At 44.4% G+C, this 60,948-nt stretch overlaps 1 protein-coding gene and 1 long non-coding RNA gene across 2 annotated transcripts; one reads left to right on the top strand and one right to left on the bottom strand.

Annotated features, from left to right (window-relative positions):
* Positions 1–12,635: 12,635 nt before the first annotated feature.
* On the bottom strand, positions 12,636–15,279 carry LOC112059032 (uncharacterized). The gene is made up of 3 exons (XR_002888242.3): positions 15,140–15,279; positions 14,485–14,637; positions 12,636–13,795 (listed from the first exon to the last, which is right to left on the bottom strand). It is a non-coding gene; the product is annotated as an uncharacterized LOC112059032 (long non-coding RNA).
* Positions 15,280–15,298: 19 nt separating this feature from the next.
* On the top strand, positions 15,299–52,385 carry IGF2 (insulin like growth factor 2). The gene is made up of 5 exons (XM_005312382.5): positions 15,299–15,770; positions 31,663–31,825; positions 45,364–45,530; positions 46,160–51,132; positions 51,433–52,385. The coding sequence occupies exons 1-4, from the start codon at positions 15,672–15,674 to the stop codon at positions 46,397–46,399; spliced, it is 669 nt and encodes a 222-aa protein (XP_005312439.2). The 5' UTR covers positions 15,299–15,671; the 3' UTR covers positions 46,400–51,132; positions 51,433–52,385.
* Positions 52,386–60,948: the final 8,563 nt, after the last annotated feature.

Raw genomic sequence — 60,948 nt, 5'->3', positions numbered from 1 at the left:
TCTGCCTGTCCCTCAGTTTCCCCATCTGTAAAATGGGAGTAATAAGACTGATCTCCTTTGAGTTCCACAGAGGGAAAGCCTTTGAAAATCCCACCCTTTATGGCTAGAGTTAGTCAAAGTATGGGGGAAGTTGTGAACATTTTCACAAAAACTCTGGCCCTGCCTTTTGCTGAGAAATGTCAGACTTTAACATTTTTCAACTCACTTTAATGATGTTCTTGGAGAAGTGGCCACTGAGGATGCCTACCAGGTGATTTTTAAAAGTCTAGTCTCTCTGCCCATGTTTTACTATCTTTTTATCTCTACATATAAACTAATCTAAGTCAGTATAATTTCCCTGGTCACTTTTAAGGTTTAATTTCTTAGAAATCATACCCCTCCTTTGAGTTAGACTTGTGGGGAAAAAATCTGAAGTGGTTTGTTTTCAGTTTATTGTTTCGAAAGGGTCAAACCAGTAGGAATAGATTTTATTTTATTTTAATTTAATTTTTGAAATCAAATCAAAACCAACCCAAATGATTTACTCTCAGGCTGAGATCTTGTGAACCAAAGTTTCACCTGGTGGATTTTTATGGCTGAGTAATAAACCAATTGGGGGGAGGGAAGGGGGGGCAGATTTGACAGACTGATACAATTTCCATTGCTATAATTACATGCCTGTTAATCATTAATCACATTCATGTATTTGCATAGCTACAGAGGCTCCGTGTGTTAACCTGTCATAGCTGGAACTGTTCTACCCTGAAGACTTCACATCACTTAGGGCCTCATTCGGAGTCTACAGAAGTCAATAGGATTCTTGACGTTGACTTCAATGGGCCTTGGATCAGGCCCTTAAAGGGGAGGAAAACGGGGCAATTGACATCATCGTAGATCCATGCAGCTTTGCAAAGCTTACAGGAGAATTTACCAGTCTAAGCACAAAAAATTTGCCCTCCCTGTGATGATTGATGAATAAATAATGATGTTTTATACTCCAAAAAGAAAAGAAAAAAATTCCCATCCAAGAGGGCAAGCAGACATTTGCAAGGTGGGTTAATTTTTCAGCTGAGCGAATAATTTGCAGTGAATACTTTACCAGGTGAACTTAGCTTCTGTTTGAGGAACGTCTGTGAGCCAATTTCAGATTCCCTCTCTCAATCACAGGTGTAGGTGGTTGTGGTTTTAGAGCGATGTAGGGTTTATGTAGGCTGGGCTTCTGTGCTGCCCCTCCTGGACAGTCTAAGGCTGGGAGAAGGGTAGCGCAAAGACCTCAGTAAACCACTGTTGCATGCTCAAGATTCTGGGCTACTCTGGAGGTCTGCCTATGGGCTGCTTTACAATTGGAAACAGCTCAGGATCCCTTCAGTATTTTGCATTATGGCCCTGCACACTCCTGCCACTGGCTCCACCCCAGCACTGCAAAATACGTAGGCGTGACTATGACAGCCCAGGTCCTGCCTGCAGGCTGTTTACAACCCCTACATACCAAAGTGGGGAGCACAATCCCTCCCCTTGAGTGTTTGATATTCAAATTTCAATCAGCATTGGTTAGTGTGATTGGTCACTTAAGCCACAAGGTATTGTTTCTTTTCCCTGATTGGATGAGTGTAGCTCTTGTAACAGGAGCAGGGCATGGCAAAGACAGGGGCTTTGATTCTGTAAGGGAGTGAGCACTGATAAGGGTATGTCTACATTGCAATTAGATACCGGGGCCGGTCTGTGCCAGCTGACTTGGTCAGGCCGTTGAGCTGTTTAATTGCAGTTGGGCTGAAGCCTGAGTTCTGGGACCCTCCCACCTCACAGAGTCCTAGATTCTGGGCTCCATCCTGAGCCCATCTGTCTACACTGCAACTAAACAGCTGCTTAGCTCACGACCGAGACAGCTGGCATGGGCCAGCTGCGGGATTTAATTGCAGTGTAGACATACCCTGGGGTTAGGGAATTAAAATCAATCAATCAATCAAATCTTTTCCTATGTGGGCCACACAGGCCTCACCTAAGGCAGCATTCCTAGGGGAAAAAAATAGGCTATTGTCAGATTTATGGTTTCAGAGCACAGTACAAGTTATGAATGGTGTATTCAGAGCCTTGCCTGGCTCATGAAATTGCCTTTACACTGGGATTCTGGCAAACCTTGTCCCCTTGTTGTGTCTTGCAGCATCTCATCCCTGACCTGCAGTACGCCAGTTTGGTTCACCGGCTCTTCATTTCCAGCACATACCCTCTGACCACGTCTTGGCCTTGCACTAAGATTTTGCTTCTGCATAAATTACATTTTAGAAGTAAATCAGTTCTTCTGATGGGATTGTATTAATTTACATGGGTAAACTAACAAATTTACTACTACTACTAAATATATTGTTACATCAAGTTCATAGGACAACTCAGATCATATTCTTGTGATAGGAAGAATGGTCCAATGGTTAGCGTGCATAGCACTTGAGAGACCCCAGTTCAAATCACTGTTCTGGCACAGGGTTCCTATGCGAACCTGGGCAAGCCAGTTAGTTTCCTTGTCTCAGATCCCCATCTGTAAAATGGGGATAGCACTTCCTTACATCACTGGGGTAAAGAGTGTGAGGCGCTCACATACTAGGTCAGTGGTTCTCAAACTTTTGTACTGGTGACCCCTTTCACATAGGAAGCCTCTGAGTGCGACCCCCCGCCCCATATAAATTAAAAACACTTTTATATATTTAACACCATTATAAATGTGGGAGGAAAAGTGGGGTTTGGGGTGGAGGCTGACAGCTTGTGACCCCCCATGTAATAACCTAGTGACCCCCTGAGGGGTCCCACCCCCCAGTTTGAGAACCCCTGTACTAGGTCAATGGGTACCCCAGATAGATTCCAAATCTAGAGGAAACTCACTTTCTGATGATATGTGGCATGACCTTCAACTCTTAATTGTCTACGTTGGAGGTGTTAGACTGTGCATTTCTTTAAATTGCCTGAATTATAATACTCCATCCATGACTAGCAATGGCCCAACTCACTCAACCAAGGATGATTACTTCGGTTATTATTTTCCTGCATAGAGCACAACAATGCTGTCCAAATTGTTCCCCAAACTAACACCCTCTTGCAATACACCATATCTCCACCAGAGGTGGCATGTTAAAAAAAGGATATAGTATCTTGGGAAATGTTGATTAAATGACAGTGTGAGGTCAGCTTCAGAGCAATGTCTGAGAAGTACATTACGGTTATGCAGAGGGGATGGCTTAATTACCTAAGCCTAAGGTATGAAATACTCAGACACTCTGGAGCCAGTTCCAGAGTCAACTCATTTCTTCATCCTTCTCAGTTAGATAAATTGAGTTCCTTGCACTTTACTGTGTGTATTTTTCTGATGAGACAATAAAACCTAGGTCCTGGCTTCTCTACATGGACAGCTAAGATTCCATGGAACATTTTGTTAAAAAAAAAAAAAAAAAAAAAAATAAGAGTAGGGCAAGGGGCACTGGACCAATTTCCTTGGCCAAACTTTCCCTTCATTCACATGTGTGCTTGGGGGTTGCTGCTCTCCACTTCAGAGGTGACTGCATTTCAATGATGTACATGATCCATTCAGTTCTTTGGGATCCTTCTGGATGGAAGGTACTGTCATCATTACGGCAAATGAAATGATATTTTGAGGATGCCTGGTAGCACCCACCTTAATATCCAAAGCATCCTCATCTTGCGTGTTGGATATCTGAATTGCACTTTGGATGCATTTGTTTCTTTTAAAACAGTGGTTTTCAACCTCTGGTCCATGGCCCCTGAGGGTCCACAGACTATGTCTAAGGGGTCCATGAAAGGTGGTCATTACCACAGAACAGTGGTTTTCAACCTATGGCTCGCGGATCCCTGGGAGTCCGCAGATGATGTCTAAGATTTCCAAAGAAGTTGGCACCTCCATTTGAAATTTTATTAGGGGTCCGCAAATGAAAAAAGGTTGAAAACCACTGGTTTAAAAAGCCCTCTTTCATAACACCAGCCACCCAGTGCAGTGGCTGCCTGTTTTCTTCCATTGTTGTTCTTATAGAGCTCTCAAACACTGAGCCACCTTCTCTGTTGAGAGGCTACACACTTGAATGGCTGGCTCTAGTAATTGCAACACCTTGCACACCTTTTCCATGAACTCCTCAAACCATCTGGAAATCTTTCATAGTGTGTGCGTGGGGGGGGGGGTGTGATTCTTCTGTTAACTGGATTAATGCCCCTGCCCCAAGAAGATTACAATAAGTTGTTTTTTTTAGCTCTTCTCCATTGTTCCTTCTTTTGTTTTGATTTAACATTGTGGCTAAACCTCAGTCTTGAGATCCTTGCAATTTGTTTTTCTGGAACCCCCATTTCCCCTTCCATGATGCATTGATGCTGTGTCAAATGGAACTCCCCATTCTCTCATGCCTCTTAGGATTCTCCAGTATCACAACAACGCAATTTTTGTTTGCTTGTACCACGTTGTTACTACTGGGAGTATAGTGGATCGCTTCCTAGGACCTGGTCTAAAGTCCATTGGAGTCCACAGGCTTTGGATCACAACCCCAGTGATCGATTGTTCACATCAACAACCACCACTTCCCCTCTGCATGAAACACTACACTGGGCATGTTTGCAGCCTCACTGTAGGAACTAAGGACTGAGTGGCCAACCCAGACCCACAGAGGCAGCTGGTCCATATCAGGGTTGAGGCATAGGGATGGGTAGAGCTGATCAAGGAAAGTAACGAGATGTTGTAAAACATTTCCTCCCACTGAAGTGGTTTCCATTTCATGGGTTTCTAAACACTTTCCAGGGTTCTTTTTAAAAATAATTTCCCCCACAAAATGTTTTTATCAAAAACATTATCGAAATCTTTTGTTTGCTAAAACCTAGGTTTGTTCTAAACACAACTTTTTGATCTCTACTGTGACATCGATAGAAAATGTGGAAAATCAAACATTTCTTTAAGAGTTGACAGCTGTTACCAATATATATATATATTTTTTTTTTTAAAGGCAATTTTTCAACCCAAAAAAACTTTTCATGAAAAAAAAAAAATAGTGACTGGCTCTTTGACGGTGCAACGTGGAAAGGTGAAGCAGCTGCTACCTGTGCTGTACCTGTCCCGTGGCTAGTGAGGACTCCCAATTCCTCACAGATGTTGATGCAGCTAATTTTACCAACAGAAAATACACTAAAAATTAGAAAATGAGCATTATGGGAGGTAGATCATAGTGCATGCAGGTTATATAGGGAGAGGTTTGTGTGGTTTTTTAATTGTCTTCTTTGTACTTTGATTTAGTGGTATCTTTTATATTACATTTCACTTTTATTTAAACTGTTGGGATATTGCATTAGGTGAGGAATTCCACAGTTCTTAGCTTTTCAAATAATTACCTCATCAGACCCACCACTGCCCCACCTACCTTGGGAATCCATTTAACCCTTTTACTATCAATGCAACCAATCACAGAGCTTGGAGAGAATTTTATAAAAGCACACGCGAGCATCGCCTGGAATGTTTTAGCCACATATGTGCTTTGTTTGCCATGGCACTTAAAAATGTCTCACCAGTGGCATGTGGGATGGAAGCAACACTTTAAATCCAGGCACAGAAATCTCCCTGTCACTAACATTTAGAGTCGGTGCCTATAAATCAAGGGGCAGGAACTGGGTCTGTGGAAACGGGCCATCTGTTTGTAATCCTGGGTCAATGCAGTTATGTTATACAGGATAAAAACATATAAGGGATAGAAATTCTCAGGCTCTGGGGCATAAGCTTTTCACTAACTGTTGATTTAGGAAGGAATTTCTATGGACAGATTATTCCATAACAAAATTTTGCTGATGATGTAGGAGCATGTGATGGGCATTTGGCCAGACCTCTATGTTGCTTGGAAATAGTGCCTTCTCCAGGAGCTTTATGGGATACATTGCCAGGGAATCAGGAGATTTCCCCAAGGAGTTATGGGTGCTTGATCCCGCCTCTCAAAATTCCTCTGGGAACACACAAAATATTCCTCAAAGCCTTGCAGTATCTCCCAGAATACATAGCTGCTTGAAGCTGATGGGAACTCTGGGATATTTGCCCAGAAGGCACTGCAGCTGAACTGAGTGGAGCCCTAGTGTGGATGGTGGGCAGAACTTCAAGTGGATTAAGCACCATTAGTCACGTCTGGAATGTTCACACAGGGCAAAAGGATGTATAGAATTACAAAGAAGGTGGCACTCTAGACTAGGCCAGACCTTTAGGGTCAGCTGGTCTGACACAGCATGGCAATTCCTAAATGCAAAGGGTCATGTCTTCACTTGATGTATAACACTAGGTTGCCTCCCTCATCAAGGAAAGTGTGGGCCCCTTACTGAATGAGGGAGGCAACCTAGTGACCGAGGATGTGGAAAAAGCTAATGTACTCAATGATTTTTTTGCCTCTGTCTTCACGCACAAGGTCAGCTCCCAGATTGCTGCACTGGGCAGTACAGCATGGGGAGAAGGTGACCAGCCCTCTGTGGAGAAAGAAGTGGTTCGGGACTATTTAGAAAAACTGGACGTGCACAAGTCCATGGGGCCGGATGCGCTGCATCCGAGGGTGCTAAAGGAGTTGGCGGGTGAGATTGCAGAGCCATTAGCCATTATTTTTGAAAACTCATGGCGATCGGGGGAGGTCCCAGATGACTGGAGAAAGGCTAATGTAGTGCCCATCTTTAAAAAAGGGAGGAAGGAGGATCCGGGGAACTACAGGCCAGTCAGCCTCACCTCAGTCCCTGGAAAAATTATGGAGCAGGTCCTCAAGGAATCAATTATGAAACATTTAGAGGAAAGGAAAGTGATCAGGAACAGTCAGCATGGATTCACGAAGGGGAAGTCGTGCCTGACTAACCTAATTGCCTTCTATGATGAGATAACTGGCTCTGTGGATGAGGGGAAAGCAGTGGATGTGTTATTTCTTGACTTTAGCAAAGCTTTTGATACTGTCTCCCACAGTATTCTTGCCACCAAGTTAAAGAAGTATGGGCTGGATGAATGGACTGTAAGGTGGATAGAAAGCTGGCTAGATCGTCGGGCTCAGCGGGTAGTGATCAATGGCTCCATGTCTAGTTGGCAGCCGGTTTCAAGTGGAGTGCCCCAAGGGTCGGTCCTGGGGCCGGTTTTGTTTAATATCTTTATTAATGATCTGGAGGATGGTGTGGACTGCACTCTCAGCAAGTTTGCAGATGACACTAAACTAGGAGGCGTGGTAGATACACTAGAGGGTAGGGATCGGATACAGAGGGACCTAGACAAATTAGAGGATTGGGCAGAAAAAAACCTGATGAGGTTCAACAAGGACAAGTGCAGAGTCCTGCACTTAGGACGGAAGAATCCCATGCACTGCTACAGACTAGGGACCGAATGGCTAGGTAGCAGTTCTGCTGAAAAGGACCTAGGGGTCACAGTGGACGAGAAGCTGGATATGAGTCAACAGTGTGCTCTTGTCGCCAAGAAGGCTAACGGCATTTTGGGCTGTATAAGTAGGGGCATTGCCAGCAGATCGAGGAACGTGATCGTTCCCCTTTATTCGACATTGGTGAGGCCTCATCTGGAATACTGTGTCCAGTTTTGGGCCCCACACTACAAGAAGGATGTGGAAAAATTGGAAAGAGTCCAGCGGAGGGCAACAAAAATGATTAGGGGTCTGGAGTATATGACTTATGAGGAGAGGCTGAGAGAACTGGGATTGTTTAGTCTCCAGAAGAGAAGAATGAGGGGGGATTTGATAGCAGCCTTCAACTACCTGAAGGGGGGTTCCAAAGAGGATGGAGCTCGGCTGTTCTCAGTGGTGGCAGATGACAGAACAAGGAGCAATGGTCTCAAGTTGCGGTGGGGGAAGTCCAGGTTGGATATCAGGAAAAACTATTTCACTAGGAGGGTGGTGAAACACTGGAATGCGTTACCTAGGGAGGTGGTGGAGTCTCCTTCCTTGGAGGTTTTTAAGGCCCGGCTTGACAAAGCCCTGGCTGGGATGATTTAGCTGGGAATTGGTCCTGCTTTGAGCAGGGGGTTGGACTAGATGACCTCTTGAGGTCCCTTCCAACTCTGATATTCTATGATTCTATGATTCTATGATTAAAGAGTGGTTCCTCCCTCCACAGCTCTCTGGTGTTTTCCTCTGACTGGCAATTGGAGGGGGGGGGGGGAAGCTGTTCTTCATAAGTCTATCAATGGGATGTCTGCTGTCCACTAAAACATAGGTAACAGCTTTCTTTACAAGTCTTTCAATCAAGTCACATCAGCTCCACACACCCAGCCACCAGTCATTGACCAGTCCTAACATGACCTGACATTGGTTATTTTTTGACTATGCTCCTTAGGGTCAAAGTGTATCGCTTCCCGGCTCTTTGAGCTCTGGTCAAGTGAAAAATTCTCTAAGTTATATCTGTTCTGTAGTTCCCAGATGTGTCAGATTCTGCCCTGACTGGCAGGGGAAAGGACTAGATGACATAACCCGTCTCCTGTTTGTAGCACGGAGATTGATCATCTGCCATACCCCAAACAGCATGATAGCATTAGTTCTTGCCACCTTTATATTACCTTTCCTCTTTGGATCACCAGTGCATTAGCATTATAACATATAACAACCACCCAATGTAGGTTTGACTGACGTGGAAACTGAGGAGGCAGAGAAATTACTTGAGTGGCCTGAAGTTTCACAGCTAATCGATGGAAGAATCGGACTTAGCATCCAGATTGCCTGTGCCCTTGCTCTAACTAAACAATGCTTGCCCCCACTCAGGCACAAAAACACACACTTGTGTGGCAATATTCTGAACATGCACTCATGGTTTTAAAGGGCTACTTGCATTTTTTGAGGATCCAGAAAAGTGAAGTGGGTTTGTTTTCCAGCATATTAGCAGTTCAGAGGGTCCCAGCCTCTTCTGGCATCTCTGCCAGGTGGCCTTCAATTGCAGAGATGCCATTGCCTCAGCTTCCCCATTTCATTCCTCAGGGTAGGGGCAGCACAAGGACCTTAAAACAAAAGTTGTCAGTATCACAATTAAAGAAACCTGATTATTTGCATTATGAGAGTGCCATGGGCTGAACATACTCCTAGTAAAAGACAGTCGCTGCCCTTAAGAGTTTATAGTCTATGCAGACAAGACAGACAAAGGGAGTGTTATTACTTTCATTGTACAGATGGGAAACTGAGGCACAGAGCTAATAAAGACCACACTTTCAGGTGTGCACAGTCCCCAGTACCTCCCCATGAAAACTGCTAGATAGTGGTTCTCAAACTTTTTGTATTGGCAACCCCTTTCACGCAGCAAGCCTCTGAGTGCAATCTCCACCCCCAGGCGGCTGGGGCTGTCAGCCATACATGGGATTGACAGCCCCAGCCCCGCTGCCCGGGGGCTGACAGCTTGAGACACCCACATAACCACCTTGCAACCCTCTGAGGGGTCACGACCCCCAGTTTGAGAACCCCTGTGCTAGATGATGCTAAGCTCTTTTGGAAACCTGGCTAAGATCACACAGGAAGTCTGTGGCAGAGCTGGGAACTGAGCCCAGATCTCCTGAATCCCAGGCTAGTGCATTAATCACCATGTCCTTCCTCTTTCTTATGTACACAGCAATCCTGCAAGTAATAACCCCTGGTGGTGGTGTGCTGTCAGGGGCTCCCCTTGGTAGAGTTGTATCACACCCAGCTAAAGAGAGGCGTGTTCACCCCCTTCCTCCTCGATGCTGCCAAACCATCCCTGCTGCTTCTGCCTCACATAAATGCCTCTGGATAGCACATCTGGGGCCTTGGGAATGTACCAGGGTGCAGGAAGTGGCAGGTATTTTAGAAATCGTGCTCCTGTAGGGGAGGAGAATGTCCTCAGGGCCCCCTGCAAGGTCCTCACCTCACCCCGTTACAAATTACACAAGCGGAGCACCATGCTGTCCTGTCAATGTGCTCAGAGTATTTCTCAGCAGCAGAGTATAAACATTTCCAGCGAAGTGCACTTAGTGTACGTTCGTTTGCCAAGTGCTGTTGCCTCCCTTCCTTGGTTATGCTTATGAGAACGTGTTTTGTTTAAATGATAAAACAAATCATTCAGCTCTCCCACTCTCTCCCCCTCCACTCTGAGCACACACCTCCCTGGTACAGCGGGCCTATCCCAGGCAGAAGGGGAACATTTCTGTAAGGACCTCCTCATTTAAAACACTGGCAATTCACCACCAATTTCATAGCTGGGCTTCCTGATCGAACCCATCCCGGTGTGCATCAGGAATAGGAATGAAAGCAGAGTATAAGCAATTTCACTGACTCCAAGAGCAACATCATCGTTGATAGTACAGTAGCATCTAGAGACCTCAATGCAGGTAGGTGCTGTGCATACATACCACAAGGGGCAGTCTTTGACCTGAAGAGCTTACTATTTAAATGGACAAGATGGAGAGAGAGAAGGTAGGAGAGGTAATATCTTTTATTGGTGGAAGGTACAAGCTTTCCATGAACAGTAGTTGGTCCAGTAAAAGGTATTACTTCACCTACCTTGTATCTCTCCTATCCCGGGACCAGCCTGACTACAATAATACTGCAACCAAAGATGGAGAAAGGAAGCATTATCACTTCCATTTTACAGATAGGGTACTGAGGCACAGAGAGATTAGATAACTTGACCCAGGTTGCACGCAGGGCCGGCTCCAGGCACCAGCTTAACAAGCAGGTGCTTGGGGCGGCCAAGGGAGAGGGGCGGCACGTGCGGCAATTCGGGGGCGGCAGGTCCCTCACCGCCTCTAGGAGCGATGGAACTGAAATGCTGGAGCTGGCCCTGGTTGCACAGGATGACTGTAGTAGAGCAAGAAGCTGACCCCAGCTCTTTTGAGTTATAGCCCAGTACCTTCACCCAGGACCATTGTCTTTCTCTGAAAAGAGCCTGACCAAAGAACTACTCTGTTGTGGAAAGCCAAAGGACTAGCAGTTCAAAAAGTGAGTCAGAAGAGGAGGTAGAAAGAGACAATAAAATGCCCTGTTTCGTCTCTCCTCAGGTTTTTGCTGCGCTGACGCTGCAAAATTCAGATCAGAATTCCCAACACCGTTTGTTGGATCTAAGAGTCCAGCTCATTTTAAATGCTCCTGGAACTTCAGAGAGGGAGTGACAGGGCTAAGTAATGAATGACAGCAAAGGTGAGGGTCTCTGATAAGGTGGGAAGTGGCTTCTGGAGAGCATTTAAGAATCACATCCAATGATCATCCTGAAGACAATGAGGACTGGACACAAGGACCCACTGACTGAAGCACAGCAGCAAGGAAAAAAACAGTCAAAGACATGCCTGAAAGATACATAGCTGGGATTCCAGAATTCCTCAGAGGTATTTTGTCTTAGCCAACATACTGTGCTGTTTTAAAGCAATTAATTACTCAACAGACATGTCTCCACCATTCCACCCCGCTTAGAATCTCTATGGCAAATCAAGATCTAGTATATAGTTCATAAATTGTATTTTGTGTACAAGATGTATCAGACACATTTAAAATATTACCCAATTTGTGATATTCCCTGCCTAAGGCAGGACCAGGTATACCTATTATATGTGAAGTTCTTCTAGATTTTCTATGAAGAGAGAGACCCATAGATAGAAGTAGAGTCAGCCTAAAGACAGCTGTAGAATACATCAGGAGCAGAGGGGATCTTGGACCATGTCTACATACATAAATTGCACCAATTTAACCAACATTTATTTGAACCCCTATATGGACCCACTTACACGTCTTTAAAACTGATTATATTGGTTTAGCACGTGTCTGTAAATTTATTGCAGCAAATGAAACCAATATAAACCAGATTAAAACTGATTTCAGCGTGTCTACACAGGGGTTTGCATCAGTTTATCTACAATGGTTTAAAACCATACTTTTAGTCAAACTGTGCAATGTTCTGTTTCAACCAGGCTTTAGATTGTAGGGATTTGCTACTGACAGAAGGCAGGTGTTGTAGCAGGAAAAATTGCCTTTGTGTTGCTGCTGTTCCACAAAGCCATCCAGTGGGTGACAGAAAAATATTGCTATTTGTTACTGGGTAAAACCTACGGGGCCCAGCTGAGATCAGAGCCCTATCCTGTTAGGTGCTGCACAGACGCATAGTGAGACATAGTCCCTGCGCCAACAGGATTCCAATCTATAAAGTTTCTCATCTGCCCTCCTGCACCATATTTCCCAGGCATCACTGGCAAGCTAGTTTATTCCATAGCCATACACAGAATGTCATAATTCTATATATTTGCACAATGCTATAAAGGCCAACTTTGTCCCTTGTTATTTGGAAGGGCTGATTGTGCCTTCAGAGTTTCACATTTGTGCTTAAAGGAGTTTGGACTTTCCTCCTCATGACATTCCAGTGAGTATTTCCATGGAAATGCTAGAAAGAAAGAAAGAAAGAAAGAAAGAAAGAAAGAAAGAAGGATATGGTTAGCTGTCAGTACAGCCTCAGAGATATTTTTCTTCCCTCTGCTGCTACATCATACCTTCTTTGGATCAATTCACCTCTCAGGGAATAAACTCAAACGAGGTTAATCCTGGGCTTTGCCCTCTCCCCCATTTCTTCCTACTGATGTAAGGATGATATTTGCCTGAGGCTTAATGTGTTTTTCTTTATTTTGCTTTGATTTCCAATCTCTTCTCTCCTCTCCCCCCCCCCCCCCCTCAAATACAGACACACTCACTCCTTTAAAGACGGGAAAATAACCTGCTTTTTTTCTCTTTTGGTCAACAGCTCTTTCTTTTGTGTCTTTCTTTCTTTCTTATCCTCCCCTCTCTCTCTCTCTCTTTCTTGACACAATGCACTATTTATTTGCACTGAAGTTTAACTAAGAAGCAATTAAAAGATCAAAGGCACAAACACAAGTGGATCCAATGGCAACTTGTGGGGTTTATTTTGTTGTCCGTGGTGATGTTGTTGATGAAGGCTCACCCAAAATGCTGGTTGTTTTCACTGAGCCGGTGAGACACCTCACATGATGGGGTCATCTCTTCCTTACAATATAGTTTTTGATTATCATTATTGTTCACCCTCTTTGTTTGCTGTTGCAGTTGTTTACTGGAAAATCACTTGTTTTTCTCAGAGAGATTAGCCCTCTCACCCTCTCTAGGTTTCTTTTGTCTACTCAAAGGAGGTGCTGGTGGCAAGTTGGGGGAAGGGAAGTCAGTTCTTCTCTCTGGGCTGCTAACAGCCCCATTTGACCACCATGGGTATGGTTTTGTTTTTAAACAAATGGGGAAGGATCGTTGTGAAAACTACAACTTTCTTTCCCGTCTACTGAAAGTTTTACATTGGATGAGGTGTAAAGGTATATGGCCAAGATTTCCAAACTGGGGTGTCTAAAGTTAGCCTCATAAATCCATATTTAGGCACCTAAAGAAGTGGTCAGGTTTTCAAAAGTGCTGAGCACTTAGCAGCTAATTTCCACTGAGGTGTGGAAAACCAAACCACTTATTTAAGTACCTATATATGGATTTAGGTGCCTAACTTTAGGGTGAAAATCTTTCCTGTATGTATTTTTTATCAGCACCATGCCCTCCTCCCTGTTCTGATGACAGCTTTAGTTTAAGGACATTGCACTGGCATTGGATTGTTTGGTGGGTCTGAAATGAAATGACACAATCCAAACACGGAAAGAAAATTAGGGTTGAATGATGTGATCAAAAGAACAACCTGATGAATGAACAGATTCTTGAGAGGGTGACATATGTCCTTTGGGAGGTCAAAAGCCTATAAAGAAAGTACCAGCTCTTCTCCCTCTTTGGTTTGTCTTTGGAGGGTTTGGGAGAAATCTTCTAAATTCCACTTGTTTGGAAAAATCCTTCAGTCAGTTCCCCACCTCAGAGAGAGAAAAAAAAATGAGAATTATAAAAATAAAGCATTATTTTCTATTGTTTAAGTGTGCATTGGCACATTGTAACCATGCCTTGTACATCCTAGCTACTGAATTTCATTAACTATTTGGGCACTGACTGGGACCTGGGAGGTCAGGAGACCTGGGTTCTATTCCCACCTATGACACTGACCTGCTGCATGAACCTTGGACAAGTCAGTTCACTTCTCTTTCCCCTCCTACTCTTTGTCTTGTCCATATAGATTGTAAGCTCTTCAGGGCAGGGCACCGCTATCTTACTTATATGTATCTGCAGCACCTAGCGCAGTGGGGCCCCTATCTCAGTGGGCGTCTCTGGGCACTACAGTGATCAATAGCAATAATAATACATTTAGACCCCAACCTTGCACAGCTTTACATGCACAATTAACTATAAATATGGGAGAAGTCCCATTATCTTAAATGGGATTATTCATATGCATAAATCTTTGCAGAATGGGGCCTTAATTAGGTTGGTTGACAACTAAAAGTCAGCATGAGAGTCAGCGTACAGCACTAGGTGCAGAACATACTGTATCTGTCTGCCCTAGATAGGCAAAGCCTCCATATTTACTTTAGGATAGCAAGGATGTTAATGAAGTTATGAATGATTAACAGCTTACCAATCACAGTGAACAACCCCCTCCCATGCTTACCTGCTTGCTTCTGAAATCCTGCATGTGTCCAGTCACTTCAGTAGGTAGGTGACTGTAAATCCTGCCTCCCGTACCAACTTCTTCACCGACTGAAAATCACCTTCACTAATCACTGAAACTTGTCTTTACCCCAGGAGTTATTTTGAAGGTAACCTGCAGGACCAACGGTGAAAATGCTGCCATTGAAAATAAAGATCAAATATTAGAGTAGCCATCTAGATTTTATTTCTTGGCAAGCGAGGAATTTTGACCAAATTAAGGAGCTCAGAGGAAGTTGTGTAAAAGGAGGAAAGATCAGATTCAAGATGAAACAGGCACCTTTAAAGAAAAGTACTCTCTGACTTGGATGAAGAGATTTCAGTGTGCAAAATGGGTAGTTTGCCCCATGGAAAAGAACAATGTGGACTCACTACTTGATACCCATTGGCTAATGAATCACGACTCAGCTGATATTGGGTTTTTTCCCCCATAGGAATATTGGTGAAATTAAATGAAACACTGATGAGCTCAAAGGCAACCATTCCTAAACATTTGGTAGCGTTAGTCAGGAATTTGGAAGCCGTAGTAGGGCATTTGGCAGCCCCAGAATGATCTGCTCTTTTCTGAAAAATAAAAAAATGCATTCATCTGTCCACATTCTTATTGCTCATTTTACCTGCATCTGAAAAGCAGCATGCAATGAAAGCAGACACCCTCCTTCTGCCCTCACCCAAAGGACAGATATTTTTTTCTGCATGGAGCAGTAGCTGCATTCAGCCCCCTGAGAGGAACATTCTATGAAACCATGTTATTGAAACTTTTTCCTAGTGTGAGACTCCGAGGGTTACACGAGAGAGAGAGAGAGGGAGGGGGAAAGAGGGGTTAGATAACTTCTGCAAGGTTATTGGCTGAGTTGCCTTGATCGTTGTTACAGTAGAAGTTGGAGCATGCCCATTGGATGGTGTATAAAAGAAGGGGCAGTGAGTGCTCTCAGCCTGTCTCCTCAGTTGTGGAGCAGCTAATTGAGAATATAGCTGCAGCTGGGAGAACCAAGCCCCACCAGCTCAGACTCTTGGAAAAGCAAGAACAAGCCAAGAGACAGCAAAGAAAAAACAGCAACATCCTCGTAAAACAAGGACTTGACACACCAAAAACTTCCCCCCAAATTACACTAAACAGCAAACAAACAAACCAAGCAGGACAGAAGCATGTCAGGAGCAGAGAGATACATGGATGAATGCTACAGTCACCCAGCCTTACTCCAGGTCTGCACACAAGAAGTTGAAAGTAGCAGTGGAAGTTTAAAGGTAAGGACAACATTAAACAACCCATGTTGGACGTGTCTCTAGTACCATAGCAGGCAGGGCCAGGGCAGAGGGGGCAGCCAGGGGGCTCGCTGAGCTAAGATCAGCAGCATCAGACTTCTTGATGGTCAGCCCAGCAGATCCAGAGACTCCACTCTGACTCTTGCTTAGCGCGCGCGTGTCCCCAGTTCACAGAAGGACACGGGTTGGAAATGAGCTGAAAAAGCTGCCCAGCTTACTGCGAGAGATCCCTCTCCTGCAGGAGCCAGGGGCCGGGCTTGGCTTTTTCTTTTTTAAGCAAGGCAGGAGGGTTTTGGTTGTGTAGCTTTGGAGTCGTGCAAACAACGTGATTACAACCAGGAGCAGCGTTTGGGTGAAATGTTTGTATTTCTTGTTGCTGCATCCCGGCATCTTCTGTGTAAGTGAGTGATGGTGAAGTCCTTGCAAGAGGGTGCAATGGGATATTTGCAAAAGTGACCGGTGTAGGAGAGCGAGAGTATTTATGAACTGCTCCCCCCCCCCCCCCCCCTTCTTCCTTGGTTGCGTGTGGAGCTTGGGTTTTGGAAACAGAAAAGCAAGTTCCCCCCTGACTGCAGTTCCCCTTTAGGGTCGCTAGAGGGACCTCAAATGACGGCCCAGACTGAGTCGCCTCACTTTAAACTAGAGGACTGGACTTCTCCCAGTGGGAGCCTAACAGGTTAAAAACGGGAACGGTGACACCAATTGCTGGCTAGGCTGTAACAGCATTGCACGGTAGGGACTGGCTGTATATGCACAGCTATAGAGGACTGAGATGAGAGCTGTGCTCCTGCAAGGGGGTGGCTCACGCTTAAAAAACGGGTGTATGTCTGCGCACTGTACCTGCTGGGCCATTGCTCTTCACTAAGGGGAGGGGAGTTGAGACCTGTCATTGGGGGAACGCAGGAGACTCATATGCTAGCTCTGGACTCTTGAGTCCTTGTATGAATGGAGATACTGGCATCATGCCGGGATTCCCACACTGGAGTTGGAGCATAGCACACCTTTTTTTTTAATGGATTTTCTGCTGCTTGTGCATGTGTGCATATGTTCATTTAAAGCTTAAAAGTAAATGAGAAGCATTGCCCTTGTATACCAACACCACAGCCAGTGTCGGAAACTGCATAGCAGGTGATCATGGGAGGCTGTGCATGGAGAATGATATATGGAACTAAATAGGAATGTTTATTTCATAGGCAAATACTAAGATCACCTTAAGTGTGTGTGTGTTTATATTAGAGGGTTCAAGGCACAACATCCCTAATCTGAGTGCAGATTGGAGTGTTTGGATCTCATTTCTATTATACGAGGTCATGCAAGGTCACTTATGGGTTATTGGACAGAACTTTAAATAGACCTCTTCTAACGAAGTATTGTATGCTTTTCTTAAGTTGTTTGGCAGGGGGGAATATTAAGATTGTGCATTGTGTGGAAGGGACGGACAGTTCTTTAGCTTCAGAGCCTAAAGAGATTATTAAGCACCATTCTGAAAAACACTGCAGCATGTTCGGTCTCAGAGGAATGAAAATTCGGAGAGGAAAAACAAGAAAATGAAGCCAAAATGGAGTGAGAGTTAATGGTTGGCATGAAGCCTTCTACTTTGTGTGGAGTCTTTTTTTTTTTTTTTTTTTTTTTTTTCTTCTTCCTTCCTTCCTTCTTTCCCAATTGCTTTTCCCTACAGTAATTATTTTAAGAAAGCAACTTGGAAAGGTTTTAGCACTCTGTTCAGTGGTAGGGAATTGGGGCACACGAGGAAACTTAGATTTAACATAACTGTACCAGCAGTTGCTGCCTTGCTTTCAACCAGTGGTATGTCAACAGGGTTTCTGATACACTAGAGGTCTTGCTCCGGCAACATCGAGCAATCAAGTGTAAAACCACCCACACAGGTCTTATTTTTAAATAGACACTTTGGGAGAGCCTCTGTTTTAAACCCTTAGGTTGGAACTTCCCTATACAAAGTATATAGTTTTCTTACTAATACCAGGACAGGCTGTGGAGCTCAAGGTTTGCAGAAGGAGGTTTTGTTTTTTTTTGACATGACATAGGTTGTTGGGCTTTTATTTCCCCCCCCTGGGTTTGTTTGGATCAAAGTAGGAGAGTTCAGGAGTCTAGGTCCAAGGTTTTGTGAGGGTGACTCCGGTTGCATATTAAGGAAACAATGAAACACCATAATCTGGGGCAGTAAAACCAGATGACATTTCTGGTTTGGGCTTCTCTGGACCAAAACTGACGAGTTTGGTGGTGGGGAGAATGGGTCACAGTTGTAAAACCCGCTCCGATTTGTTGACAGGCACATGTTCACTTAACCTTTCAAAGGGGCTTGCTGTGAAAATTCTTAAAGGGATAAACAAATCCACTTTTCCTGCAAAAAAAAAAAAATGTTGTTGGGCTTTTCCCCCTTCCCAGCAAACTCTAAGTCAAAATATGTGAGTGTGTGTGTGCTTTCTACTGATGATCCTTTACTATAACCTGTGTGGGAGGATCACTGGCTGGACCAAACTACTACACAGAGTCTTCATCCAAAGCCCAGTGAAGTCATTGCGAGTCTTTCTATTGATGACAATGGGTTTTGGATCAGGCCCCAGCTGCATAACAGAGCATTATAAGAAGGAATTGCTCTAGTTTTTAAAATAAAGCAAACACTGGTCTTATTTTTAGAGACACACAGAATCTGATGCTTTTCCAGGATCACGTAGGAGCACTGCAGGTGGCCCACCTTCTCCTGTCCACTGCCAGGGCATATCCTGGAACTGGGCTTTCAAATCCTACTTTGGTTTGTCTTTGCTTTAAAAGCTTCTATATCTAGAGAACGGCTGGGGCGGTGTGTGTGTGTGTGTGTTTGTGGTTTACTGGCTTCAGTGAGAGAGGGATAAAAGACACATACTGATCACTTATTTGAAATGGAACTGAAAGGGTTAACCATGCTCTGCCGAGACCTAAAGCCAGTTCAATGTGTTGTGGGAATATCACTTGCCAGAACACTCCAATCACCACAATTTCTGATTAAACGGCTCAACTCTTCTCTCTTTATCGTTCCGCTTGCTTTGCTGTATTTGCTTCCAAAACCTGGAGTAAATCAGAAAAAGTTAAATTAGGCTACTAACACTGACTTTGAAATCCCTTCTCCAGATTCTGCCAGCTGTCTTTAGAAGAGTTAAGCAAGATTTCATTTCCCTTTTTAATGCAATAAATCAAATATTTCTGGGCTGCATACCAAAGTTTGTGCAATACACTCCCGAGTAAATAATACTGAGTACCCCTTTCACCTTTTTCTAGTTTGATTTCCCCCCCACCCCCCATAGCTACAATAGTCTTTGCTGGGGAAACTAATACCTACTGTACAGAGAGAGACCCCTTCATCCCCCCATGTGGGCCAGAGGGAGCTGTGGGGTATGGAAGGAACCCTCTTCCCAGAGTGGGGCAGGGAGGGAGCAAATTTCCCATTTAAGACACAAGAAAGTAAGAGCTAACATAGTGTTGCCAGCCTCCGGCATATAACAATCATGAGTCAGGTACCAAAAATCATAAGTTTGGCTTAAATCATGTGATTTTTTTTAAAACTAGCACACTTGGGTTCATGTTATCTGCCTTCCGGTGTTTGAGAGCTGTCCTTTCATCTCAACCATGAGGGCTAGAAACTTCATTTTTTTTTTTTTAATGAAAGCTGAGTGTTTCATACAATCACATGATTCCAGGACCTAGAACTTTAAGGAAACACCAAATATCATGAGAACTGGCAGCACTGGGACTCACTAAGCTTGTTCCCAGGAGCCACACTGGCATGTTGTACAAAGATTAGTCCTCAGAAAACTACTGAAGTTACCCTGAAGCCACTCCCTAGCAACTCACTTCCAGAGTAATGCATAGCATAGGCTTCCTTCATAATACCACTGTGCCATCTGACATGGCACTGGGCTCTGAGTTCCTCCCCCTTCCTATACAGGGAAGGCTTCTCTCTTCTGACTGTTAGAATGGCAAAGCAGTCACAGTAACATGGGATGCAGGTATTTCACAGCATTCTAAGTACAGGTCTGTCTCATCTTACGCGGGGGTTCCGTTCGTTCCGTGGTTAGCGCGTAAAGCGAAAACCACGTAGAGCCAAAACCCCATTAAGTTCAATGGCGGGCGAAATCGCCCACACTACAGGTATAGTATTAAAACTGTTGTTTTTCTCTTTTTTCTGTTTTTGCTGACCACGTAAAGTTGAAATCGCGCATGTTAAATGCACGTAAGATGCGACAGACCTGTATTAAGATGAACACCTTCCCCTGCCCTCTTATAACTTCCAGACACTCCCAGGTCCCTGGAGCGGTAACATCACCGCTGTCCTGGGTGTGCGTTAAGTCAAGGCCTGACTTTCAGAGAGGCTGAGCATCTGCATTTTCCCATTGACGTCAGCTGGAGTTCTGGATACTCAGCACTTCTGAAAAATCAGAGTCCGGATTCTTGTTTATACTGCCAGAGTGGTGTCAAGGGGCCTTTAGAGAGAAAGCGTTTCCCAATGGTTTGGGCATCAGCCTGGGATTTGGGAGACTGGCTTCGCAACAGACTTCCTGTGTGACTTTGGGCAGGTCACTCAATCTCTCTGAGCTTCGGTTTCCCATGTGCAACTGCCCTGTCTCTGAGGGGTGCATTGAGGATCAAGTCATTAAAGATTGTGAGGCACCCCAACGGTATGGTAATAGGGGAGGCACATAAGTACCTGAGATGGTGTAATTGAGAATCAGGCAGCCCCTGTGTAACTGCCATGCAATCTCCTGCCTAGTATGGTTGAATACATGAGCTTAAGCACACGCCTTTAGTCACTCATTATGTCTATTAACTTAGGCTTAATTCTCCCTTGCCCTGTTACATGTGTAATTACTTACACCAGTGCAAAGTGAGTGTGAAATGATATCACATGGGAATTGCAGCTTTACAAACCCATTATGTAGTGTAAGTGATTTCCCAAGGGGAAGAATTGGACCCACGGTCTCTGACTCAAATCTTGCAGATTGGGCCATTGCTCTAATTTGATCCTTCTGGTAGAATTAAACTCTAAAGTGGGCCAGACCAAAGGAGGAACTTGATCAGTCAGAAAGTTTGGTATCTTGCCTGACTGGGGGCTCACACAGGAGAGAGGCATCACAGGGGTCTAGTAGCCTAAGCACAGACCTGCACACAAGGAACTTCTGCATTCTCAGCTGAGCTCTGGTACAGTACCTTCGGTTGGCCACAACTTGTTGGCCTCTTCTCCAGCACTTGAATGGAGTTAACATACCCAGCTGACTGGGCTGTATATTGTTAAAAAAACCATCTGTAACCGCAATAAGGGAGGCTGTGCCACAAGCTTCAACTCACGACACAGCAGAGTGCAGGTATCCTGCATAATCTCACGTGGCCACTCCCGTATTGCTGGCATACCACTGCATGTGCGAGACTGCTATTGCAGCATCTCTGAGTACCATTCAGGGCTCGTCTAATTATTATTAGGGATGTCAAATGATTAAAACAATGTATTGCGATTAATCACAGTTTTAATCGTGCTGTTAAATAATAATAGAATATCATTTATTTAAATATTTTGGATGTTTTCTATATTTTCAAATATATTGATTTCAATTACTACGCAACACAAAGGACACAGTGCTTACTTTTTTGTTATTTCTGATTACAGATATTTGCACTCTAAAAAAGATAAACCAAAGAAATAGTATTTTTCAATTCATCTCAGGCAGTGCGATCTCTTTATCATGAAAGTGCATTACAGAGTGGGGAATTATAGGTAGGACCTTGTAGATATAAACAAACTTGTCTTAGCGATTGACTAAACAACAAGTAGGACTGAGTGGACTTGTAGGCTCTAAAGTTTTACCTTGTTTTATTTTTGAATGCAGTTATGTAACTAAAACAAATCTACATTTTTAAGTTGCACTTTCACAATAAGAAGATTGCACTACAGTACTTGTATGAGGTGAATTGAAAAATAGTATTTCTTTTGTTTATCTTTGTTACAGTGCAAATATTTGTAATAAAAAATAAAGTAAGCACTGCACTTCACTGTGTAGTAATTGAAATCAATATATTTAAAAAGTAGAAAAACATTCAAAAATATTTATAATAAATTTAAATTGGAATTAACAGAGCAATTAAAACTGCAATTAATCACAATTATTTTTTAAATCAAATTAATTTGTTTTGAGTTAATCACTTGAGTTAACGATGATTGATTGACAGCCCTAATTATTATTAGTTTTTTATACTGGTATAGCCATACCAATGTAGCTAAAATAGAGAAGAAAATCCTGTATGGATGAGCTTCACTGGGACAACTTTAGTGGCCCTTAGAGGCTCCAAATCAGGGATCAGCGCCCCACTGTGCAAGCCATTGTGCAAACAGCCTCCGTCTCCGAAGAGGTGACTATATAAACTTGCCCCAGTTTCAGCCCCACTTTACCCCAGTGCAAATGCATCTGCGCTGGGGCTTTACATGAGCCTAGCTTATATCAGTGCAAAAATCCCTGAAACAGACAAGCCTTTTTAGATACCCACTTGCAAATGGGGTAGAGGGTACATAGACACACCTGACTCGGTGCAGGGCAGATGGCATGCTGCAGGTGAATAGGATTCATGCTCTTGTCTTGTTTCAGCTCCTTGCTTGTTGAACAGTGCTGGGGAAGCAGATGGTAGAAGCCTGTTATCATCTAAGGGAATCCTAAGTTTGATTTACTTGACCAGTGAGGGACCAATCAGCCTGGGTAACTGAGAGGAAGAATTTGCATCCTCCTATCTTATGCTGCAGTGGGCCTGGAAGAGGCAGCTTTTGTGTGGGTTCAGTGCAGGGGCTTCTCCCCATGCTGCTTCTCTGTTAGACCCCGACCTAGGGGGCTGACTTTCTCTGAAGGGGAGAGGGATATTCAGTCTCCCTCTCTCTCCCCCTGTACACTGATGCACACAAGTAGAGGAACAGCTCCTCTGCTGAACAGTGTGGAAACATTGCGCGGGAGCAGTTGTCGCTGAATGAGCAGAGAAATTACAATGAACCGAGGAGAGAGCGAGCAGCCAAAGACAAATGTTACAGTAAAACTAGCCACTCGAGGGACACTACGCTACAAAAAATAACCATGTTTAAACTTGTATAAAACATGCTTGTGGCCCAACAATCTTTCTAAACCTGGTGGATTTTTACTTGTCTGTGTGTAGAGAAAATCATATTATAATGACGTTATAGTATAATTGTTTAACCCTGGTAAGGACTCTTTGACTTCGTGTCCATGCAGGCAAGAAGAAACAGCATTATACACACAGCTGAGACAACCTCATTTCACAAGAGTACAACGGGTTGATTTTCTTTTTTTTCTAGTGAAGACCCCCCTCCCGCCCCGACGTGGTGCTATGCACCTTACATCTTAGCCAGAAAAACTTCCTGAGTAGGTTGAATATTGCCAGCCATTTTCAGGCCTAATTTATTTGTATTCTACTAGTGCCTAAGACCTCATTGTGCTAAATCCTATACACACAGTAAGAGACTGTCCTGGCCCTGAAAAGCGTATAGTCAAAATAGACAAGACAGACAAAAGGTGGAAGAAAGGAAGTATCATCCCTATTTCACCAGTGGGGAACTAAGGCAAGGGAAGATTAAGAGACTTGCCCAAGGTCACACAGCAAGGTTGTGGCAGAGCTAGGAACTGAACCTAGATCTCTCCAACAACAACGGGCAGCGTTTCCCGACTGGAATTTAGGAGGCTTCCTCCTGCAAAGTGATTTTGTAACCAGAAAAAGATAGGCTTTGTACATTTGCGGAAGTGACCCCTGAAAAACCTCTCCCCTTCCAGATTGGGGTGGGATGTAACTGGAGAGGAAAGAGAGCACATTGAACGACCTCCAGGCACTCTGCAAGTGACAATGTCACAGAGGTCAGAAGGCCCATACAGAACTTGTCATGCAGTCAAGCCTGCTGGGTATTCCAGAGAATAAACATGGCAAATGGATAAATAAAGGTCTATGGGACTGTGTAGTGTTGCAGCTGCTTTAACCAGGGAGAAAGTGCAGCACTGGGTAGTAAATATGCTTTTTGCTTGCTTGCTTGCCTGTCTGGTTTCTCATTACATTGTTCTGTGGAAGGGAGGGGAAAAAAATACACGCAAGGTGAAAATCACCCTGAGACCTGTCTGGAAAGAGCCAGTATTCAAAGTGAGAGGAGGGGTTACAGACTAGGCAGTTCATTGGATCACACATGACCATATCGGTATTGGGTTAGATTACATCATCAGTACCATCTCTGTCCTCGCAGCCTTTAATACAGGACATTAAAAAGGGGCTCTGTACCTGAGTCACTGGGTCATTTTTAGGGTGGAGAGTAAACTGATGGCACGAGTTTACTCTGATTGTCTCCTCACCTGTATGAGGAGAAGGGGTGGCGGGGGGGGGGGGGGGGGGAAGCTTAGCACTAAATAACAAAACAGAGGTAATTTAAGTCTGGAGGTGCTGGCATTTTCCAAAGGAACTGAAGTGTTTTCCCACAGAACTGGAGTGTATCAGGTCGCACTGCTGACAAACTCTCCCTCCCGGTATGTTTTTATTCTCTCATGGTACATGGTAGGGATGGGGACACTAAGGGAAAAACCAGTTGTGGGCAACTCTGCTGGGGACTAGTCCACAGCTTCTTCTTTGGTTAAGGTGAAGGCTCTGGCAGGGAGGCGAAGAGCTGAATACAAGTCACTGGAGTAACTCCATGGAGGTATTTAGTCCACGGGGCTCTGTGGCTACTTGCTGCTCTGTTTTCTCTGCTAGTGCACACAGGTGGGTAGGAACGGAGCTCTCTCCCCTGTTCTCTGTCAAGCCACCTGCCTGGGGTGGAGGGTATCACTGCCTGGGCAGAGGACTTGTAATGAGTTTAGACTAGAGGTACCAGAGAGGAACCGATACGTCTAGCACTAACTCACTTCAGAATATCCCATTGGTTCCCTTGTGTGGTTAGGATGGGGATGGAAGTAGGTAGCTGGATACTGGCTTGCTTGGAGAGGTGTGGATCAGAGGAAGTGACCTTCATTTCAGAGCAGCTACCCCGTGTGTTTTGGACATGACTTATCTCTGGGTTGTGAAACAGTGAGGCTCTCTGTGCATGGCATCTTTCAGAGCAGTCCCACAGTGCTGACCGGCAGCGCGGGGTGGGGTGGGGGTGGGTCACTTGCTTGCCTGACAGATTTTCTTAAAGTGTGACCCTAGCTAATATTGCAGGTAAAAGTATACAGGCTTGTGGTTTGGGAGAGGATTTTATCAGGGTTCTTCCAAGATTTGGAGACATACAAAGCCCGATATCTTTGTCCTTCTGCGGAGGGTTGTTTTTTCGCCCAGATTTGTCAAACACAAAATTAAGCAATCTCCTTCTGAGGAACTGACTGTAGTGGGATGGGGGGGCAGGAGGAACTGATGACAAGTTTCTTGGTTAACCATGGTGCTCATGTGAGTGGGAGGTTAATTGGAAGTGGGGAATGATTTGGTTGTCCTTAAGCCCCATATCAGCTGTGTGTGCAATGAAACTGCCTATACACCACCTGCTGCCCTAGTGATGAGCTGCAAGCTTAGCTTAAGCCCAGGGGACGTTAAGCAATCAGAAGCCTAATAAAAATGGGATAATTGTGCTAATTAGAGATCACAGGGAGCATTGGTCATGACTCCCAGCCCAGGCCATTAAATCAGGTGAAAGCCTTTTCATAGGAAACACTCTAGCTTGGAGAGACTAACAAATTTATTTGAGCATAAGCTGTAGCCCGCGAAAGCTTATGCTCAAATAAATTGGTTAGTCTCTAAGGTGCCACAAGTACTCCTGTTCTTTTGGCAGATACAGACTAACACGGCTGCTACTTTGAAACTCTAGCATGGAAGAGTGTATGAAAATGAAATCATGGCTCAGTGATATTCCTGGTGCTTCTCAATGGAGGCGTTGTGCAGGCCAAAACCTCAGTAAGTGACTAAGAGCTTGATCCCCATTGAAGTCCCTACTGACCTCAGTAGTGCAGGGTCAGACTCTAAATATCATAGGAACATTAGAACGGCCATACGAGGTCAGACGAATGGTCCATCTAGCCCAGTATCCTGTCTCTGACAATGACCAGTCCCAGATGCTTCAGAGGAAATTAACAGAACAGGGCAATTATTGAGTGATCCATCCCCTGTTGTCCAATCCCAACTTCTGGCAGTCAGAAGTTTAGGGACACCCAGAGCAGGGGGTTGCATCCCTGACCCTCACTATTGATGGACCTATCCTCCATGAACTTATCTAATTCTTTATTGAACCCAGTCATACTTTTGGCCTTCACAGACCCCCCCCACTCCCCCCCCCCGGCAATGAGTTCCACAGGTTGTCTGTGCATTGTATGAAGAAGGACTTCCTTATGTATGTTTTAAACCTGCTGCCTTTTAATTACATTGGGTGGCCCCGGTACTTGTGTTATGTGAAGGAGTAAATAACATTTCCTTATTCACTTGTTCTACACCATTCATGATTTTATAGACTTCTATCATATCCCTCTTTAGTTTTCTCTTTTCTAAAATGAACAGTCCCAGTGTTTTTTAATCTCTCCTCACATGGAAGCTACTTCAGACCCCTAATCATTTTTGTTGCCATTCTTTATATTTTTTTCCTATTCTAATATATCTTTTTTGAGATGGGGCGACCAGAACGGCATGCAGTATTCAAGGTATGGGTGTACTGTGGATTTATATAGTAGAATTATGATATTTTCTGTCTTATTATCTATCCTTTTCCTAATGGTTCCTAACATTGCTAGTTTTTTCACTCACCAGAGCAGCGCCTCCTGCTGGCCGTCCCAGAGATTAGCTCTCTCAGCCAGTGCACCCTCTCCTGGTGGTGCCTCCCCCACTGCCTTCTCCTTAGTCCAGGAGCCACAGCATCCTCTTTATGACTCAGCCCTCCAGCTATGTCACCATCCGTGTTGTCTCCTTTCCAGGGGGAAGTATCTCAAAGTTCTACAGTCCAGCCACTTCCCCATTGGTGAGTGTGGGGGGACCCAGACCCACCCACTATTCCAGGTCTCAGCACAGGGACCCTGTAGATAGCAGCATCCAGCTGCCTCTCTTTAACTTCTCCACCAGTGCTGCTTAAGTCCCCTGAGCCACTTCCTCATGGCTCCAGCCCCTTCTTTGCCTTCTTCTCAAGGCCTCCAGCCCGCAAGTCCCAGCAGCCAGCCAAGAGTTCCCTTGGTCCCTGCCAGCAATTGTTCTGTCCAAGGTGCTACCTTCCTACAGACTGCTAGGAACCCTCCTTGGGCTCCCTGCAGCAACTGACTTACTCTGGCCCTGCAACTCATTTTATGTGAGCCCACTGGGATTGGCTGTTCTGTGCAGTATCCCTCCAATTGACTGCTTCCTGTACAGCCTCCCTAGGCTGCTTTTAACCCCTTTCTTTCTGGTGTGGGGTAAACACCCCATCACAGTCTACCACTGCACGTTGAGAAGATGTTTTCAGAGAACTATCCACAATGGCTCCAAGATCTCTTTCTTGAGTGGTAACAGCTAATTTAGACCCCATCATTTTGTATGTATAGTTGGGATTATGTTTTCCAATGTGCATTGCTTTGCATTTATCAACACTGAATTTCATCTGCCATTTTGTTGCCCAGTCACCCAGTTTTGTGAGATCGCTTTGTAACTGTTTGCAGTCAGCTTTGGACTTAACTATCTTGAGTAATTTTAGATCGTCTGCAAACTTTGCCATCTCACTCTTTCCCCTTTTTTCCAGATAATTTATGAATATGTTGAACAGCACTGGTCCCAGTACAGATCCTTGGGGAACCCTTCTATTTACCTCTCTCCACTGTGAAAAATGACCATTTATTCCTACCCTTTGTTTCCTATTTTTTTAAACCAGTTACTGATCCATGGATGAGTTTTCCTCTTATCCTGTGACAGCTTACTTTGCTTAAGAACCTTTGGCGATGGACCTTGTCAAAGACTTTCTGGAAGTCCAACTACACTCTATCCACTGGATCATCCTTTTCCATGTGCTTGTTGACACCCTCAAAGAATTCTAATAGATTGATGAACCATGGATTTCCCTTTACAAAAGCCACGTTAACTCTTCCTCAACATACCATGTTCATCCAGGTGTCCGATAATTCTATTCATTACTATAGTTTCAACCAATTTGCCTGGTACTTAAATTAGGCTTATTGGCCTGTAATTGCCAGGATTGCCTCTGTAGCCCTTTTAAAAATTGGCGTTACATTAGGCATCTGCAGGTCATCTGGTACAGAGGCTGATGTAATCTATAGGTTACATACCACAGTTCATAGTTCAGCATTTTAATATATGAGTTTCTCTAGAACTCTTGGGTGAATACCATCTGGTCCTGGTGACTTATTGTTTAATTTATCAATATGGTCCAAAACCTCTTCTACTGACACCTCAGTCTGGGACAGTTCCTCAGATTTGTCACCTAAAAAGAATGGCTCAGGTATGGGAATCTCCCTCAGATCCTCGGCTGTAAAGGCACCAGTGCAAAGAATTCCCTAAGTGCTACTTGATTATCCTGTGGCCCCACTGATTGTTTGACAGGCTTCCAGCTTCTGATGTACTTAAAAAAAATTGTTTTTAGTTTTTATGTCTTTTGCTAGTTGCTCTTCAGATTTTTTTTTTGCCTGCCTAATTTTACTTGACTTGCTAGAGCTTATGCATTTTTCTATTTTTCTCAATAAGATTTGACTTCTAACTTTTAAAAGAGGTCTCTAACCACCTCTTTTACTCTGTTTAGCCATGGTGGAAATTTTTTGGTCCTCTTACTTATTTTAATACATTTGTGGTATACATATAGTTTGAGCCTCTATTATGGGGGGGGGGAGGTGCAGCTTGCAACCATTTCATTTTTGTGATTGTTCCTTTTAATTTCCATTTAACTGGCCTCCTCATTTCTGTGTAGTTCCCCTATTTTGAAGTTAAATGCTACTGTGGCGGGTTTCTTTGGTATTTTCCCCTTTACAAGGATGTTAACTTTAATTAAATTATGGTTGCTATTACCAAGCGATTCAACTGTAGTCACCTCTTAGACCAGACCCTATGTGCTATTTAGGATTAAACCAAGAATTGCCTTGTGGGTTCCGGGACTAGCTGCTCCAAGAAGCAGTCATTAATGGTGTCTAGAAATTTTATCTCTGGATCCCACCCTGAGGTGACACATTCCCAGTCAATATGGGGATAGTTGAAATCCCCCATTATTATGGAGTTTTCTGTTTTTTGTTTGTAGCCTCTCTAATCTCCCTGAGCATTTCACAATTACAGTCACCATCATGGTGAGGTGGTCGGTAGTATACTCCTACTGCTATACTCTTATTACTCAAGCATGGAATTTCTATCCATAGAGATTCTATGGTACAGTTTGATTCACTGAAGATTTTTACTATATTCAACTGTATGCTTTCTTTCACATATAGTGCCACTCCCCCACCAGTGCAATGTACTATGTCATTCCTATATTTTTTGTACCCTGGCATTACTCTGTCGGATTGATAAGCATTGTTCCACCCAGTTTCTGTGATGCCTATTATCAATATCCTCATTTAATACCAGGCACTCAAGCTCACCTATCTTAGTATTTAGACTTCTAGCATTTGTATACAAGCACTTATAAAATGTGTCAATATTTAGTTGTCTGCCTTCCTATGATGTAACTGAATAGAACTCTTTTGTTTGACTGTTTCTCTTCAGTTCCAACCTGTACTTTATCAACTTCTATCCTCTCCTCCTTACTAGGATTTAGAGTATCCCCTTTAATAAATCCTCCCTTAAGGGATGTGTCTGTCCGAACCTTGTGCTCCTCCACACCTGTCAGCCAGCCCTTAATTTAAAAACTCCTCTATTATCTTTTTAATTTTACAAGCCAGCCTGGATATCTGGCCAGCTCACTCTGGTGAAGCAGCATGGCTCCAATAGGAGCATTTTAGGAGTGTTGCCAGGTTAGGAAGACTAACAAGGAGTACCCACTGTACTGGCTTGTGGGAGCACAAGCCAGAACTACAAGGGACAGTGGCAGATCATATCAGTTTATACCTCCTGTTTGGACCAGCAAATGAGGATAGGATGTGCATCTTTCTCTTTGCAGCTTCTTCCGAACATGTCTTCATACAAGCTAGCAAAATCATGTGTTGGTCAAGGAAACGAGGCCTGAATCACAGAACTAGGTCAGGGATGTTCTGAGCTGGGTGTCTGGTTCAGGTCCATCTCTAATAAGAAATCAAACATTAAAATTGTAACAGGAAAAAGATGACACTCACTGGAGGAGTCCTCGGCTCCCCTTCATATTTCCCCGCCATGCTTGGCCCACGTGGAAATGGCCTTTTATTTTTTCATAATCTAAAAGGGACTAGTAACCATTGTAAAATCAGATTATTTCTATCACTGGTGGGTTGAGCGATACTCTACTATGAAAGTTGGTAGGAAGGACGGCTTTGTGGATAGGGTATTGGGTTGGTACTCAGGAGACTTGAATTCAGTTCTAGGCTCAGTCACAGACTTCCTATGTGACCCGGGGCAAGTCTCCTTAATCTACCCTAGGCCTCTCTTCCCCATCTGTAAAACAGGAATAAAACCATGCTGCTTCACCAGAGTGAGCTGGATAAAAATGCATTAATAATTAAGAGTTGTTCAGATGAGAGCCTATGTAGTACATAGATAATACAGCATTTTTTTCACACTAACTTTGGACCTCAAAATTGCCTTATTCCAGTTGCCATCTTGCCATTCTTTCTCCCTGCAGTTCTGATTGGATTTCAGCAGCCACATTCACCATGCTGCTTTATGGAGGTGCTCATCACTGAGGTATCCCGGTCTCCAGACATGCATGGGTTTAGCCTCTTCACCCCTGAGAGGTGGTATCAGCCCCATTTTAAAGAGGCTGAACATGGGACACTGAGGTAAAGGGGCTTGCCTAAGGCCACCCAAAGGTGTGTGGTAGCACTTAATGGAGTTACATACACCCCCATGTGGAATCAAAATCAGGCCCTAACATGCTAGGGAGGGGAACCTGAAGTACAGACTTTGTGACGGAGGGCATTAGGCATTGGCCTTTAAACCTTCTGGAGATCTGGGTTCAAATCTTGATTTAGGCCACAAATAAAATAAGATTAGTTGGTTGTTTAACCCTAGACTATTGGCCTGCATGACCACCACCACAACCAGCTTTCCCCTCCCCCACCCCCCCCACATTTGGCAGTCAATGCTCAGAGGCCTGGGACTGGAATAGAGGGGGATACAGCAGGTCAGTACTGAGGTTCATGGCTGGAGTTGAATAGAGAAATGGTAGCACATAACAGTCACACAGAATCACAGTTTAAATTATTGCTGTAGAAAACTTAGCCCTACCTACGATGCCTTGAGCCCTAACTTTTGGTGTCTGAAAGACTAATGTGGTGTTTCCATAAGGAAGAGAATGGCAGTTCTAAGGGATCTCTTTGTAACCCCACCTTTAGTCTCCCAAAGATTGTATTCAAAGCTCGGCCCCTGAGATTGGCTGAGCAAAAAGGAGAAGAAACATCTAATGGCAGCAACTAAGGCCACCTGTCCTTGGCTGTGACAAAAATGGGAACTTCCCTCAGAGGCAGAATTTTCTCTGGGTGACTGAGAGGAGGTGTTACTTTGCGGGAGCCAGCTGTATGGAAGTGGCAAGATGAATGTTGTCTGGCAATTGCTTGTTTTTAACCACTGTCAGAAGAGTCTGAATCCGTCGCAAATAAGCTAAAGAGCACATGCTTCTCCTTACACAAACAGTCACAAGCTCTCCTGTGCATGCACACATGCATGTTGTGCTTGGTGCCTTGAGAACACTCGAGTGGGGTTCTGCACCATTTAACAGTTAACATTTTGAATTTGTGTCTTTCAGGTGCAGAGGATGTGCGCCTCTAGGCGGATACTGCTGCTCGCACTCACCTTCCTGGCATACACGGTGGACTCCACGTCGGCATATGGCACTGCTGAAACGCTCTGTGGTGGGGAACTAGTAGACACACTGCAGTTTGTCTGTGGGGACAGGGGCTTCTACTTCAGTAAGTAGCTCTGGCATTTTTTTGTGTTGCATTGACTGGCTACTTGTGCATCAGGGAAGCCAGAGGGGCATGCAGCAGGAAATGTTCTCCTCCAAAGATACATTAGTGCAGACACAATCACACATGCTTCATCCCTGTGGATGAACAGGTGACTTCTAAGAGCAGTGGTCCTATGTCCCTGGTGGGCAGCTCACACTACTAGGATTCAGCTCATTTCCAGGGAGACAGAGCTCATTCTAAAGATCTCTCTGACTGGAGGTGCATACTCTGGTATCAATAACCCCATGTGCCGAGCATTAGATCTAACATAACTTACCCTGGCTCAGTGCACCACCCAAAAAGTGAAGACTATGGGAAATACACTAGCAGTTGTGATGAGACACGAGGGCATAGGTTCTCTACTCTCTTGCACTTTGGTGTCATCACTTACGCCAGTATAAAGTGGAAGGTGTCAAATCCTACACAAATCAAAATTGTAGCATCTTACACCTATTTTGTGCAGGTATAAGCGACTACCCAAGGAGCAAGACCAGGGAATCAGGCCCCAGGTGTGATGAAGACTCTACCATACTGGGGGAAGCCCTTGTTTTTCATGCATGTGGATGTGCCAGAAGTGTCAAAAGGAAGCTGCCTGTTAAGCTAGGAGTATTCGCTGGGCAGAAAACTCCCATATCCGAGGTGGAGCAGGGAGATTGCTGGGAAGTTGATCACACTGGAGCAAGAATGCAATTGCCATAACGATTTTCCCAAGCCATTGTTTTATTACTGCATGCTCAATCTGTGCCCTGCATGGGTGAAAGCTTGTACATACACCCAGACACACACATCCAATCAGGCATTCCGCTTACAGTTTTACCTGAGGCTTACAGACAAAAGCTGCCAATAACAATATACATTGATTTAAGAGGAAATACTCATTTTTCCTTTTATCTGTGCAGCTCTGGTTGTCTGCATTTGTCTGTTTCCGGCCACTCCCAGTGAATTTCAAAGTTCCCAAGCATGGATAATGACCCACTGCTGACAATAGTGGTTAATAGTCCTTTCCCACCCTGTTGCTCTACAACTGGTGTCAAAAAACAAATTGTTTAGCTGCTGGCATACAGGGCAAAAATGTCTTCAGCGGCATTAGTGGGAGTATGATAGAGACCCAATCACATCACACTGTCATAGATTCATAGATTCTAGGACTGGAAGGGTCCTCGAGAGGTCATTGAGTCCAGTCCCCTGCCCGCATGGCAGGACCAAATACTGTCTAGACCATCCCCTTTCCTTAACAACATCACATCATTTTGTCCCATTTATACTAGCAGCTAAAGGATTCAACAACTGTGAGGTATAGGAGGGAAAGGAGAGGAAGGATGAACATACTGTGGTTAGCACCAGGCCATTTTCCTTATGTAGACAGGGTCACACTTCATCCCTTCAGCCTTACATTGGGCAAATTCATTTCTGCAGTGAGGATGCAGCTCCACTGGTTTCAGTAGAGTTGCACCCTGAATTTGTCGCAATAGTCTGGTTTAGGTGTTTCAATCAAAGAACGCTATTTCTCCCTCCCCCAATTAAAGAATACTTACATCTTGCTATTTGCTTGCTGACTGAACTGCTTTAATCTAAGTTCAGGAGTAACACTGAAAGACAAGTATAATTGGTAGGAAGATGGCCAGGAGAGGTAAAGGTAGATGAACTAATGAATTTGATGCAGATAGCAAATGCACTCCCTGTTATAAATTCTCCCCTCCCTTACCTCCAATCTGACTTAGGCTAATTAGTGACAATTCTCAATCTAAATTGGTAACCAACTGTATAGGATTTATTTTGAGATACAGGGGAAAATTGCTTTCTGAAATATTGATATCTCAATCTCCATTTCCAGGGGGAAGGGGAATTGATACATTTAGAGAAGAACCCAAATCTCCGCTTTGAATCTCCACCCCCAAAGTGTTTTGATCTGAACTTTGAGGTTTGGTTCAGCTCAACTGATGTCGCATCAGCTCTATTGTTTTGCCTCATCTCACAGGAACAGAAGGAGGTTCCAAAACTTTCATAGTGCAAGCCACATTGAGATTGTCTCGTGGACCCCTCACCTACAATTTGTGGTGGTATAGAATCATAACATCATAGAACTGGAAGGGACCTCAAGAGGTCATCTACTCCAGTCCCCTCCACTCAAGGCAGGGCTAAGTGTTATCTAGATTCTAGACCATCCCTGAAAGGTGTTTGTCCAACCTGCTCTTAAAAATCTCCAATGATGGAGATTCTACAACCTCCCTAGGCAATTTATTCCAGTGCTTAACCACCCTGACAGTTAGGAAGTTTTTTCCTAATGTCCAACCTAAACCTCCCTTGTTGCAATTTAAGCCCATTGCTTCTTGTCCTATCCTCAAAATGTTAAGAACAATTCTTCTCCCTCCTCGCAACAATCTTTTATGTACTTGAAAATTATCATGTCCCCTCTCAATCCTTTCTATTCCAGACTAAACAAACCCCATTTTTTCAGTCTTCCCTCATAGGTTATGTTTTCTAGACCTTTAATCATTCTTGTTGCTGTTCTCTGGATTTTCTCCAATTTGTCCACATCCTTCCTGAAATGTGGTGCCCAGAACTGGACACAATATGATGCACTGTCCCTCGACTGGCTGTCCCAGGGGCACAGCAGTGTAATATTAAGAATGTATTTTTAGCTGCACTGGTGTGATTGAGCAGCTGATCGTAAACTTTCACCATGTCACCAGCTACTTCTCTGCTGACCACTAGCAAGTGCTCCAGGGGCTGCAGTTCTGGAAGCTGGTTTGGAGCACTTCCTTTCTGTTGGTTAGCGTAGCTGAAAGACTTTGCAGTTCTAGTTACTCTTTCTGTTCTCCTCTTCTGCCTTCCACACTTCCTTCTGTCAACAGACCACATGCCAAAGTTCTGCTGAGACTATAGGACCAGAGACTTGCTTTACTAGCCAATTGTGAAGAGGATAACTCTGTCTGGGTCTAACACCTCTTCCTCTCTGTCTATATATAGTTGAGTGTCTGTCTCTCTCCTTTTGTGCATCTTTCTCCCCTCCCCCTCTCTGGGGAGGAAAGGGAATGGGGCTTTTGTTTTGCTGACATACGGACCTCCTTTCACCTCAAGTAACCCTTTCTTCCAGTCCAAAATAAAAACACTTTTGAAGGCAGATAAGCAGCTTCATGCCAAGTGGCAAATACTCTTTTCTCTCAATTTTTCTGAAGGGTCCCTGTGCCCAGGGAGAGGAAATAAAACCAGCCCAAGCCCATGTTAATCCTTTACCACCTAACAAGGGGTGCTTCATAGGACCCGCAATGTAAATCAAATTACACCTGGCAAGTCATGGGAACATGTCACTATACTGAGACACTGGGCACAGAGGGAGCATAGCATAGAAACATGCTTATTAGCTCTGAAAAAGCCCTCAGTGGCATCCGAGTTAGAATGCACCCTAATGCTCTAAGGAACTTTCTCTTTAGTTTATCTCCTGCTCGTTGTGCTGAACTGAGTATTCGGAAAATTCTGGCTTTACTTTTCAAAACTGGGGCCAGATTTTTCATAACTGCTTAGCACCGAGCAGCTCTCGTTGAGAACACTGGCTGCTTAGCATGCCGTTTAAACAGTGCTTAATTTGTAATGAAAGAGGTGCCGGGGCTCAAGCAATTAGGTGCCAGGGCTCAAGCAATTTTTTTTTTTTTTTTTTTACTTTCATAACTGATGCAGCAAGCCCAGAAGTGCTGGGGCTACGAACTGCCAGGCCTAGAGGTCTGGGGCTGAGCTCTGGCAAGCCCCGGCACAAATTAAGCCCAGCATTTGCATGCAAACAGGGGAGGTGAACCTGTTGGATAATCTGGCCCCCCACACAGTGATGAGCTCCACCTGCATCTATCAGAGAAAGGTCTAAACATTAAAACGTGTTGACTTATTTCATGCATTGCTTCTCTTCCAGCACTGGGATTTTCATAGGAACCACCTGCTTTACATCAGTATGAAAGGAAATAATTTTTAAAAGTCAATGAAAACTAAAGCACTAGGCAGGCATCGCTGGGAGGCACAGCACTGTTGCATTTATGTGCCTCCATTAGCCCTGGTTGCTGTAGTGTCTGAGCACCTCTCAAACATCCTGGGCCTGATTCTCCATTACCCTGCACTGTGGTATTGCCATTTGCACCAGTGCATGGTAGATGCAAGATCCCATCAGATCAGAATGGCAACCACTTTACACCCACGTTAGACAGGGGTCGTTGCCAGTACAAGGGTGCAAAGCAATGGAGAGCTGGGTCAATGCATTTATCTGTTGAAGCAGGGAAGTACACTGGGGGAGGGTAGATGGTTACTATATGGGACTAAAAATTAAATTAACTTGGAAGAATCAGAATCCCCAACCTCAGGTGTTCATAAATAATGAGATTATCTTAAAAATAAGCATTGGGTTCTTTTTGATATGCCTTCTGGATTCGGAGCCTTTAGGACTCACATTTTCAAACTCTTCTGCACAAGAGCGAGAAACTTATGAATGACAAGAAAGGGGAGATTACTTAGACTGCAAGGTCTTTGGGGCAGGGTCCATCTCTTTGTTCTATATTTGCACAGTGCCTAGCACAATGGGTCTTGGTCCATGCCTGGGGGCTCCTAGCCACCATTGCATTACAAATAATAAATATTAATCATGACTCCCAAGAGCCGAGGCTCTAAAAGAAATACAAACTATCACAGAGCTTATCGGTGTTGAAACTAACTTAAATGGTGGTGCCTGGTTAGTTACCAGAGGAACAATTCTGCTGGGTTGTTAGTACAGAAGGATGACACACTGAGTCAGTCCTGGTGCTGGCGTTGCTTGACTGAGGGGAAAGGATCGATGAGAGAAATCATCTCTTTTTATATAAACCATAAAAAAGTTTTTTGCACTTTTAAAAATACTTTTTGCTTTGTCTGGTATGGTTTCTCTTGTCTACCTAGACAGTAAGCTCTGTGGGACAGGGATTGGCATTGTCTGTGTAGCATGCAATACTATGGGGTCCGGATGCTACTGTCACCCAACAGCGATAAACGGAAATGGAGAGGATGTACTTGCTGCTCCCCAGGGTCCCAATCCTGTAGCCCTTACTCTTGAAGAAAACTCTGTGAGAAAGCCCACTGATGTTTAAATGGAATTCACACATGAATGAGATCTGCAGGAATAGTCCAAAGGCAACAGTTCTTCTGGGTGTACTCCTAACTCCAGGCGTTAAAACCCCACACCCTTTAGATATTTTTTGGTTTAAGCCATTGGTTTTCAACTTGTGGTCTGCGGACTCCTGGAGATCCACAGACTACGTCTAAGATTTCCAAGGGGCCTGCACCTCCATTTGAAATTTTTTAGGGGTCTGCAAATGAAAAAAGGTTGAAAACCACTGGTTTAAGGTGATGGGGGATGGATGGGGTGGAGATGTTGTTTTTCTCTGTTCTGCATGGAAATGAGCTAAAGCCTTAATATTTAAATCTAGATCTTGTGCACCCCCAGGGGAGAAGGGTTGGGAGAATATTTTGATCTGGGATTCTGCTTCAGCTCCTCTCCATTTCTGTATTTAGCAAGAGAGGATGCAAAGGTGTTTTGCGGGGCAGAGAAAAAACAGTTTTGAGACATGTGAAAAAATGTACATCCTCCTTCAGCTGGTACCATATATGTGATTTTTTTCCCTTCATCAAATCATTTCAGGAGGAAATTTGGGGAGAGACACTCTGAAAACATTTTGCAATGAAAACTCTTATGACCCTCTCACAATGTAGTATAAACCTCTCCCCTTTGTAGCCAGGTCCTCCGCTGGTGTAGATCAGTGGAGCTTTTGCCAATTTATACCAGCTGAGGATCTGGCCCTAGAGGTTAAGTGATCTTGCAGGACTTCTGGACTGTTCTTGTATTTGAGCAAGACACTTGTGAAGATTTTCCTCTGAGGCTGATGAGAGGAGAGAGTGGCAGAAAACCAGCTCTCTAAAACGAGTTGGATGTCAAAACACCAAACCCTGTCTGAATGTTTTTGATATAGTTTCCAACTCGCTGCTATCCTGACCCTCCTACAGTCCAACACAGGGATGCAAAGGCAGCATTGAAGGCTATCCTTCTGACCAGGAAGCTTTTTGCACCAGTAAGAGTGACTGCACTATGAGCAGGATGATGGTGATTTAGGCCCAGAGGCATTAGAATGAGGGGTGAAGGGCCAAGAGTCTGACACCAGGATTAGGGCCTCAGCAGGAGCAAGGGACTCCTGCTATTAGCAAAAAAACAGAGCCAGGGAGAGGGGTGGGTAGAAAGGAAGACCTGGATCTGGAGTTGTTGGAATAGGGGCCAGTGGAGAAGGGGAGAATGGGGGGGGGGAGAGGGGTGTCTGACTTCTCTGTAAACAACAGCTCCTGTTTCCTCCTTTCCAACAGCTGATAAGAATTTAGCTCTTTCCAACAGCCACTTATGCTGACAGGGCACATTCTTTCTCTCTGCCATTCCTCACAATAACACTAGGAAAAAGAAGGGGGGGGGGGAGCTGCTGCTGGGTGGGAGCTGCTGCTGGGTGGGGGGAGGGGCAGGCGGGGGGACTGAGACAATGGCTGTGGCTGCCCAGCCATCTGACAAAGGCTCTCTTGTTGGTCTCTACATTCCTCTGACAGGGGAGAGGGGATTGTTTACACCCAAAGTCTCATTCCATTTGGCTTGGTGCTTGACTGATTGGAGAAACCGGGGAGAGGGCTCCGGAGAATCCTAAAATTTCTCCTGTGTGTGGCACGCAAACACCCAGCATGTACACACTGTTCCCTCCCCACACAGCCATGAACAAGTACATGCATTTCCCCCACTCTGTGCAAAGACATGCATGTGTGCATTTCCCCCCCACCCACATACAGCTATGCACATAGAATCATAGGACTGGAAGGGACCTCGAGAGATCATCTAGTCCAGTCCCCTGCACTCACGGCAGGACTAAGTATTATCTAGACCATGCCTGACAGGTGTCTGTCTGACACAGTCTCCCTTATGCATACTATCCATACATGCACTCAAATGTAAGTGCTAGCAGCAATTTTGATTGAGAAGCTGATAGAGGGGTGGAGGAGCCAGAGAAATTCAGGGATGACCAGTCTAGCAAACCTGTCCCCACTTTGTGGCTGGTGTCCTGGGGCTGTTTGAATTAAAGGAACAGGTCAGCCAGCACCTCTCCTCCTCCGTGAGCTCTAAAAACAAGCTCTGAACATTAGGTACTACTCTGGTCAGTCTGCTTTCTCCAGATACCAGCTCTCCAGCAATGGGCTCCCAGACCAGCAGCATGACCCAGTGACACTTGTTGCTATGTTGCACTCCTATGAAAAGCAGAAAGGTGGTCACCTGACATCTGCCCAGCCACGCCTGCCACACTCACTTTGATTTGGCAGATCTGAACGTAGGTGACATGAGCAGCACTGGATCGTCTTCCTCCAGCGCCTTACTATGTCACCTAGGATATGCATGTGCCTCCTGAAGTAGCACTTGTTTTACATCATACTAAGGGAGAGGGAAGAAGTGCTATCAAAAATCCTGTTTGCTACTTACATGCATGACAAAGCTGAGGCCTGCAGTTACTCTGCAGATATCTGCTCTGCGGTGTAAGTATTAGTGATAGTAGAATCTACATGACTGTAATAATATTACCTAACTCTCTTTTCATCAGTAGATCTCAAAGTGCTTTACAAAGGAGGGCAATATTAGCTGCATTTTACAGGTGGGGAAACCGAGGCACAGCACGGTGACGTGATTTGCCTGCGGTCACCCCGAAGCCCAGTAGCTAGGTGACTGAGCACAATCACTTTTTCTTGCTGCAAATCAAAGCAAAAATCTGTGCAGAAAATTAGGCACCTAAGTAGCACTGGCCTGATTTTTCCCACAGATGTTCCATAGCTCACACTGAAGTCACAGGGAGATGCAGGTGCCCATCACCTCTGAAAACATTGGCCAGAGACGATGCATAATACTTTGCTATGAATTGCACTTGTACTGCCCCAGCAGCGTTCACGTGAGCTAATGTTACTGCTAACTCTGCTCATTCTATAACATACTTCAAACCAATCCCCTTCCCAGAGGGGCTTCCCAACTCGGGTGTGGAGTGATCCAGGAAGGGTCCTGTTTTTAAATGATAATAAGTGCTAGGGATTCTGGGTAACCTGGTACATATCAGCAATACTGGGGGTCGATTTCAGAGGAGCATGCCCAGTAAGCATAGGGCTTTAACGTAATGATTGATTTATGGAGCAGGAAAGGAAGCAGGTCTCCTTGTGAAAATACAATTATTAGTTAAATAGAAAACACAAGGGGAAAGGCAAACATTTAACTCTTGCACTAATGTGGGAGTGAATGGCTGCTGATCCCTCTTCCATCACCTCTGCCAAAGAATAGATTCCCTAAGGTAGTGCATTTCAGTGTGGTAATACAGCAACCCAACCTCCTCACGTGTTTCAGTGACATTAAGGCAAGAGGCCACAGATGGGCCAAAAGCCAGAAAATTCACCCTTCAGTCCATGAATAAATCACATTAGGGAACTAACACTCACCCCAACCTAGTCCAGCAGTGTTATCACCCTTAACTAGACATTTCCTGGCTTCTGTTGCCTTTGGGTCATTATCTAGCAGTAGTTTCTGGTACTGAATATCCTTGTTTGTTGTTTTTAAAAGCACTAAATCTTTCATGAAAGGTTGTAGTGGCTTCTGGTGAGATTCAAATCCCCGGCCATCATACAATTATGTAATTGGAAATGTGTCCTATCATAGGAAAATAGTTGGCAGCAAAGTGAGCAAGGAAAACAGCAGGCAGACAGTTACACAGCAGATAACTTTGCAGATTCTCAGGGTTTTCAAGTGTTTTTGTTTGTTTTCTTTTTGGTGGGAAAGGAATGTTGAGGTTGGGAAAAAGGATTGAAGAATGGAAGGTGGAAACAGCAGAAGCAAAAACACGAGGCCATATTGGACTACTCACCTGCCAAACTAAGGGTGGGAATTTCAAGAGTGTTTGGTGCTGCGTTGACTTCAGTGGGAGCAGAGTTAGGCCAATGATGCGTATTTCTGAGAATCCCACACATAACTGTGTGCAGTAGATATTGGTTAACATTTTCAAAAGTGCTTAAGTCCCATTTTCAAAAGCAACTTAGGCTGGAATTTGCCAAGAGATTTAGGCACCAAGTTCTCATTGAAATCAGTAGGAGTTAGGTGCCCAAATACCTTTTTGAATCCCACCCTTAGGCTTCTAAGAGTCAGTGAAAGTTAATTCATTTAGGCTTCTAAGTCACTTAGGTGCTTTGGAAAATATATACAACTGATAACATTTCTTTCAAAGAGAGAAGTTAGCTAAGTCTTTAAAACATAATCCCTTCCCCCAAACCTATGCACTTCAGCACCTTAGGACAGAAATGCTGACACAGCCTTCCACTAGTGTGAATGTGAATGAAGTACTATCAAAAAGGATCACTTTGCTTTTTCTTGATTTTCACTTTACACTCCCTCTCCCCTTCCTGGAATCATAAATATGCTAAATATTCGAGCTGTTCCTAGCTTTTCAATTGCTTATAGGAACTGGTCCAGTGTCTGTAATAGAAAAGGGGACATTTGTCATGTTAGCTCTCCAGCAGCTGAGTATGATCAGTTATCCAGGTAAATGTGGATCCCTTCTTAGTATGAACTCAGGTAGGAACGAGTATTCCCTTCCTCTCTGCATAGGCCTGCATTTACCATAGACCAGGGGTGGCCAAACTTACTGATCCTCTGAGCCACGTACGATAATCGAGGGCTGGGTGTGCTTGCTGGGGCTCGGGGCTTCAGCCCTGCGGTGGGGTGGTGGGGCTAGGGTCTTCTGCCCTGTGGGGAAGGGGGTCTTGGGGCTTCAGCCCAACAGGAAGCACTTGTTGGGGCTTGGGGTTCCAACTCCACTCCTGCTGAAGCCCCCAGCCCCAGCAGGTATGCCCCGTGGGGCTGAACCCCTGCCTGAGAGACCCCCTCCCCCCTAGCCCCACCACAGAGCAGAAGCCCTGAGCTTCTCCCTGACCCCTGACAAGTCTGGTAGGCGGAGAATGGGGGGTGAGGGGGAAGCGAGGGCCTCCACAAGCCTCATTTTAACTGTAAAAGAGCCGCATGTGGCTCATGAGCCGTGGTTTGCCTACCCCGCCATAGACCTTGATGGGAGTTAAGCACACACAGAGAAAAGTACATCCACTGTATCTGTAAGTGAGGCATCTGCCTCTCTCCCTTCCAGCTGTCTTTACTGTTTACCAGCTGATTAGTGGGTATTACAAACTGGAATACATGCACAGACTCACCAATGGGACAGGTAGCTCATAAGGACACACCCATAGCAGTCATGGCGCTTTCCCTAGAGATAGCAAGGCACTAAAATACACCCTTTTATGTCCAGCGACTGGCAGCCAGTCACAGGGAACTGGCCACTACTGCTGACTTCTGGTGCCAGGGGACTGGCTCAACTAATCAGGGTAGGGCTGGGGTTGGAAATTAGAATTAAATGGGGGAGTCACAGTCCTAAGCATGGGGCTGGGGGAGAGGGCTCTGCCTTTAAATACAACAATACAAATGCAGGGAGTTCACATGCCACCAACATTTTAATGAGAGAAATAAACTCCCAACAATGCTTGTCTTTTTCCCTTCACTGAACTTTTCTAGGGAGAAAACCATCCTTCTAACCTTCACGGCTTGCTGATTAAAGGTCGTGTCTGAAATGTTTTCAGAAAAGAAAAAAAAATAGTTCTTTTTAAATGATTCCAGAAGCTGGGCTAGATGTTATGAGTCAGCAAAGTCCCCTATAGCAGCTCAGATTCACTCTAGTGCCTTACTTGTTCTAGTGACCTTAAAATGTGGCTGTGCGGCAAAGGCGGAAAATGGGGATGTCAGATAAAATAGGACAGAGGTTGTGTTTTTTGTTTTTGTTTTTGTTTTAAAAGCAATTAAACTAATGGTATGTCTCCAGGGGCTTCCTTTCATACTACATATTTACTGTACGTCATCAACATGAGAGTGCGTGTGTCTATGCAGAGTTGGTAGGTTATTCTTTAATGGGTCTGAAGAATGCTCTATGTAACTAAGACCCCAATCTGGCAAAGCACTTAACTTTAAGCTCATGAAGAGTCCCACTGAAATCCTGCACGTGCTTAAGTGCTTTGCTGAACTTGGATCTTTCTGCACACTTCTCTGTGCCCATGAAAATGAGAAGTGCAAGTAGCCTGCAGTGTTTATGTTCTGACTGGGGAAGTGGAGTGGAATTGGAATACTGTTTCTAGATCATCGGCTCTTAACATCTCTTATACCAGGATGTTGTCCCCTTTCCCACTGTGGCGGGGCGAAGAGTCACCAGCGTGGCGCCTCCTTCTGGTAGTCCTAGGATTTAGCTCTTCCAGTCCACAGCGCCCTCTGCAGGCTGGTGTCTCACCTGCCACTGGCCCCATTGTCCCTCCCGGACCCCAGTGCCCTTTACATCAGGTTCTGCCCCCTAGCAGCAACCCATAATCTGGGTCTCCCCACCCAGAGGATCCCCCAACCCCCTATCCCCACCTTGCCTCAGTGGCTACTACCAGTCATCATCTGGCCCCCGCTCCCTGGGGCAGACTGCAGTCTGTAAATCACTCATCATCGGTAAGGGGGTTGGACCAGCTCCCTCTGCCTATATCTGGGCTGCCCCTCTGCAGCTCCAGTACCCCTTTTGTGGGCCCTTAACTCAGCCTGGGGTCTTGCTAGGCTGGAGCTCCCCATCTCCCTCTGCCCTTCCCCAGCACTAGTCCACCTCAGGTACCCTGCTTAGCTCCCAGGCAGCCAGGTCCTTCTCCCTCAAGAAGCTAGAGAGAGTGTCTCTTTTTCCTTCTGGCCCACCGCCCTCTTATAAGGGCCAGCTGGGCTCTGATTGCATTGGCTACAACTGTGGCTGCTTTCCCAATCAGCCCAGCTTTTCCCCTGCCACAACCCTTTCCCAGGGCTGTTTTAAGCCCTTCAGGGCAGGAACGGGGTAAACACCCCGCTACACCCACCATCTAGCTAGAACACACTCCCACCATTCGCGTGTGCATGCACACACACTTAGCAATATGGGAAGGGCAAAGTGATACGACCCACTCCCCATCCCCAAGGATTGCAATCCCCAGGTTGAGAACCCCGGGCTAGTTTCAGAAGCTCAGAAAGAGACCCCTCCAGCTAACTCCACAACAGCCAAGTGCAAAAAAACTACAAACACTTTTGGTGGGGGGAAATGTGCAAAACAAAAGCCACAATTTAGTTCCAGGACATTTTGTGGTTGAGAAGTTTGATATTTCCCAAGCTGACCCATTTCACACTGAAGTGTGGGCAAATTTGAATGTCTGTTTTTTTGTTTGTTTAAGATATCAAACTATCTAGGCCTTTCCTCTAGTGTTTTTGATTTTAATTACACAGTGAAATGAAATCCCCTTGTTGCAGAGCATTTGAAAACATAACTGCTGGCTACAGCATCCTTTTGCAGAGAAATACAGAAGAAGAAAACTGTATTAAAAGACTCAGTTAAGAAGTTAAATAACTATTCTTAGATGGCTGCAACTGGTCAATCTGGTACTATTTCCCTCCATTGGTCCACTTCATCCCTGGAATGTCAGCATTCCAATAGAAGTCTGGCACCTCATTAGTAGGGGTCTACTTAAATCGCAGAGAAATCACACATTTTTCATGGGTAGGTACAGCATAAATAGCTAATTCTGCGGATGTATTACACAGTTACGAAATTTGCTATTTATGACGTGGACCAACCTGCAAAAAATGTTTGATTTCTCTGCAGCATTTCTCAAACTGGGGGCCTCAACCCAAAAGTGGGTCGTAAGCCTATGAGGGGGTTGTGGTATTGCCACCCTTACTTCTCCGCTGCTGCTGGCAGTGGCGCTACCTAAAGCTGGTTGGCAGGAGAGTGGCGGCTGCTGCCTGGTGGTGCTACTGCTGGCCATGGCGCTGCTTTCAGAGCTGGGTGCCCAGCCAGCAGCCGCTGCTCTCCAGTCTGCCTTCAGAGCTGGGCAGCCAGAGACCAGATTTCATGGTCTATGACGTGATTTTCACAGCCGCAAATTTGGTAGAACCCCTACTCATAAGGAATGCTACTACCTCGTTCTACTAGAGTACAATTGGCAGGACCAACACCAGAGGCTTTAATACTCATCTGTGTAATATTTAGGCCTTGTCTTCACTAAAAAAATTGCACCACTTTAACTATACCTCACAGATGCAGTTATATGGGTCTAAAGAGGCTTTATACCTATATTGCTGTTCCAATACGGGAAAGGGAACGAGCTTTACTACTATAAGGCACTTTCATACCAGTATAACTGTGTCCACACTAAGAGCTGTACGTATAACTACATCAGTAAAAAATGGCACTCCTAACTGAAATATTTACACTGGTACAAAAACTGTGTGTTGTTTATATTGCAGTAGTACCTAAAATGTGCTAGGTTCTGTGTGCCGACATAGGAAGAAGAGAAGACAATCTAATTCAAAACCATTGATACCTAAACTGCTAGGTCTGCCATTTCAGGTAGACCCGTGGGACGAAATAACAGAAGATTCAACCGTGGCATAGTGGAGGAGTGCTGTTTTCGGAGCTGCGACCTTGCTCTTTTGGAAACGTACTGCGCAAAGTCTGTTAAGTCTGAGCGGGACCTCTCGTCCTCTTCTCTTGTGGTCCTACCAGCACTAAGCAAGGTAAGTGAAGATTGTATCTAGAAATCAGCTGCTCTTTAAAAAAACAAATCCCATGGGAGAGGAAAGTTCTTATCTCTAAGATCTGCTGCTTCTGCAGTAACAACAGTACCTAGAGACCTTCATGGAACATAGAGCGAATATCTTGAATGGGGAAATAATGTAAAATAACCTGCCCAAAACAAACATATAATAAAGTGAGAGATCAGATGACTAGATGAAATAAATAAAGAGAGTAGGGTAAATAAAGATTAAAACTGAAAGGCAAGAGAGGAATCAAATGAGTTTAATAAGAACACAAAGGAACACCAGATCATCTAGAAAATGTGTGCTGGCCACTACAAAGTGAAAGTAGTTCAGTCACAAAAAGTGGTAATGGCTACTAGAGCAATAGGAAAGCATTGTAAGCTAGTGGAGAAAGAGGGAGACTGGTCATACGACTCCAGAGTTCTATTGCTGGCTTGCGTGACCTCTTTTGCTTTCAGAACCTCAGGTTGGGCAGGTCTGCCTAGCTGGGTTTCACTGTTGCAACAACAGCTCACAGTGTCATGGGGTTTTCAGCCAATGGTCTATTCAGAGTGACCCTCATTTTCTTTTTCCTTTACCACCCCACCCCCTTTCTCCTCTTTCAGGATAGCTTTCAAAAACCTTCACATGCCAAGTACTCCAAATATGATGTGTGGCAGAAAAAGAGCTCACAGCGCCTACAACGGGGAGTTCCCAGCATCTTCCGCGCTCGCAGGTACCGGTGGCAAGCCGAAGGGCTGCAAGCATCTGATGAAACCAAGGTGCATCGTCCCCTCATCGTCCTGCCCAGCCAGAAGCCTCTGGTAGTGCAAGTTTCCTCAGAAACATCAGGCAGCCGGAAATGAACTGTGAAATGGATTCTATTTTTTTTTTTAAATCTCCTGGGGGGACTTTTGAGGCCTAACTTCCCTAGCCCTTAGCCCTCTTGGCTGTGAAGCAAGAGGGATATTGCCTTTCCACCCAGAAGCAATAAAAAGGGGGCACTGTAACGCCAATTTAAAGAGAACCAAACAACTGACATAGTGAGAAGGGGATTACAGCATTGTCAGCAACAACATAATTTCTGTGGCATTGTCCTTTAAGCATTAAAGTGTTTTTTTTTTAAACTTCTGTTTTGTTTTGTTCCCCTATCTACCCAGTATTTTCAAGCCCATACTTAAAAGGGACCGTTTGGCACTTGAACTATTTTAATATTGGGCAGGGCATGACATCCCACATGCCAGCAGCAGAAGGCAAAAGAAAGAGCAAGAGCAAGAAAAAAAAGAATATGAAATTGAAAAACAGAAGAGTCCATTCCATGTCTTTCTTGACAATAAAGTGAAAAAAAATGGGGCAAAATTTATTTGGAGGGATTACATTTTTTCTCATTCCCACCCCACTTTTTTCTTTGGTATTTTTTCTTATTTTTGTAAAGAGCAATTTTTTTTTTGCACCTTTACTTAAAAAAAAAAAAAAAAAAGTAACTGAGAAGAAATTCCAAGAAGACCCATCTGAATTTATGTGTGTGTATGTGCTTAATTACAAGATTCCAAATCGACTTGCACCTTTTTAAAATCACGGATGAAGTGTGAGAAAGAGGTAAAGGAAAGGGGGAAAAATAAAAAAGAGGAAGTGAACTGATGTTCACTTTAAATAGAGGAGGCGTCTGCATTGCACATTTGCCACGGATTTAGTTGATTTATATATATAATATATATAACTTTTTTTGGCAAAAAGCACTATTTTTATGGGACAATTTTTGTGTAGTATCTGAAGAGGGATTGTAATGTTTAAAATGTGTTATGGTGCTAAAGTAAGTTGGAAGGGGGGAAAAAAACCCAGAAATAGCAGGGGGTGGGGTGGGAAGGGAAGGACAAGATATTCAATACTGAACTTGAAATTGTAGCTTTTCGTTTTAGGAAAAGTGTGATAAATGTGTTTCTTTTCTCTTCTGAAATATAGCTTGGTCATGACCATATGAGCTAGTTGGTTGTCACTCACATACACAGATGCACGCACATGCAGAAATACGTCTATACGCATTTGTTTAGATCAAAAGGGAATTTTTTGAAAAAAGATAAACTATTCTGATGTTGTTAAGATATCCGAGTTACAACTCTAGGCCCCTATTCTGCAAGAATTTAGGCCTGGGCTTAACTTCTCACCCTGAGTGTAGTTCCATCAACTTCAATGGGACTACTAATAGCGTGGAAAGTTAGGCGTAAGCTTTTGCAGGATTAGGGCCCTAGCATTCACATCAAGGTTTGTGTGTCATTCATGGAGTCCTTTTTGGTCTCCCTCTACCACCTTCTCTCTGACCTTAAGGCTCACTGAGGCCCCAGAGGCGTCTAATGGGACTATTCCCAAGTTTGAAGTTGGGCACAGTATCTTGCTGAATCAAGGCCTGCATGAGTTTCCTCAGAAGCAATAGCTCCATGACTAATCATCTCCTCATCCCGCTCCTTCCCTTGCCTCCTACCTTTTCAAATGGGTAGGCGCAGACTCTACTCCACTGTGATCCCCTTATACCATTCCAGGAAAGGTGGGCAGAATGGTCCCTCAGGGAATATCCCCAGCCTAAAGGGTAGAGCTGGCAAAATGATTCTGTACCATCCTTCCTAACAAGCCTGGTATAGGGAGGATGGCATAGAGAGGCTGCAGTCAGAGCTCGCTGCACTCTGGTTATTTTCACTTTAGGGGACCATGGAAAGTCTGAGTGTAACTTAGAGCACTAGGCTGCTCTGATTAACACGGGAGATGGGGCAAGCCCCTGAGACAGCCACATAATTCCAGAGGTGCAAAGGTGGCTTTTTTGCGCCTAGTGCAGAATCAAAGCTGATGCCTAGATGGGAGAGAAAAGCCAATTAGTTTGCCAAGGCTCAACACTGGGTGAGCAAACAGGTGTGTGAGGTGGGTCGAGGGCTCTAAAATAGGTTGGTTTAATATATATAAAATCTGTCTAGGAACCATAAAAAGGGGGAAATCAACTACATTCCCCTCAGATATACTCTCACTTGCTAATAAGATGGGGACACTCTGTTAACCAGTCCTGTACTTGCTTTGCCTTCTATAGCCAGACATTTAAAACTTTTTTTTTTTTAAAGAGACTACTTGAATTGTATTCTATTTTGTGGTTTGGGGAGCGAGTGGGAGGGGCTGAGAAGGGGGAGGATATTAATGTATAATCCTTTTGTTTATTAATATTACCTTGCAACGTTGAGCCACGAAGCCTTTGTTTTTTAAAAAAAATGGCACTGCAATATACAACAAAAAGTAAATCCTTTATTTATTTTATTATTAAATATATATGAAAGAAAACTAAAATTGGTCCAAATTTAAAAGGTGGTCTGGGAGTGGGTGGGGAAGGCACAGAGCAAGTGCAAAGAACTGATTTTTCTTATTGTGTCTCTTTAAAAACATAGTTTTTATTTTTAAAAAGAGGGGGAAATGGAAAAAGCTTTCCTGGATGCTTTGTACCAAAAATAAATATTTTTTTAAAGTGGAAAATACCTATTAAGCAAGTAAATATCCATCTGGAATATGAAGCATGCCTTTTTTCTTTTTACTTTTATTTATTTTTGTTATTGGGGAAGGGGTGGGGAGAAAGTTTTGCCAAGGGACAATATTCATAAAGGCACAGAGGAAAATTCTTTAAATATCCTCTCTTTTGGCTCAATCCTGCAAGATACTACATACACTCTGGCCCTGATGTAGCAAAGCACTTAAGTGTGCACCTAACTTTAAGCATATGAGGAATCCGATTGAAGTCAATTGAACTCACGCATATTGTTAAACATATGCTTATGTGATTTTCTCGATCCCGCTGATGGGTTTTGCTAGGATTCAGCGTGTCACAAGTTTTGGCCCTTTCTAAGGACCCAGTAATAGCTGGAGTTCTGGCTCACAAGAAAAGATAGGCCTAAGGCACAAAAGTTCAGACTAAGATTTGAACTTCCATGTGGTTTGGGGTCTTGAATATTGTGGGCCTCTCTGTAGTTTTGTGGATCGAGGTCACAGTTGCTGCTTTGCACCTTGTGTAGTCATTTGCACCAGTACAAAGTGGAGGTAAAATGCTACCACTCTCATTTGGTTGCAGTTTCCACCCATGCATAAAGTGTATGCAGATGACGATAAAAGCCAATGGTGCATCAGGTCCTTGGGTCCCAGTCCAGCAAGATACTGACACACATGCCTAAGTGAGTGTGTGCACAGTCCCTTTGACTTCAGTGGCAGTACTGTACTTGCATGCTTAACACTAAGCCATTTGCTTAGGAGCCTTGGTGAATCCAGCCCTCAGTCTCCAAGTGGAGAAAGGCTCATGAACTTCAAAACTGGAGCCAGCAGTTGAAGTACTAGAAAAGGCTTTTATTTGATTCTTTTTTTAAAAAAATATGCCGTAAGAGTGGATTTTCTGAGAGGTATTATTCCTCTTGTCCTTTATGAATATTCAACCAGGTTTTCATTAACATTCACCCACAAGTAAGGGAAAGTGGATATTTTTCAGCCATTTGGTTTAACTGTACCAAAAGACATTTCTAAAGGCTACAGCGACTGCTTACTTGGTTGCTGTTCCTTGTGTGAGTTGCCACAGGCTCAGTCCCTCCATGTTAGAGGGACTTTTTTAATGCTTCAGTGCTGAAACTCAGCAGCACTATAGAAATGGCTCAGCGCACAGACCTCCTCTCCTGCACTGTGTGGGCTGTTTACTCCATGGTAGCTCTAGGGAATAAGGGAAAGTTTTAACGCTTTCCTTGCTTCAGAAAGAGGGCTAAGGCATCTAGAGATGCTACAGAAAGAACCTAAAACTTCAACCAAACCTTTTCCTATCTGCGGTGCCTGGTTCCCACTGGGAGCATGAGCAGAAGTGCTGGAACTACCAAAAAAAAAACCCTTTGGTGATGTTTCCAGCTCTGTATTGAAGATGCGAGAGGTTTGGTTCAGGTTTTGAGTAAACATTCAAACTCAGCCTTTGAAGTCTGGCCCATCGCTAACTGCATGTAGCAGGTGGAGCTGTGATGTAACACAGGAACTAAAAGGGGGTCCTGCAGCCCTAATTTGATCAAAATCTTGGAGTTAAACAAAAGGATCGGTAGGTGTTTCTCCTTTTGGCTGGTTCACTTCACTTGGCCAGAAAGACTGAACAGGTTAAGCTCCATGTGGAACTGGGCAATGCCTGGTACCTTTAAGGAGTCAATGACTTACCCTTTTCTGACATCTTATGTTGCCGGGGGCTTCTGTTTAGGGCATTGGACCAATTGGGCTAAGCTATAGAAATATTTTCTCATCAGTAGTGTGGATGGGGTTGGAGTCAAGATCCTACAAGTGAGAACGAGAGGGATTTAAAATCCTATTTAGTATCTTAGCAGGTAGAAGTTCTCTTGTTAGTCCCACTATCTGATTCACCGTATCCCTGTACCTTGCAGAGCACTGAGGTCTGCTCCAGGTTACATTGGTGTAAACAAAGTCAATGGGTTTATACCAGTAGAACCGATCAGAATTTGTCCTTGTGCTTGTCTGTTAACTAACTACAACAGCTATAGATCAGGTAAGGGGCCACATTTGCTTGTATGGAAAGAACCAACCTAGTTAGATGACTCAGGCCTTGGCTACACTTACCGGCAAGTTCGACGGCTGGAAATCGAACTTCTGGGTTCGACTTATCGCGTCTAGTCTGGACGCGATAAGTCGAACCCGGAAGTGCTCGCCGTCGACTGCGGTACTCCAGCTCGCCGAGAGGAGTACCGCGGAGTCGACGGGGGAGCCTGCCTGCCGAGTGTGGACCAAGGTAAGTTTCAACTAATTCGAAATAAGGTACTTCGAACTTCAGCTACGTTATTCACGTAGCTGAAGTTGCGTACCTTAGTTCGAATTAGGGGGGGTAGTGTAGACCAAGCCTCAGAGACTTGAACACCCAATTCCCATTAATCGTTTGAAAACCTGTGACTAGAAGCTTAACCCAATTGATCTAAGTCTGTCCCACTGATGACGTGTCTCACACAGACTTTCCATGTGGAACTGTGCTAATTCAGACAGTGCTTCAGAGAGCAGAGGGCAGGGGAAGGACAATTTCACAGCTTTTTGTTTCAGTAGAGCATCTGAAACTGCCAGCGCAATATGGGTTTAGTGGAATTCCTCTGGTGCCACAGAAGTAACCACAAAAATCATTTCTCTCCTCCCATCCCATTGCCATTCTGGATGATGATTTTAGGTATTGCTTCTCTGTAGGTTTGCAGGGGGAAGCAGGGCCAGCTGTTTTCACATTAAACACCTTTGTTGGGGTTCATTTTCAGCATGATACACTGGGATTTTGGGGGTGCAACTCATTTATGGAAGTGGCACAACTAATTCTTTGGCTGCAGTGTTTAAAGCGTATAAGTTAGTGTCTCTGCATTTGGGGAAAATCACTTTTTCTTTGTATACATTATTTTATGGCTTGTTTGCTGGAAAACACCAGAGCTGTTCTTCCAACCTTCTGTGCATAGCAATAGCACTTTAGGGATGGAGCAGGGCCCCCAACTGGTTCCATTGTCTTAGTATCGCACAATAGCTTCATCCACTTCATCCTGCCTGATCTCAAAGGCTCAGTCTTTTGGTGATGGACCTAGCTGCCTCTGCACTAAATGAAGGGAAGAATTGTATTTGTTGTTTAAAAAACTGGTTTTGTCATTGTATGTATTACTGTCCGCTCATGTTTTATATGGTGGGGGGTGGGGGGGCGGCGGGAAGGGTATTAATGTATCTTGAATCATTTCACTTGTGTGCACTCAGCCTAATATGCAAGACTCAAACTGCCCGGATTCTGCACCTATTGTACTTTTCATTTGTATCAATAAAGCAATCAGTTATAATGTCCCTCTGGTGTCGGTTTCATTTTTAATGAAGAGGTACAAAATATCACTCCCAATTCTGCCATGACATTGGTGCAGAGAGACCTCTGCACTAGGTCTAGAGATGCCAGTGACTCCAGGAGTGCTCAGTGCAGGCACAGGGGTCAGCACGCAGTGGCGTCAGCATGGTACAGCCTGCCATTAGGTACGATACAACCAGCCAACACTTATTATGCTTACATAAAAGACGCTAGTGCATCAACTTAGTTCCAGGAGCACTCTATAGAATGACTTCCTCACTTTACCCTGGTCCCCAGTGAAGAAAGGGTTAAAACTGGCTCAGTTTCTCTCTGCCTTTTGCAGAAGATGATCAGGAAAAGGGTTGTAAGAGTGGCTTCTGGTGGTAGGAGAAGGAAGGTAATGCCTTTGGGTGGCAAGGCTCTTCCCCCAGGTCTGGGTTAAGCCTCCAAGCTGGGGCACCCCCTCTCCCAACTTCACATTCTGCTGGTTCACTTATTTTTCTTTGTTTGAAGCAGCCCTTGAAACAAGACCTTGTGGACTCCAGCTGTAATTTTCTGTTGAGTCCATTCCACTAGCTTACAAACCCCTGCTGCCCCATGCTTGCGTGTGTGTGTCTGATTCCCAGCCCATGAGAGTCCTCTCAGCTGCCAGATTCAGAGCTTTGGCTCTTTAGCTTAAAGCGTTTACCTTTGGAGGCCCCTGGTTCATTCTCTGGTGTGTTGGCCAAGATGGTGGCTGTCACTGAAGTCAGAGATCCTGCATAGAAGGAGGGAAAATGGGAGCCCTCAGAGCCAGTGGAGGTGTTGAAGAAACCTGTTGGGGTGCAGTGATTATTATATGATAGATGTGCAGTAGTGCCAGCTTGGGAAACCCCTGGGATAGGGCACATTCCTGGTAGGGTTAGTGGTGAAGTGGAGGCTGGCTAAAGGGAGGGCGGGAGAAGATTGGGAATGGGAGGACTATTCAGGGTGGATTTGTGTCCTGGCAGTTCTGTGCCCTTGTCATGGCCCATAGGGGCAATATGATGTAAGGGCTACTCTAGCCTGAATAGAGGAGGCATGACCTACCTCCACTCTGTCCCCACACCAGCAACAGGAATGCATCTGGCCCTCTCTGCCTGCATTTTTTTTCTGCTGTGAAATTGGGATCATTAGAATAATTTTCACTTTACAGGAATTTAATGTGGAGATGCTTGTGAAAAGTCTTCTGATGGAACACATTAGAGAATTGCCAATATTAGTATGCAGGAAATACAGCAGCACCTCAGAGTTACGAACACCTCGGGAAAGGAGGTTGTCCATAACTCTAAAATGTTCTGGAACTCTGAAGAAGAGGTTACGGACTTCAGCCACATGGGAGGTTGGGTCTGCAGCCGCAGGGAAGGGGTCAAGGCTCCGGGTGTTGGGGAGAGTTGGGGTTTCTGACCCTCGGGGTCTGCAGGAGCACGGGGGCTCAGCACTTTAGACTTGAGAGGAGCGCTAGGGCTCAGGGCTTCAGTCCCGTAGCTCCATTCCTGGCTTCAGCCCCACAGGGGGTGCTGGGGTTCGGGGCTCCTCCCGGCTCCTGTCCCTGCTTCAGCAGGGAAGGAGGCACTCTAGGGCTAGGGGCTTTACCTACAGGGGGAGCGCTGGGGCTGAAATCAGCTAAAGCCCCGAGCCCCAGCACCCCATGTGGGGCTGAAGCCCTGAACCCCGGTGCTCCTGAAGGTCAGAAGCCCTGAGCCCCCCTCCCCTACCTCCCACCCAGAGCCCTGGTGCACACCCACCCACAGCTGCATCCCCAGCCTCCCGTGGCTAAAGCCCCGAGGCAGTACAGTATTCGTTTTTGGGGGGGTTTTTTGGTCTGCGCTGTTGCCTGATTGAGGCCTTCCAGTTCCACGGGGTGTCCGGTTGCGCGGTAAGTCTGTAACTCTGGTGTTCGTATCGTTGGGGTTTTGCTGTATACACCACTATTCACAAGTGCTCCACAATTTAACAGAGGAGACTCCACACATATTTATTGCATGTGCAATTCAAAAAATGACTCCCAAGTAGTTCCAAGAGAGAAACAACAGTATCTTGTGTCCTAGGATAAAGGCTTCCTTGGTGTTTTGAGGATTCAGGCTGGCGGCAGCTCTTTTTGCTTTGCCAAGGATTCTCTGGCTCTGGGTGTCAGTGGGGAGTACTCTGCAGCAGACATGACTTCAACCTGCCGGAAACTCATTGGCCATTTAGGAATCTTGGCCTGGTTCTCTGTTGTGCTACCCGCTGTGCATATACTTAGAAATGTACTTGCTCATTAAATTCATGTCAGCATTTGCAGGGAGCCCCCGCCCAAGAGCTTCCTCTACCCCACTGCCCCTCCCTTCAGTTTCTTCTTGTTTTGGCCAACAGCGAATGGCAAGCTGAAATGTCCAACTTGCTATGCTCTTTCTCAACCACACGACGTAGGCTTGATGCAGGAATTCAGGAGGTCAGACCAGATGACCATAATGGTCCCCTTCTAGCCTTAAAATCTGTGAAGCTTCCCCAGATGCAGCTCTCACTGCATCTTTCTAGAGCATACATTCCACAGTTTAGTGCTGTAGGATGAATAGAATGATACAAGAGATATGGGTCAGATGTGTATAATGAAGAATGTTGCATGGCAGGAAGAGCTGGTGGGAAAATGTTGAATGTATCTCAATGTTGACAAAGTCCAGGAGGAAAGAATCATGAAAAATGTCCTGGCAGGGTATTTGACATGTACCAGGAGAGAGATTGAGTTGCATCCATCACGTTAATAACAGAGTACCAGCACCTGGCTGGGGTTTTTAAATGATAATAAATAGATGTGGTCAACATTAACAAAGTGTCAGTGACAATTTCATGCAAAATTTTTAACACGTTTCAACTCATGTTACTAGTCATTTAAGGACAATGACACAAAATTGTACATAAGAATTGTGGGCATGCAACACATAGCCACTTTCCCCAGGCAGAAGTAATGGACTGGTACCTCTCCTCAGTACCTCCCTAGCATCATGTCCTTGCCCATCATCATTTTCTTCACATAGTCCATGACATCCTTGCCCTGCAGTTCTTCACATCTTACACAGCCTCCTTCAGTTTTCTCATCAGTCATAGATATTCCTAGGAGCAGAGGTCTCGCATGTCAACATACCAGACCTTCTGAGATGGGGCCAGGAATTTTTCCACCTGTTGTGGATCAATCTCTTTGCACAAGCAAGTGTTCTTGTAGGCCATTTGCTCATGTATGGATGAAAAAAGAGTCTTGTGTCAAAGAAGTCCTGACTTGGCAATGATTGTCTCAGACAAGAAGTCCTGATATGATCATTCTTTTGGGGAAGAGATTTCATGCTGATGCAATAAATCCCTTCCATAGTCAACCAGCAGGAATATTCCTTTGTATTATGTTGTTTAACCCCCTCCTTCTAATAGAGTAAGGCTGGAATTTTATAAACAGACTAAGGGAGCTATCTGGGCATTTGACATCCTTAGGTTCATTTGAAACTCACCGCCCAAATTCTGTAAGACCACTCTCCATAAAGATCTCCATGTTGGGAATTGACATTATTGTTAATAGTCTCTCCCTAATATAGTTTTCTTGCAAATGGAAAGGTGGCTTCTCCAAGATGGGAATGCCCTCCAAAACTATGAGCAACATTTCGCAAAGCATCTGTGAAATGTGGATAATGCAGAACTGGTCAAAATTTGTCAAACGAAAATTGTTAATCAAAAATAGCCTTTTATAAAAAGGAAATTCATGAAAAATTAGGAAGGTTCCTTTTAAAGTTTCACTAAAAAAAACCACAACCCTAGGAAACTGGAAAGTGAAACATTTGCAGTCTTTTTCTTCCTCCTCCTTTTACAAGGGCCAAAAAAGTGGGTCATAAACAAACAAAAAATATTTTTTTCCACACAATTTTTAAATAAACCAAAATTCATTCCTGATAGAATCCCGTTAAACAACAAATTCTTTAAAATTTTCCACACAAAATATCTGCCGTTTTTGGACCAGCTCCAGAATAACAATACTCTCTCACCTTTTTGAAAGACTTGAGGTGTATTAGGAGCACTAGGTAGGGGTCAGTTTTTATAACTGTGACTTTACTAATTGCTGCAAGTAGATAGCATAAGGCAGCATGTGCCTGTGACACTCTTCAGGGGTACCCCAGGTTGTGAGGCACTTTACCATCACCTGCCTGTAGCATAAGGTAATCTTGTCCGTGCCTGCTGTGGCTTACTCCCCTGAAACCACCAGCCCCTGGCACCACAAGCACTGTCTTCCAGGCCTCTGCAGGCCTCACTCTCTCCATGCAAGTTAGCAATAGACACACACCAGTCCCTGAGTCTTTGGAGTATTCTATGATGTGTCCAGTCCCTTGCCCACTGAGCACTCACGTAATTACCAGGCTGAGGAACAGCACACACCAGCTTGTAAGGTTCCACGCAGGATCACCACTTTGTTTAAAACCACAGCAGTTAGACATATTTCTAGTGAGAGTGGGAATAAGTTTATTACCAAAGAACAGAGATTCAAGTGATAGTGAGTAAGAATATTGAAAACATATGGTTACATACAAAAAATCATAACATGCTTTCTGGAAACTAAATTTTACTAACAAGTTACTTTCCTGTCTACAGAAGTTTATCTCACCCAAAGTTCTCTCCTGCATTTTCAACCAGGCCTGGCTGTTTTTTCCTGTTACTTTTCTCTTCTCTCTTTGAAGTTTTCACAATCTTTCATTAGCAATAAGTTCAGACTGGTGAGAGGAGACCCATTGTGAACCATACAATATGTAACTGACATGTGAACAGCCAGATAGATAACAGTTCTTGTCTGGCAGAAAACCCATTTTTCACCTTTGCTGGTGACCAATCCCTAAACACAGACCGTAAGAACATAATTTTCAGTCTATATACGTAACTCCTTACATAACATGCATACACGTTTCATGACAATATTAGTGACTAGTGAGACACCAGCTTTTATTTGAGACCTTGCATGAGACTCTTTGGTGAACTAGAATGTACTTGCCAGACCCAGGAGATCCCTATGGCCCCTCTGTGCCCCCCTTGCCAGTAGGCATTAAGAGCTTCTTGGGTCAGAGTGTCCAACCTCCCTTGTGCTTGTCTGCCTATATAAACCTTCATTGTGAACAATGTATATGGCACAGCAAATACCAGTAGCTAGATTAAAAGTTCAGGGTTATATAGACATTCTCCAAAATTACACCTGTTTCTGTCCATGGATGAAGTAGTGTACCATGGGATATAAATATAAGAGACCTTTTGAATGGCAAAGGAGCTGGAACTGGGAGATCCCAGTCTCCATTAACAGAGCTGTCCAAATCCCTGTCATCACCTGGCAAGGAATGAGAAAAGCTACCATTTTCCCCAGTAGGGGAGAAGGTCCATTACAGAATGTGGTAGTGGGAATCCAGGATTGAATGAGAGATGGGGAATTACTAACACAAGAACAAAGTAACTCCAGTTCCAAGTAAAGTGTTCATTGTTAAAACAGGCTAGAACTTAACCAAACACCATTGTTCACATGGTCCCTCCACGTTAGAATTGGGTTGCATTAGAAAGAAACCCATAGAAGAGTATAGATGGATTGAGGCAAATTTGGGTATGAAGCTAGGGCAAACTGGTGCACAGTGCCTGGAAAACTTAAAGCACCCCAATCTGTGACACACAATATTTTGCTAAGGAAAAACAACAACAAAACACAGGTGGATAAATGAGTGTGGGGGAATCAGAACTGGGGAGAAGGTATGGGCAGAATGGTCTGTGTTTGATTCATCATATGACCCAGCCAACCAGCCTCTGGTAATGACTGAGGGGAGCAGTCTTCATAATGAGGGACAGTTAGAAGCAGAGGCATTGGAACAATTTTTATAGTGGGGGTGCTGAGAGCTATTGAACCAAACTGTAAACCCTGTATATGATGGAAACCGCTTCAAGTCAGGGGGTGCGGAACACCCCCAGCATCCCTAGTTCCAGCACCTATGGTTAGAAGCATGACCCTATTCTTCAAATGTACATGAATACATGAACCTGAAGTGCTCTTTGGGTTACCAATCAGTAATTGGAAATCAATTAGCTTTACTATCAATGATTCTGCACAACTTCCATGTTAAAGAGTGTGCGTGCACATATGCACACAGGGTCCTAGGAGTAGCAAGGGATAGAAGTATGTATAGCTAGGGCAGAGTTCCTCCCACATCTCCCTCAGTAACAAATGTGGCCATGAGCAGGAATTTTAGATACTTGATTAGCCAAATCCGAAGGGATACACTGGCAAAGGTAATCTTTGTTTTCTTCACAGCTGGCGCATAGCTGCTAAGGGAGTGAGGTGATTAATACAATAATATACTAATACTTCATCTTCCAAGATGCTGTTGCTTCTTTTCTGCCTCCCTTTCCCCTATGCTATCTGTGCTTAGCGAAGAGGCAGGGATGTAATTTCTCAAGGCCTACAATGACGTTAATATGCAGGGTATTTATGTATGAAATTGAATCTAACAGTGCGGGAAGTTAGGCTGGAGGAAGAAGGATACACAGAACTAGCCACTGCCACAAAAATATTTTCCCAACATTTTTCTACTCTATTTCTATGATTGGGATGCAGTGCCCAGAGCTTTTCGGGTGCAATGAGATAGAGAAGGGATGCTTGTCATTGGTAGACTGCAATTAGAAGCACCAGAGATAAAATGCAATAAGATTACTTTGCAGCTGATGACCTAAACTGGTAAGCAATAAACTTCTGTTGCTGGCTCTGGGAAAGTCAGCTTCATTGCTACCTTCGTAAGGGCCTGATCCAAAGCCCACAAAAGTCAGTGGTCATTGATTCAAGAGGCTTTGGAACAGACTTTAAGAGTGTTTTTATCTTAGTCAATTCAGTCTTCACCCAGAAGAACGACAGGTAGTAAGAAATTCTACCTTAAATCACTATTTTTTCCTTCTGATGTCCCTTATTCTCCATCTGGTTTTAGGGTTCAGGGGCAACAGTACAAGAAGTCCAGAAGTTAGTTAACATGAAGACTGACTTCTCCCTTCATCTCAGTGGAGAGATTCCTCCAGGCCAGAGATTTGGACTATCGATGTCACAGTGTGTGGAGGCTCAAAAGGTTAAAACCAACATAGAAACTAATTTCCTCTCTTATCTGTGGGAGACATGTCCTCCCTGGGTTAGAATGCCCACTAATGCTTGAACATGGGGAAGTCTTGTATTAAATTAAGTGTTAAATTAAGAATGGATAGTCATTTCAGCTCCTTCCACAAGACTGAATATGGACATAAGTTTCTTCTTCCTGGCACTCCTCTTGCTCAGGTGAGGTATTGGATCAGAGTCCCAATTTTTCATTACCATTGTCCCTACATGAAACAAAAGGCCTGTCTTCCAGAACTCATTTTTGAAGGGTCAGATTGAATGAATATGAAGATTAAAATCTTCTCACCCAGAAACAGGCAGTCCCTTTAGAGCCTGGAGTAGTGCTGGGAATCCCAGGAATAAATGAAAATAAAGGCCAATTGCCATTGTTTTTTCCCCCAATTAGGCTGATTACTTCAGGTTAGTGTTGAGGTCTAACACTTGAGCAGTGGGATGCGGGGGCGGGGGGAGGAGGAAAGCAGACTAGTATGAACATGTATTAGAGGGGTAGCCGTGTTAGTATGAATCTGTAAAAAGCAACAGAGGGTCCTGTGGCACCTTTAAGACTAACAGAAGTATTGGAGCATAAGCTTTCGTGGGTGAATGCCCACTCCGTCAGACACAAGAGTCACCCACGAAAGCTTATGCTCCAATACTTCTGTTAGTCTTAAAGGTGCCACAGGACCCTCTGTTGCTTTTTAGTATGAACATAGTACCCAAATTCCTCCTCTCACTGCAGCAGTCTAGGCCTTTCCAGTCAAGGTAGAGCTCTATTGTTGGAAAAGTGTAGTGGATGATTCACTGCTCAATGATCAGAGAAACTGAGTTCCTCTGCCATCCCAGAGGAAAGCCTTCTAATTATGTCTGAGGCATAACTAAGGAATCCAGCACTGCATACCTTAAAGTTATTTATAAGAACACATTTCCAGGAATTCCAGTCCTGATTTCTGCCTTTCTATCACAAAAGAAAAGGTGATGCCATAAATTATGGTTTGTTGCCAAGACTTTGTTTGCGCCCCTGAATGTGTTTCTTGCTCTTATAAACAGCATCAAGGTGACGGCCAGACCCAACTTGCTGTTTACCCAAAATAAGGGAAGACAGACACGTTCCAGAGATCTGTTTACGAGTCAGGCCATCTATAGTTATGCAATTATACAAGCCTCCCTGCCAACAAATTGTTGTTCGGTGGAAGACAATTAGATCGCGTCCCTGGGCTGCAAAGTTGCACAATACAGGCTTTGTGCCACTGTGCCATAATCCTGGAATGTGGCATTCATGGCATGTGCGAGTGAGCCTATTTTATCAACCATCTTGGGAGGAAGAGGCAGCAGCAGTGGAAATTGAAGGCACAATAGCAGAATGCCAGCTCCTCATACTTGGAGTTGAGTATTAGTTAGACCAAAGGTAGCCAGCCCATAAAGGCACATAC

This window comes from Chrysemys picta, chromosome 4, assembly GCF_011386835.1.
Source record: "Chrysemys picta bellii isolate R12L10 chromosome 4, ASM1138683v2, whole genome shotgun sequence".
Classification (NCBI taxonomy): domain Eukaryota; kingdom Metazoa; phylum Chordata; order Testudines; family Emydidae; genus Chrysemys; species Chrysemys picta.
Note: the sequence above shows the minus strand (reverse complement) of the source record. Positions and strands in the feature narration are given on the sequence as shown.

Excerpts from the sequence above, each read along its gene's own strand:
- IGF2 (XM_005312382.5), top strand. The coding sequence starts at position 15,672 with ATGTCAGGAGCAGAGAGATACATGGATGAATGCTACAGTCACCCAGCC. Across the intron at positions 15,771-31,662 it reads GTAGCAGTGGAAGTTTAAAG|GTGCAGAGGATGTGCGCCTC; the intron begins GTAAGGACAACA and ends TGTGTCTTTCAG. Across the intron at positions 31,826-45,363 it reads GGACAGGGGCTTCTACTTCA|GTAGACCCGTGGGACGAAAT; the intron begins GTAAGTAGCTCT and ends CTGCCATTTCAG.